The sequence below is a fragment of the Pipistrellus kuhlii genome, unplaced genomic scaffold, assembly GCF_014108245.1.
Source record: "Pipistrellus kuhlii isolate mPipKuh1 unplaced genomic scaffold, mPipKuh1.p scaffold_m20_p_34, whole genome shotgun sequence".
NCBI lineage: Eukaryota > Metazoa > Chordata > Mammalia > Chiroptera > Vespertilionidae > Pipistrellus > Pipistrellus kuhlii.
Window position 1 is genome coordinate 5,279,079 of NW_023425534.1, and position 65,949 is coordinate 5,345,027.

Here is a 65,949-nt window from a genome sequence, read left to right on the forward strand (position 1 = left end):
ACTCCTGCAATGCTCTCCGCCCAGTTCTCTGCAGGTTTCTCCTCACCATCCAAACGTCCCTTCCTCAGAGAGGCGCTCCCTGATCCCCTTGACCAAAGAGCACCCCCACCCTCACTCTCCACTTTGTCTCCTGTACTGTGGAGGCCAAGGGCCTACGTGGCTGAACAGAACTCCAGTTCCGCTTATTAGCTGTGTGCTTCCGTTTTCTCACCTGTCAAAACTGAAAGCAATAACAGCTCCCACTTCGTAAGGCTGTGGTGAATTAATGTGCGAAAAGCTCTCAGGACAGTGCCTGTCGTGGATAGTGAGTGCTATTCCAGGTTAGTAATTTTCTTTTCCACTCATTTAACGGCTTGTGTGGAGTGTCTCCATCCCGACTGTGTACTCCAGGAGGGCAGAGTCCTCGTCTGTTTTATCCCTGCCTGCCAGGTAGTGGGTGCTCAATACATATTGAATAATTAGGAAGGGGACATGCAGGCCTTTCTCTCCTGAGCCCGTGTCACGGGCCATTAAGCTATGCGGCTGGCTAACCTGTCTGCTAGCTCTGGCGTAAACACTCCAGTATCCAGCGGCCCCTGAGGCACCCCCTGCTGGACAGTGTGTAGTTTCCCTTGAAGGAAACTGATATGCTATGCACAATCCCATAACTGTGCCCTCTCGAGGCACCTGGCTTAGAACTTGTGCTTCTCCAATTACTCTGTGTGTCATCTGCCAGGAAAGTCTCTCTCCCTCAGGCTTGTCATGTGAAGAAGGGGGATAACAATGCCCTCGCCCTTTTCCCCACCCAGCTAGGGCACAGGCTGGTGTGACAGATGCCCCCTGGGCACAGTGAGCCTTGCAGACCCCACCCCCACCCCCCAAGAGCAGCTGTCTTGTCTTCCCAAGCTAAACACCACCAGTCTCCCAACGGGCCCTCCAGGGACAGACCCTCGGGGACAGCGGGTGTGGACCACCCCATTATCTGAGCCCCTCTGCTCTCCTCTGCAGGCTCTGGAGAAAGAATCCGGTCTCTGGGTTTCTGGATCTTTCCTCAGAGAGCAGGCAGTTGGCTGGAGGTGGCCTTGCTGGCCTTGCACCCTCTTACTCACTCCACCCCGCTCCCTGGCTGCTCTGTCTCCGCCATCAATGCCCAGAGACCAGGCTCCCTGGGCCCTCACTCACTTCACACAATTGTTTCCGGCCCTCGCCAGTGCCCTTGGCTTTGACTGCTGACCAAATACACTGCGACTCCCAGGGCCCCAGACACCTCCTGGGCCTCCTTCCTGAACCCCCATGAGGGGAGCTCCCCCACCTGCAGCACCTTCCACACCCCCCACACCCCTGCCCTGACATCCGGTCCTCCTCACAGGCGCCAGGATTCGGTCCCGGCCCCCCAGCCCCACTGATGGCTCAGACTCCACCCACAGCCCCAAGGAGCCCTCTCCCAGCTCATACCCACCTGGCTCCCCACTTGCCCATCCTGGTCCCTCACCCCAAAGCTTCCCAGGTTACCCCCTTAAACCCGGAGCTCACGGGCTGACCCTCTCTCTTCCTCCGTGAATCCTCATCAACCTGGGCCCCCAGCGCAAGGCACGGCCTCCCCTGCCGCCTGGCAACTCAGGTGGGTGTGGGTGGTGCCCGCCCCACCGGACTGCAAAATGTCCCAGAGAGGACTGGGAGCAGGGGCCAGGCCTCCGCCTCAGACTGAGCATGCCCAGAGCAGGGGCCAGGCCTCCGCCCTTAGACTGGAGACTCCCTTTCCCAGGTGCCCCTCCTCGGTGTTCCCGGGAGGATGCCTCTTCCTGGGACAAGGAGTGTCTTGTTCGCTCTTGTCACTACGGGGCTCAGCTTACACCCTGCAACCCCCCACCTGACCAGCAGGTGGCATCAGGGCTCAGAATCTAAGAAAAGCTGGAGGGCACAGGTTTTATTGGACCTCACATCGGAGAGGGCAGATGGTTCAGGACCCTCAGCGGCTGAGAGTCCTGGGGAGGGGCTGGCGTTAGAGCTGCTGGTGAGGCCGGAGCCCGGCCTCTGCCTGCACAGACCCGGCACCACACCCTGTCCCCCCCTTCCTCCCCTCGAACCAGTGCCAGCCCCCCAGCCAGGCTTAGAGCATGACCATGAGACCAGATGCTAACGACTCCGGTCCGATTCCATAGCTGGAAGTGGGCGTGAACTGGAGAGGGACGTCCCGCTGGCCCTTCCTGTGGTCCCAGCCCTCCCCTCCCAGCCCCTCAGTCCAGGCCAGGGGCATCCCTGTCTGAGGTGCTGCCATCACCCACCAACCTGCCCTCAGAAGGAAATGAGAATGGGGAACGAGAAAGGCCTGGAGGGTGGCCCCACCTCAGAGCCCCCCTCATTCCGGCCCCTGGGCAGCTTGGGTGTCAGTCAGGCGCCAGGCCCAGCTCCCCACTCCTTGGCCTCACAATCACAGCCTTTGTCCGCCGGCCCGGCCTGGCTGGCTCTGCCCGGCCCGATGGGCCCTGGAAACCAAAGCAGCTGGAGCCCCACCAAGTATTTTTCCAGGCTGCGCCAGGGGCCCTCGGGAGACGGGGAAGGGTGCAAAGGAATTACTCCATCTGCCCATTTCTCCCAAGAAGGAGTCACATTTATTGCAAGTCTGCTTTACAGCAGGCACTGAGCTAGAGGTGGGGGACTCAGCCGCGGGCCCGGCCCAGGCCCAAGCCTTCACCCATCTTATTTTCCAGGTGCAAATACGCGCCAGCAAAACCCTTCTCTACCTGCGTGGGGGCCGGGCTGGGAGCCAGGGGCGGGAGAGGGGTGTGTGGGGAGGGGCAGGGGAGGGTGCTACCGCTAAGGCCTGTCTGCCCCAGGCCTCTGCCCCTGCAGGGCAGCTGGAGGGAGCTGGGGGAAGGTCACTCAGGAGGCTCCACCCACACGCTGCTGTTGGTCACCCGGGCCCCGAACCAGCCCTTCCAGTAGACGGAGTCCTGTCCCGCGTGCTCGAACCGGACGAAGCGAACGCCGGGCCCGTAGTCGGTGAAAGTGTGGGAGACCTGGGGGGAAGGAACGGGGAGAGGAAGGGTCGGACATGACACCCTAACTCGCCTCCAGCCCCAATTCGGTGGCTCAGCCCCAGGCCCTCTCCCACCACGGGGGCGGGGCCTTCCGCATCCCCGCCCCTCGCCTCCCGGACGGCCTCCCCGTTCACCTCGGTCCAGCCCCCGTCCTCGCCGTCCTGCGGCACGGCCACCTGCCCGGTGCTGAACTCGGCCAGCACGTCCTCGTGCTCCGACAGCAGCTTCACCGTGAGCTCGTACAGGCAGCCGGCGTCGCTGCGCCCCGAGTACCTGCGGGGGGAGCCGGGGAGCCGAAGCCTCAGCCGGGGGGCGGGGCTTCTGCAGAAGGTAACCCCGCCCCCCGCTGCTGCCGAGCCTACTGAGCGTCCCCATTTCACAGATGAGGAAACTGAGGCCAGAGAGAGAAAGTCACTTCTCCAAGGTCCAAACCCAAGGACTCAAACCCAGGTGGGCCAGACTCAACCTTGGGCCCCAAGCCAGCCCGCCAAGACGTGTTTTGTTTGGACTGTAGACAGATTAAAAACAAAAAACAAAAACAAAAAAAATTTTTTTTGGACAACATTTAAGCTCCGGAGGAAAGGTGGATGTCACCCTCTCCTGGAGACCCGGCCCACGGGGCCACAGCCACTGGAGCTGGGAGGCAGCGGCCCTGAAGCAGGGAGTGACTTCAGTCCCCTCCTCTTTCCCCAGCCCCAGCCCCCCAAGGCCCCCAAGGCCCCCAGGGCGGCTCACCAGTCCTTGACCACAATGGCCGGCTGAGTGGTGTCCAGCAGCTCCTCCCAGTAGCCCTCAGCCTGCAGGTCAATGACCTGCGCTTTGCGACACCACCTGGGGAGAGTGAGTTAGGGGGAGCGGAGGCCCCTTCTCCCCCTCCCCGCCCTCCCCTCCCGGCCCCCCTCTCCCCCTCCCCGCGCCCCCTCTCCTTACTCGAAGGAGGAGGCGAAGAACTTCCTGACGCTCTCGTCGTGGGCGAATTCCGCGCCGCAGTCCCCGGGCAGCTCCTCCACCCTCCAGCCGTCCCCGCCGTGCTCCACGTCGCACCAGCCCTCCAGGTCCTCTGTGGGGAAGGGACCGCCCACCTCGTCACCCGTCCCCCTGAGGGTGCCCCTGGATCGGGTGCTGGGCCAGCTGGGCCAGGGGGTGAGAGGCAGGCACTTCCTGTTTGTCCCAGATCCTCTCTCCCCACTCCCATCCCCCGGGAGGCGCGGGAAGAACCTGGGAAAGAGAGGGGAGGGGGCTGGAGGAGGTGGGCGGGGAGGTGATCCTGCAGAGTTACCGGGCTCTCTGTGCCGGGCATTGTGCCCAGCGCTCTATCTCATCTCGCCCTCCGAGCCGGCTGGCACTGCATGTGGCCCATTGTCCGGAAGAGCAAACTGAGCCCCCGGCCCCAGGGCCGCGGGGCCGGCCCTCACCTTCCCCGCACGGGTTCCGCAGCAGGTTGCGCCGCCTCTTGCTCAGGAAGTAGAACTGCTGCCAGTGGTCGCGCTCGTCCTCCGAGCCGCCCTCCGGCACCAGCCCCTCCTGCTGGCACTTGAGCAGCCACAGGGGGGCGCCGTCCACCAGCTCCTTCCAGCGCAGGCACACCAGGCGGCAGGCCTGCACCAGCTCGGCGGCCGGCAGCTCGGCCAGCACGCGCAGCAGCAGCGGCTCCGGCAGCTCGTCCAGGTACGCCGCCGCCTCCTCCTCCTCCCCGCCGCTCGCCTCCGCCTCCGGGGCAACCACGCACCCCTCCTCCTGCGGCTCCTCCGAGCTCGCCTCCTCGGGCTGGCCCATGCTCTCTGCGGGGATGAAGGGGTGAGGAGGTGATGACTCCCCCCAGACTGTCCCCTGGCACACCCCAGAACCCACATGTGGCAGGTATCCACCCCCCACCCCATCCCCGCCCTAGGACAATCTGCAACTGGGGCCAGAGATCCTGAGACCAGAAACTGGTGCCCAGTGGAGGAGCCCCCAAGGGACCAGGCTCACAGGCCAGCATCAAGTGCAAAGAGCCGCCTCAGATGCCTCAGTTTCCCCTGCAGAGCCAGTACACCCCACACCTGAGCAGATAACAGCAATGGATATGATTGACAGGATTGCCCCACGTTTTACTTTCACCTATGAACTTCTTTAATCTTCCCAACCACCTTCTGAGACCCCTGCTCCTGCCACCTCCTCGTGGAAGCCCTCTTGGATTTACCCCCTGTTATATCCTCTCCCCCGGGAGTTCCAGCCCTTCCCAGGTTTTGTCCTAGTGTGTGATGGTTTATAAAACACCTTTCATGGGGCTAGACAGAGGACAGGAGGGCAGGAACAAGGTCTGGGGAACTCACTGCTTTATCCCCAGTGCCTGGCGCCTGGCATGCTGCCGGGAGCTAATGTTTACTGGGAACTTAACAAGGATAGGCCCTTTTTGAGCATTTTAAGTTCATTTACTCTTTTTAAGTATATTTTTTATTGATTGTAGGGAGGAAGGGAGAGGGAGAGAGAGATAGAAACATTAATGATGAGAGAGAATCCTTGATCGGCTGCCTCCTGCACACCCCCTACATGCATGTGCTCTTGGCCGGAATCGAACCTGGGACTCTAGTCTGCAGGCCAATGATCTGTCCACTGAGCCAAACCTGCCAGAGCCATTTACTCTTTGTAGCCCCAAGCACCTCTGAGGTTTCTTCCTATTGTTGTCCCTGTTTCTCTGATGAGGGGACTCAGGCACAGAGAGGCGGGACAGCTGGGGAGCACACTGTGGTTGGAGTCTGGATTTGAACCCAGCGCCTGCCCCCAGAGCCACCTTTAACCATCACACATCAAAGAGATAATGCATGGGTTAGGAAGCACTATGGTGATTTTGATTCTGTAGGGGAAATTGCTCAGGCTCAGAGATGTGAAGGAACTTGCTAGAGGTCACCCTGCTGGGACTGGAGAGGGGGCATTGGGATCTGAGGCCCCAGGGGAAGGGAACAGAAATCTTCGACTTGGGAATGGGGGCAGGGAGCTCGTTAAAGGAGATCACGTGAGTGTGAGCAAGTGTGTGTGTTTGTGTGTGTGTGTGTCAAACAGGGAGATGTAATAAGTGTTTGGGAGAGGAAGGCTTTTCTCACTCTGGCCCTCAGTTTTCCCATCTATAAAATGGGGATGCCAGGTCACTCAGACAGTGTTGATGTTCAAGCCCGCTGAGGAGGGGCAAGGGCATTCTAGGTGGACAGGTATCAGGAGCTGCGGGCTGGACTCTCTCCTGGATGCCAGGCGCCCCAGCGAGGCCATTGAAGCCTTGAGTAAGCAGATACCAAGTGCCCAGTGTCTCTGGAGGAGGGAGAGACAGCGGGGAGGAAATGGGGCCACGCTGGGTGATAGGGGGGTGGGGGTCACAGCTTTCCGACTTAGGATGGGGCTTCCTAAGGACAACGCTGGAAGGCCAAGGTGGTACTCACAATACGCCATGCACTGGGGGAGAGAGCAGGCAGGGCCTGGGCCCGAGACTGGGTGTTGCCCAGCCTGCCAGCCCTCTGCCTCCTCACAGGCAGAATTCTCCCCCGCCCCACAGTCAGACCCTGGATAACTGAATCAGGGTTTACCTCTGCAGAGCTCAGAGCGCGCAGTGAGTCCTCAGCAGATCTTATTTAGTGAATCTTATTATTCCCTTCATCATTAGCTTTTTTTAAATATATATTTTATTGATTTTTTTTTCTTTACAGAGAGGAAGGGAGAGGGATAGAGAGCTAAAACATCGAAGAGAGAGAACCCCCCACCAGGGATGTGCCCACAACCAAGGTACATGCCCTTGACCGCAATCGAACCCAGGACCTTTCAGTCTGCAGGCCGACGTTCTATCCACTGAACCAAACCGGTTTCGGCAGGTTTTTTGTTTTTTGGTGTGTTTTTTTTGTTTTGTTTTGTTTTGCCACATCTTTATGATATGGGGCTTTACCGCCTTCCTTTTGGCAAAGAGGAAAACTGAGGCCCAGAGACACCTCCTGGGTTTGCCCAAGTCACACTGCGGAGGAGAGGCAGTCAGAGGAAAATGCCAGGCCCTGAAGCCGTATCACCTGCCCATCCTGCTGCCCACCGCTCCCTGGGGAGCAGGGCCCAGTGTCCTCACCTCTCCACCCCTGCCCTGGCCTGGTGGACACCTGATGCTCCCCGGAAAGGTGCACCTCGCCCAGTCCCCTCTCCTGGCCCCAGGCCTGGCACTTGAGGCCCCAGATCTGATTACGGCCCCCCATCCCCCGCTCGGGCACACACAACTCCCCACATTGTTGCTGTCGGAAAGCTATCTGGCCCCTGGAAACGGCCTCCAGGGCTGATTCATGCACCTGGATCGGGCCCTGGAGTCCAGGGAATATCTGGGCCCCGAGAAAACGCAGAGGCCCAATGGGCCCATAAAGGGTGTGGCGGGGGGGTGGGGGGGCAGAGGAGTGTGGGAGCTGGAGGCACTGGGATTTTCAGGGCTGGGAGGTGGGGGCTGGGCTACCTGGGCACCCATCCGTCTATTTCCCATGGCCTCCCCCGTGCAGTGCCCACTCTCAGGTGGGCCTGCTGAGGAAGGGGTGGGGGAGTCTGCTCATGCCCACCCTGACTCAGTTGGCAACCCCTCCAGACCCAGCCAGCTCAAAGCATTGTGGGGCGGGGGGGTCTCTGGTGCCAGAGAAGATGACTGGGCAGTCTGAGGGCCCTGAGCATTGGCAAGAGCTGGTGCTCCAACCTCGCTCACTGCTGGCCTGGTCCCCACTGGGCATCTGGCCACCCAATGAAGGATGGCCCCTCCAGACAAGGGAACCCGGGAGGAAGGCTGGGATGGGGTGGGGAGAGGCCGGTAACCCCAAGAAGCAGGTGGGGATTGGAATTCAGCCAGCTCACCGGCCAGGGCTGGCACATGGAAGAAGCTGATGGAAGGAGAGGGCTTGCAGCCTCCTCCATCCCAGCGGCGTCCCGGGCCCCAGCCCTACAGACCCCGGAAAGCTGGAGGTGGGCTATCTCCTGGATAAATAGGGCCAGGAGTCCTCCCTCCCTGCCTGTCACCTCCTGAGGCCTCCGGACAAACCAAGGTACCAGACAGAGGACTGCACACCTGAGACCGTCTCAAGGACTTGGCTTCGGTAAAAGTTTGCGGCGCTGGGTCCTGGCTGACCACCTCCCCACCACTACCCCGCATCTCTCTGGCGCTCGCCAGCCTGCCCGGTCTCCCCTCCCGGACTGAGCGAGTGGCCCGGGCTACCTGGGTCCCCGTCTCCGTCCATCGCTGCGGAGGGCGATCCTGAGAGAAGCAGAAGCCGGAGCGCTGCGGGCGGCCCGAGTCCCGGTCCCGCGGCGGTGGCAATGCGAGGCGCTGCCCGGTCTGGGTCGGCCCGGCCCGCCGCGCCTCTTAAAGGCTCCCGCCCCGTCCCGCCCCGCCTTTGGCCCCGCGCCCGGGCGCCCCGCAATCCGGAGCGGTCGGCGGCGGCCTGAGGCTGCAGGCTCCTCCGCGGACCCAGGAGGCCGAGGAAGGTCAGGAGTCAGTTTTGTGGGAGTGTGTGTGTGTGTGTGATGGGGGAAAGGGGGTCCGATCTGAGGCTGCTCCCCGCTCCCCCGGGGTGGGGTGGGGAGGGGGACTGCTGCGGGAAGGAGGAGGCAGAGGGCAGGGAGTCTGGGTCATGCGGAGGGTGCGGGGCGGGCAGCCCAGGCACAGGGGGAGGGGGGCAGAGGCTCCTCCCAGCACCCCCAACCGGAGTAATTTTCCTATTTCCCGATGGGGGGCGCATCCCGGGCCACACACCACGGCGCACGACTCGGCTCAGCGTGGAGAGGGGGGCGGGCGGCGAAGGCCGGGCGGGGGCCAGCCGGGTGGGGGCGTGGCCAGCTGGCGGGGCGGGGCCAGGCGGGTGGGGGCGGGGCCTCATCCCCGGGAACGCCAGCAGCGGTCGCCTGACCTCCGAGCGGGACAGCGCGGCGTCGGCCGATGCAGGTGACCCGCGGGCGGGGGCGCGGGGGCGCAGGCGGCCGGGGCCTGGCGGGGGCTCGGCGGCTCCCGGCCCCGCAGCTGTGCGCCCAGGAGGCCGGCGCGGACGAGCCCCAGGCCGCCCGCGGGAACTGCGTGGCGCGGCCTCCTGCGGCGATGCCAGCGGAAACGGGAGCTGGGATCTCGCTCGAAGCGTAGGGGTCCGAGCCACGACTTTGGGGGGGAGGGGGGTGCGTTTTATAGTCACCACGAGGAATGGAAGGGTGAAGGCTCCTAGGGGGCCTGGAGCTGGAGCCCAGCCACGGGCGTGGGATGGGAGCGGGGGTGCAGGAGGGGCCTTCGCATTGCCCACCCTTCTCCAGGCCCAACTTGGGCAAGTCATTTCCTCTTCGGCCTTGAGAAAGTTGGACCTCGGTCGGGTTAGCCCCCCACATCGCCCTCTCCCTCCGAGGGCAGGAGAGGGGATGGAGAAGGCACCGCGCAGGTGGAGGGCTCTGCGGGGCTGCGCGCCGTTATCCCCGCTCCAAGAACTAGCCTATGGGAAAGGGGCGGCTGTAGAGTCAGAGGAGGCTCGCCCTCCTTCCCTCTGCTCTCATCTCCGGACAGATCCAGCCGCCTCTCCGCAGGCCTCCCTAGCCTAGAGGCTGTTGTGAGGTGCCAGTTAAAAGCAAAATAAATCAACTCACCTTGTACTGCTTTCTGCTGTGTCCCGGGCTTCTTGAACCTGCCAGGGGGTGGCAGTGCTGTTCCTGGCCCTTTGCTCCAGAGGAGGACACTGAGGCCCAGAGACTGTAGACCTGGGCTTGGGGGCCTCCACCGCCACGGGTGCTGCAAACACCAAGCCCAGGCCCAGGTGAAAAAGCCTGGCTTTTCAATAACCACAGGCGTGCCCGGGAGCCAGGAGCCATGGCAGTGGAGAACATCAACGAGCTGCCGGAAAGCATCCTGCTGGAGCTGTTCACACACGTGCCCGCCCGCCAGCTGCTGCTGCGCTGCCGCTTGGTCTGCAGCCTCTGGCGGGACCTCATCGACCTCGTGACCCTCTGGAAGCGCAAATGCCTGCGCGAGGGCTTCATCACCGAGGACTGGGACCAGCCTGTGGCCGACTGGAAGATCTTCTACTTCCTACGGAGCCTCCACAGGAACCTCCTGCACAACCCGTGTGCCGAAGGTGGGGTGCAGAGTGGGTCTGGCGTGCCCCCAACACACACACACACACACACACACACACACACACTGTCAGCTAACATTTACTAAACACTTATTGTAAGCTAGGTACTTTGAATGGCCTGCCAACTGTAACCCTCTCACAGTGATCCTAAAAGGTACTGGTAGTGTACCCATTTTTCAGTTGAGCAAACTGAAGCCAAGAGTGGCATTTCTTCCGTCCTTACGTTGATATCCCCAGTGACCTTTCCTAGGAGAAGGAATGTTGATTAGTTAGGGCTAAGTATGCTCCAGGCACATGACCAGGAAGTCAGCATGCTTTTGTTGGCCTAGTTCCCAGACTCCAGAGGTCAAAGGGGACTTTGCTTGTGGAAGAATGAGAAGTCCAGTCTTCTTTCCAGCACACTTCAGCCACTTCTGCAGTCATCCAGCGCTTCCTTGTCCCCTCGCTACGTTAACTCATCAGCTAGACACTGGGATAGGATCGGGTGGGAACCTCATTCTCCATCACGTGGCCAAATTCTTGGGCAAAATGATAAAACAGCTCCAGACTCCAGGACTTTCAGGTGCCTGTCTCACGTGACTCCCCTGCAGCTGTGTTCTTCACCAGCAGTTGACACACTGTGGCCCATGAGCCAAATCTGGCCCAGAAGCTAAGAATACCTTTTACCATTTTAAAGGTTACTTTAAAAAAGAAAAGAAAAAAAACATACTATGTGATAAGACAATATATAGCCCATAAAACCTAAAATATTTTGACCCTTTACAGAAAGTTTGCCAGTCCCATTCTTTGACCCCAGAGGACAAAACCAAGGCTCAGAGAGGGAAAGCAACTTGCCTAATGTCACACAGCCAGGATTGGTAGAGGCAGGGCTAGCCCCAGATCTGGCCAGCCGCAGAGCGTGCTGCATCACAGAAGGAGTCTGGTCCTTCACATCATCATGTGTCTCAGGATTCCCAGTGGAAGTCATTTAGCCTCACACACAGGACCGGAAGCACCCGATTCCAGGCAGACGCCATTGGTCTGCAGTTCCACAGCGCAGGCTGGAGGGCAACTGCTGAGGTGCAGGGAGAAAGAAGGGAGGGCCCCTGGGAGAAGGGGACCACGGGGGGCTTCTCTTTGAGGTGAACTTGCTTTCCTGCCAGAGGGGTTTGAGTTCTGGAGCCTGGATGTGAACGGAGGCGATGAGTGGAAGGTGGAAGCCCTCTCCAGAGACCAGAGGAAGGAATTCCCCAATGACCAGGTCAAGAAATACTTCGTGACTTCTTATTAGTAAGATCCAAGGTCAGGGGGTCTTGGGGTGAGGGGGAAGCCAAAGTCACTGCCCCCGGGGTCTTCTCTCTGGGAAAGCAGCCTCGCCTCCCAGTGCCCCAGTGCTGAGCCTCAGCCCAGCCCACCCTCCGCCTGCCCCCAGCACCTGCCTCAAGTCCCAGGTGGTGGACCTCAAGGCCGAAGGGTATTGGGAGGAGCTGATGGACACTACACGGCCGGACATCAAGGTCAAGGACTGGTGAGTGCCTGGGGGTGGGCCCTGCCACTCAGGTGCCCTACCCCCACCCTGCCCCCATCTCCAAGGCCCCCTGACGGGCCTTCCCTCTGCCTGCAGGTTCGCAGCTAGGCCAGACTGCGGGTCCAAGTACCAGCTGAGCGTTCAGCTCCTGTCATCAGCGCATGCGCCTCTGGGGACCTTCCAGCCAGACCCAGCAACCATCCAGCAGAAGAGTGATGCCAAGTGGAGAGAGGTGTGTGGGGCGGGAAGGGGGCAGTGGGCACGTCACCCAAGCCTGAGACTACATACAGCCAGACAGGCCTGGGTTCAAGTCCCAGCTCTGCTGCTTCTCACCTGGGCTTCGGCTGCTCTGACTTCAGCAAAGTGATGCTGATCAAGCCACACTCAAAATGGTTCACTGTTATTAATTTCTAATATTGGTTGTGACTATTATCTAGGCCAGCAGCCAGCAAACGTTTTCTTAAAAGGCTAGATAGAAACCTTTCAGGCTTTGCAAGCGGTGCTGTCTCTGTCACAACTACTAAGGTCTTCAACTCTGCCGCTGTGTTGTGAAAGCAGCTTAAGCAAGTGAACATGGGTGTGTCCCAATAAAACTTTATTTACAAAAACAGGCATGCGGCCCCCCAGGCTGTAGTTTGCCAAATCCTGACCTAGACCAGTGTTCTCCAATAGAACTCTCTGCAGTGGCAGAAATGGTTTGCCTGCACTGTCTGTATAGTAGCCAAAACCATGTGGGACTATTGAATACTTAATGAGAGCCAGTTCCTAGCGTGACCGAGGAACTGAATTTTTTATTTCATCTCGTTTTACTTAAATAGCTAAATGTGCCCAGTGATGACAGGTACTGGACATCCTTATGAAATTTCCTCCAGTCGCTCTGAGCCACACATAGATGATCCTGTGGGGTGGCCCCTCCAGGAGCCGACTCCATTTTACAGATGAGGAAACTGAGGCATGGAGGAGGGGAGGTGGTCTGCCCAGCATCACAGAATTGGAGCTGGAATTCAGCTGGAATCCTGGTCCAGCACTGAGAGAGCAGCCCCTTCCTTGGCCCCCTGCCCCTCAGGCGGCGCCACCCTCAGGGTCAGCTCCCCTGACCTCCCTCCCTCCCTCCGCCTGCCCCCTTCCCAGGTCTCACACACGTTCTCCAACTACCCACCTGGCGTCCGCTACATCTGGTTTCAGCACGGTGGCGTGGACACTCACTACTGGGCCGGCTGGTACGGCCCGAGGGTCACCAACAGCAGCATCACCATTGGGCCCCCCCGCTGCCCTGACGCCCCCGAGGCCCCGTCCGCAGAGCCCTGACCGGTAAACTGTTGTCAGAGAAAGGCTGGGCGTGGGAAGGGGCGGTGGGCCAGGCTTCCCCAGATCTCCTACTTCAGCCATGCCCCCTTGCCCCCTCTCTGTGGAGCCCCCCCTGCTGCAGACAGCCAGTGCTCTGCCTGGGGTGCAATCTGAATGACGATGAGGGCTGTGTATACCTTTAAGAGGCAGGGCCCTTCAGGGAGGTACAGGATCTTCCCCCAGGTTCCTCCCTAGACTCCTCTGAGGCTGGGTGTCCAAGCTCAGACGGCAACCTAGATCTGTGTTTCTACCTTCCCCTCCTGGGCCTGCCCCCCTATCTTGTTGGGGGGCCCTCGGAGGAGGGACAGTGGGGAGGACATCTGGCAAGCTTGGGGCTGCCCTGGATGGTCCAGATGCTGGGAGTCCACTGTGTAGCTCAGACAGATCTGGGAGAGGAGGGAGGGCTCTGCCGGCCTGTCCTCTGCCCCATTCTCTGCCGCTCCCACGCTCTCGCCAGGCCTGCCTGCTCAGAGGGGTGGCTATGGCCCAGAGGCGCAGGCCTGGTCCGAGATAGGCAGGCCCAGGGTGGGGTGAGGTGGAGTCAACGCCACATCTGGATTGTCCTCACAGTCAATGAAGCCCCAAAAGCCAGAATGGGCGGGGCTCTCCATGAGAACTCTGGAATCCGGTGTGGGGCAACCCAGGGCAGGTGGGTACAGGATTGGGCTCTGATTCTGAGAGCTAGGATGTGTGAGCATAGGATGAGTGTGGGGAAGGGGGTCTTCAAGGGCCGCCCGCCACCTCCATGCCTGCACCAGGCTCCCTGTGGCTTGGAGAGCAATCCAAGCCCCCACCCACCACTGGAACGGCCCTTCCCACCTGCCCTCTGCCTCTGCCTCTGCCTCCTCCAGCAATGCTCTTGATCCTACCCCTGCTGCACACAGCCAAATAAAAGGGTTTCCAGCCCAGCTTGTGCCCTGTGGTTTCTGGAGGGGGTGAAGGGCAAACTTCAGGGGAGGCCCAGACATGCAGAAGGTGCCACATGTGTGGCTTCTGCCCAAGATACAGAGGCGTTGGCATGTCAGGAGCCAGCCAATCGCAGAACCAGGGCCACAGGACAGAGCTCTTGGTGAGCTGCAGATGCCTGCCCCCAGCCGCCTTCAGCATCGCTAGCTTCCTCTGTGGCCTGGCCACAAGCCTGCGGGAGGGGCATGTGTGCACCTCCTGGTGGGTTCTGCATACACCTCCTGCTTTGTCAGCCTTGACATACCAGGCACTGCTGCTGGTTCTTCCTGTATCTAACAAGAGCTTTATTGACGTTAGATGAAGATAAGGCATTTAGAATAGTGCCTGGCACAGTAGGCGCTCAATAAATACTGTTCCACTTAAGGCTCTCCCTCATCAACAAGCTAGATTAGGGCCTCTGTCAGGGCAGGGACACCCCCCCTCGCTGGCTGTGCGGCAAGTTAGCGGAGAGGACGCTTCCTTGGAGAAGATGCAGGCCTGAGGGGTTCGCGTGATCTGGCCAGGCACCCCTTTGGTGGTTCCCTGCAGCGCCAGGTGCTCCATCATTCTCTACAACGCAGAAAGCATTAATGGATTTAATCCTGGCAAAAATGCGGAGAAATGTGTACCTTTGAGGACATTGAGGCCTGCCCTTGGTTAAGCCCTAGAGAAGGTAGGACTGACTTTGAGCGTGGCTGGTGCGGCTCAGTAGTTGAGCAGCAACCTATGAACCAAGTCACAGATCAATCCCCGGCAGGGCGCACCGGATCCCTGCAGGGGGCGTGCAGGAGGCAGCCCATTGGTGATTGTCTTTTATCGATATTCTCTCCCTCTCCCTTCTCTGAAATCACACATTAAAAAAAATTATTTAAAAATAATAAAAGACTGACTTTCACTTTCAGCGATCGCTTTCCAGGGGAGGGCCCACCGGGCCCACCTCCCTTCTGTGGCGAACGGGCTGAGCGGTCGGCGGGGCGGGGCGGGCTCCCGGAGGAAGCCAAGTCCGACATGGGTCCCGGCCGCTGACCGCACGCCGCCTGGAGGGAAAGGCTGCGGGTCGGGACACCAGGGCCCGGGTCCGAGGACTCTCGACTCCTTGGGCTAAAGCGGGCGGCGTGAGGTGGGCGCCGCCAGGCCCAGGGCAGCGCCGCCAGTCCCCGGGGGCGGGGCGGCCTCGTGACGTCATCGCGGGGCGGGGCGAGAGGACGGAACCCGGAGGCTCGGGCTCGGGTCCTGCGCAGCTCGGTCCGCCGGCCGTGCCCGGCGCCAGGCAGGACAGGCCGGGGGCGACGGGCGCGAGAGGGTGAGTGTCCACGCCGGGAGGGAGGGAGGGAGGGAGGGAGGGAGGGCGGCCCCGGGGCGCTTCCCGCGGGTGGTCTCGGGCGGGGCGGACCCGGACTCCGGAGGCCGCGGGGTGGGGTTCGGCGGGGCGTGGGTCCTGCGGGGACCCGCCCTCACACTCCGGCCCGGGCCCCCTCGCGGGCGGCACCCGGCTGCGGCGGGGCTGGGACTGCCGGCGCCCCACGCTCGCGGCCGTGGGAGCGGCGCTGGGGGAGTCGTTGGAGGGTCCACGGAGCGAAGGCAGCGCGTGACCGGGGGCCAGGCACGTGGGCCGCCCCTGAGGGCGCGGTGGCTGCTTGGGGTCTGGAGGTTCCACCGGACCCGCTTCACTTCCGCTCCCCACCGCGCAGCCAGGCCCACGAAGGACAGAAACGGAGGGTGGGGCGAGTGGCAACAGGGGCAGAGCCAGAGACCAGGCTTCGGATGTCGGTACCTAACTCAGAGCCAGCGGCCTTTGCCTGGACAGTGCTTTTAGAAGCCGCCAACCTTTAAAAACTCACAAGTTTCATATTTTAAAAAAAAAATGTTTACAAGTTCCTCCTGAAAAATCAGATCAGGCCACATCAGAGTTTTTATCCATCAATATTTTGCACACCGTACAAGTGCCTTATACATATATTGTTTGTTCTCTGCCATGCTAAAATGCTCCTCTCTGCGCCCCTCATTTTGGGGGGAACAGGAGCCTAAAGAAGAATCTAAACTGCTTCTTTGTCCCAGTCTATGGAAAAGGATGTCTTCCCAGCGCCTCTAGGTGTGGGTGAAGGGGGGGGGGGGGGGGATAAGATTAGCAGATCTGTTATCAGAACCCCCCAGGCAAGTGACTTTGTAAATTGTGCGCTTTGGCTGGGGGATGGGGAATGTGCCTTCGGTTTTGGTTTCGGTTTCGTTTTGTTTTGCTCTAATAGTAGAAGTGTTAGTAACGGTATCCGTACTCTTTACTGGGCCATCTGAAGTTGGAGAGTTATCACATTTACACAACTTCTGGGTGAGTCACTGCAGGCAAGGGTTCAAGCGCGCAAACTGCTTTTTTGTTTCTGGGCATTTTGGTCTGGGCTCTCCCTCGGCTAGGTAGCTCAGATGGTTAGAGCATCATCCAATAATCAACCAATGAATGCATATAACTGGAATAACAATCCAATGTTTCTCTCCACCACCCTCCCCCCCCCCTCCTCTCCCTCTAAAATCAATCATTAAAAAAAAAATGTGATCGGGCTGGTGTGACTCAGTGGTTGGGCTTTGAACCAGGTGGTCACCACAGTATTTCGCTAGGGTACAGCCTCTGTGTGGGGTGTGCAGGAGGCAGTTGGTCATTGATTCTCCCTCATCGTTGATCTCTCCCTTCCTCTCTGAAATCAATTTTTAAAAAAATATATTTTATTGATTTTTATACAGAGAGGAAGGGAGAGAGATAGTTAGAAACATCGATGAGAGACAGTCATTGATCAGCTGCCTCTTGCACACCCCCTACTGGGGATATGCCCACAACCAAGGTCCATGCCCTTGACTGGAATCGAACCCGGGACCCTTCAGTCCTCAAGCCAACACTCTATCCATTGAGCCAAACCGGTCCTGGCTGAAATTTTTAAAAATGTATTTTTAAGAAGTGGGCTCTGGCTGGACACCTCCCCTCAGGACTGGGAGGGGAGGGCAGCTCCTCAGCTGGGGGTTCTGTCACATCGGGCTTCTGGCCACGAGGAGCAGCGTGGAGAGAAGGTGACTCCTCGGGACGAGCCCCACCACTTACTGCAGCTGCGGCAGTCTGGGATGTAATAGATTTTATAACAGTGAACTCATACACTAGAATATCTCCACCAACCCTTGCAGAGCTCACCCACAACAGGTGGCCTTGGCAGAATCCTACTGGTCACCAGGACTGCCAACTTAAAACGAAGCGATTATTATTTTTTTAAAAATATATATTTTATTGATTTTTCTTACAGAGAGGAAGAGAGAGGGATAGAGAGCTAGAAACATCAACCAGCTGCCTCCTGCACACCCCCTATTGGGGATGTGCCCGCAACTGATGTACATGCCTTTAACCGGAATCGAACCTTGGAACCCCCAGTCCGCAGACCGACGCTCTACCGGTTTCGGCACGAAGTGATTATTTTAATGGGGGGACAGGCCCCCTAAAAAATTAGTCCATGTTCTAGAGCCTGCTGTGTCCAGGAAGGATGCTCACATGCTTCTTGTCTTCACCTCTCTTGTTTTACAACAGAAGCAGGAGTAGGAAGCCCAGGCCCAGCATCTGAAGATCTGAGGAATCCACCTCCTTGGTCAGGGCTCATAACCCCCATTGTTGCCCCCCAGCGCACACACACACACACAGACAAAAACACACGCACAGTGTGTGTGCACCCCAGCCCAGCTATGACCCTGGTCAGCATCAATGAACTGCCTGAGAACATCCTGCTGGAGATATTCACAAACGTGCCTGCCCGTCAGCTGGTGTTGGACTGCCGCCTTGTCTGCAGCCTCTGGCGCGACCTCATCGACCTCATGACCCTCTGGAAACGCAAGAGCCTGCGGGAGGGCTTCACCACCGAGGACTGCGACGAGCCCGTGTCAGACTGGAAGGTTTTTTACTTTTTGTGCAGCCTCCGCAGGAACCTCCTACGCAACCCCTGCGGTGAAGGTGGGCCGCTTCCTTTCCTCCCTTTCTGGAGCCTCAGGGCCTTTGCACTTGCTGGGCCTGTACCACCTGGAATGATCTCTCAAAACTGAGCAGCCAGCATGCTCCCTTGGCTGCTCATTCTTGGGGCCTCAGTCCAGAGACCTGCCTGACCCATCCAGAAACAGTGCTCCCTACCTCAGTCCTATCACCCCCGTTTCATTCCTTCGTAGCACTTTTCATACCTTAGAATTACCTTTTTTTAAAAAAATATATTTTATTGATTTTTTACAGAGAGGAAGGGAGAGAGAGAGAGCCAGAAACGTCGATGAGAGAGAAACATCGACCAGCCGCCTCCTGGACACCCCCCACCGGGGATATGCCCGCAACCAACGTACATGCCCCTGACCGGAATCGAACCCGGGACCCTTCAGTCCACAGACCGACGCTCTACCACTGAGCCAAACCGGTTTCGGCAGAATTACCTTTTTATCTCTTTATTTTCCTTCCAGTGCCAGGGGCTTAGTGCAGTGGTCGGCAAACTGAGGATCGTGAGCCACATGTGGCTCCCTGGCCCCTTGAGTTTTTAGCAAAGGCCAGCTTAGGAGTACCCTAATTAAGTTAATGACAATGTACCTGCCTATATATGATAGTTTAAGTTTTAAAAAATTTGGCTCTCAAAAGAAATTTCAATCATTGCACTGTTGATACTTGGCTCTGTTGACTAACGAGTTTGCCGACCCCTGGCCTAGTGGATCTTGCTTGCCACAGTACACCGTGTCCACAATTACACCTTCACAAGCAGGTGCTCAGGAAAACGTCTGTTGAAGACCCAACCAACTGCAGGTCCGTCCACCTTTCCCCCTTTAGCTCAGTCCAAGCTAGCCTGAGCGCTTCACAGATGTAAACCCCTCCCATCACCCTAACTGGACCGATGAAAGGGTTCTGAGAGGTGACTGCAATCACATCACTTCAGTTCCCTGTTAAGCTCGCCTTCTCTTGTATTTTCCCGTGTTTTTTTCTTCCTTTGTTCACTACCTACTACGTACCAGGCACCTTGCTCCTTATTGGGGCCACGGCAGCAAGTGAGGAAGAGGCATTGTTTGTAGACTTCGAATCCCTCTCCTGTGTTTTCTCTATCCTCACGGGAGTTCCATTTTATAGATGAGAATGTTAGGCCCCACGCAAGATGCGTGTCTTGCCCAAGATCCAGAAATGCTCAGCTGCTGGAGGCCCTCAGGCCCCTCTCAGAAGCTACCCACCAGCTCAGCTCACAACCCTGCAGAGCCAGCCTGCGGCCTTGCCTGCACTGGGCCCTGTATTACCCGTCTGGGTCTCTACTGGGGGCGCCTGGGCACACAGGGAATAGATGTGGGTTCCTTATAGAGGGAGCAGGGGAGTCATTTGGAAAAGCTCTCCTGGTGATTGTTCTGGAAAACCTTGGTGAGCAACATGCCAATTTCCTCAGTTCCTCTCAGTTTTCTCTGAAGAGGGAGACCAGGGCATGTTGAGCCAACCTGGTGGGGATGCTTCCATGAATATGAGGTTACTACATGCCACCAACTCAGAGGGCGTCCATTCTCCCAATTATCCCTCCCACCCAACGCAGAGGTTCCTATGACCCAGCAACAACCCGCACACGGCCCTCACACCCCTTCAGATCTCAGGTACATAGTGAGGATGTCGGGGGGAATGTCAGTTGTCAACTGAGCGGTCCCCATTGGGACAAATGCACATTAGCCATTAAAACCGGAAGTACCATCACAGGCCCTTCATAAAGTGCTGAGAACTGAAACTTGGGTATTTCCCAGAGGGTGTCACGACTTGGAAGTGAGAAAAGGTAGTTTTTCCCCAGCTTCATGTAGGAGTAAAGCTGGTCAGGGACAAAGGGGGGGAGGGGTGGGAACGGGTTGGAGTTTTAACTTCGTAAGGGTGTTCCAGGGCACAATTGGGTACACACCTGGAGATGAGCATGAGCAAGCCCTGCATTTCGCCCTCATACCAAATGGGGAGGACCAGGCTACACATTTACTAGGCTTCTGTTTTTCCTAGAGGGTATGAGTTCCTGGCAAATCGACCATAATGGGGGGGATCAATGGACCGTGGAAAACTTACCTGGAGGCCATGGGGAAGATTTTCCTGACTCCAATGTCAAGAAGTTCTTCGTCACATCCTATCAGTAAGAAAGACTGAACTGGGCAGGCTGAGTTGGAGGAAGAGGGTCGGGACACCCTTCGCCAAACCCAGGCCTACCTACGCCAGGGCCTCTGAGAAGCTCAGGGAGGTGTTGACAAAAGCAGCTCAGAGTCTACTGCTCCTGGGGCAGAAGTACTCAGTGGGGGTGGGGGTCGGTTTAGGGGCGGTGCGCCCCTGGGGACGTGGGCTGCCAGGAGTGTCCACAGGCTGTCCATAGCCTAGGGACGTGAGTGCCTGGGGCCCCAGGCGGATGGACTGGGATCAGGTGCTGCCCAGGCCCCAGGGAGTCAAACTCCCTGCGCCTCTCTCATGGGCCCACACCGAGGTGGAGTCAGAGTCAGCACCAGCCAGTAGCTGGTGACACTGCCATGCAGAGCACACCTAGGAATGCAAGCTTTTCCTCTGCTCCCTAGATTATGCATCAAGTCCCAGATGGTGGACCTCAAAGCTGAGGGCTACTGGGAGGAACTAATGGACAGAGTCCGGCCTGACATCGTGGTGAAGGACTGGTGAGTGAGGCCCTGAGGACACCTGGAGGGAGTGCCCACTCTGTGCCCAGCAGTGTCCTAAGGCAAGGGTAGTCCCTGAAGCAGGCCAACCCGGCTGGCTCGTCTCATGTAGACAGACCAGTACTTGCTCATCCAGCAGCGCCTCCTGGCCTCCCCACCATCGCATCAGCAGGGGACAAACCTTAACCCCGTGTACAGGTGGGGAGACTGAGGCCTGCAGGTGTTGTCTCAGACATGCCCTAAGCATGACACCCAAGACCCAGCCTTCTCATCTGCCTCCCCTGCCTCTCCCGCCATTTATCCCACAGCTCTTTCTCAAGCTCCTCTGTGCACAGGGCTGTGCCAGCGCTCTGCCTTGGGCACGGCAGAAGCAGGGCCCCAGGGCCACCACTCTGAGAAGGGAGGGGTGGGATTTGAGGGGTGTGCAGAACTGCGGGGGGTGGGGGAGACAGCAGGACTGAGCTCTGTGCCAGCCCAGACCACACGAGCCACCCCTTGAATCTCCCATTGAACCCACAGCCTCGCCTTTATCTCTGTAGAGCTTTTTGCCTGTTAAGATGTAATCTCTGAAATACCCAAAAGGGTGGCCCTTTACTCCGATGGAGTAATGGAGGCACAGATAGAGACTGCTCAATGTGGGGGTACAGGGCGCACTGAAGGTGGACCTCATGGGCCTCAAAGGGAAATGAAACTAATTTGTAGGCCTGTTGCCTGCCCACCGCCAGGGCCACCCTTTCTTGGGGTGCTGTCCTGAACCCCAGCCTCCCTTAGGTTCGCTGCCAGACGAGACTGTGGCTGCACCTACAACATCCAAGTGCAGCTGCTCTCGGCCAATCACGTCGTCTTGGCCTCCTTCCAGCCCCCACGTGTGACCATCCCACAGTGGAGCGATGCCCAGTGGACAGAGGTGAGGTCTCAGCTGCTGGCCTGCCATCCACTTCCCCCAGGGCCTGGAATGCCCCAGCTCTCCCACCTGGGTCTCCCCCTTCTCCTCTCCCCCAGTTGAGTGGTCACCACATCTCATCTCCTACCCAGTCCTGGTGGTCACTCCCTCTCCCTTCCTTCCAGGTCTCTCACACCTTCTCAGATTACCCTCCAGGCGTCCGCTACATCTTCTTCCAGCATGGGGGCCAAGACACCCAGTTCTGGGCAGGCTGGTATGGGTCCCGTGTCACCAACAGCAGCATCATCATCAGCCCTCAGATGACCAGGAACCCAGCGGCCTCCACAACTCGGCCCAACACCACACAGGAGCCAGGACGGAAATGGAGACGGGAATGGGGATGGGGATGGGGATGGGAAGATGAAAGGGATGACGAAAGGGATGAGGAAGACTCTGATCAATTGCCCTCCCCACCTCATTTCTATAGACCCTTCTGACAGTCTGGATCTGCTGGCCTTTCATCTGCCCTCTGTCCCCGCCAGCCAAGTGCCAAAGGTCTCCTCAGGCAAGAAGAGCCTGTGGTGGGCAGGGAGGCCCTTGCGCCGGGACCTCCTGCCACAGCTGTAACCTTGGGCAAACCCACTGTTGTGTAGCTATCACTTACAATAATAAACTTTCACAGCAAAACCAACCTGGGGTTGGGTCTGGGGGTGGGGGTAGGAGTGTCGGGGGGAATTGGGGTCCGGGCACTTTGTTAGAGAAGCAGCCCTTCCCCGGGGTTAACTTGGCTGCACGCCCCCTCCTCCTACAATCAGTGAGAGCCCAGGCCAGCCCTTGGGGCCCTTTATTGAAACAACTCACAGCACAGCATTTGAGACAGACAGTGTTGACCGGCTGAACCCCGGGAGGCTGAGAAACAGAGCCCAGCACCCCTCCTGCCTCCTGGGGGGCCATTCCTCCACGAAGGCAATCAGACCTGAGCAGCTCCGGCTGGAGGGTGGGCAGTCCGCACAGAGGCAATAAGAGCACTTGGAAGCGGGGCGGCCTGCAGCGCTGCGCGAGGCTGGGGGCCCCCCAAGTCCGATAGCTGTGGCATTCATGGGGGCAGACAGCCCCTCAGCTGTTTTTATGAGCTCGTTCTTCCACATAGAGCTGCATCTAACGGGCAGGAACACAGCGTGTCAGGTGGCAGTCAGGGCGTCTATGTGCAAGCCCCTGGCAGGCAGATCTCTCTCTCAGTGTCAGGCCGTATGGCCACAGTGGGATGGGAGGAGCCTCATGGCAGATATGTCCACAAGGCCTCAAACACATCCTAAGTAAGACAAACCTGGCCCCCATGCAGCTCACCTTTAAAATGTCTGATGTCATGGTTTTGAGAGGAATCAGCCGGGGGTCATGCATGTGGACATCCTGCTCGTCCGCCAGGATCCAGGGGAAGTCCTAGGGAAGAATCCAGGTGACGGGGTGGAAGGGGCTGGGCCCTGCCTGCCCCCGCTTTGCCTCCCTCTACTTCCAGGGCTGGGGTCCTCAGACTTGGGGGAGCATCGAATCACTAGGGAAGTGCAGAATCCCGGCTCCTCCACTAGACAGGCCCAGGCTGGGTCAGCTGGGCTGGGAACCTAAGTGATTTCCTAAGCCCCCAGCACCATCTGACACTGGTCGGAAAGGAGAGCTGCACTGAGTTGGGGCCCCAGCACACAGCCCCTCCTCCCAGTGCTGCGTGCCCAGGTGTAGCAATGGCAGGTATGTGGCCGCACCGTTAGCACGCAACAAGAACCTCCTGGGTGCCAGGCACTGTCATAAGCAATGGCATGGGTGCAGTGCCCACGGGCAGCACCCCTGCCCACTCAGCACTGTGGCATCTGCTTACCAGAGCCTCCCGCTATCTCACAGCCCCACCCCCGCCTTGACCAGTCTCATCTCACCTTGATGACCTGGATCTTCTCCATGTTGCGAGTGGCAGCTTCCCTTGTGTGCACCAAAACGGTGAAGGTACAGCCTGCGGAGGCAAGCGTGTGATCAAGGCTGGGCCACCCCGTGCCTGCCACGGCGCAGTCTTTCCCTCCTCCCCAGTTGGCTCAGCAGCCCGAGATCAAAGTGTAAATAGCCCAAGTGTTAAGACACAAGGAAACAGAGACTGAAGACAGAGTGGAGTTAACCAGGGAAGTTCCTGGAGGATGCAGACTTAAAGGAGTTCTAAAAAGCAAAAGAGACAAGGCTCAGAGGAACGTGAGAACACTAGGGACCAGCCCAAGGTAGCCATGGAGACGCCCAGGGAAGAGGCAGCAGGAGGTGAGCTCACCTGGGGGGTTGTGGTCCAGGACAGCATCACACACGCTGATCTTCAGGATGAAAGCTCGGAGCAGCTGCTCCACATGAGACAGCAGGGAGTCTGAGCTGGGAAGGAGGGAAGAGGCAGGTCTTCTCTCACCCTGGTGCCCCCCTCCACAGCAGATGAGGGGTCCCAAGCCCCTCTAGTCCTGAGGGCTGGCTTCTAAGGGCGGGCATACCTGTCACCAGGTGAGTATACAACCAGTGCAGAGCCCCATCCCAGACTGACTAAGCCAGGATGGGGGAGAAGGGTAGAGGGAGCCCCTGTAGGTGGTTCTAATATGCTAATGTCCCCTTTCCCATCTGAGGACCAGGACCCCGGCGGTGAGGGGAGAGGGCTTGCCCAAGGCCATTCGGGGACAGATTCTATTGTCCTGACCTCACCACAGGAAGCCGGCAGCTGACCAGCCGACATTCCTGCCCAAGGCCAACTTCTAACGGACTATGGATTACCCGGACTATGGATTACATGGCTTGCCTGGGAAGGTAGGACCCCGGATTGTGTCCTGGCTCTGCCACCATTTGGGTAGTTCATATCACATCTCTGGACCTGAGTTTCTGCATCTATAAAAGAGGAGGTTGGGCCTAGCCATTCCCCAGGGTCGTGGTTTTCCACGTGTGACACGGGAGGATCTCCATGTAACCTGTGTGGTGTCCAGAGAGACCACGGGGTGGCCTGCCTGTTAGGTTGGCATGCCTTGCGTTTCCCCAAGGTATACTGGGAGCTGCTCAAAGGCGTGAAGGGGGGATATTCCTAAGGACCTCACACCATCTAGCAGGTGGAAGGCGTACAGGCAGCTCACCTGATGGACAGCAGTGGAGGCTGGGTAATTTCAAAGACGAATTTCTCCACTGGGCGATGCTCTTTGTCCAAAATTACCACCACCACTTTCTCCACATCATTCTGCAAGGACAGAAATCTCTAGAACTGGGTCTCCCCCCCTCCAACTCCCTGCCCAAGGAAGGGTGGGAAAGGGCTCACTCACAGCCCTGCTCAGCCTCTAGGCCCAGGGTCCCCAAGACACTGGAGAGAGGTCCTGACGTGAGTGGTACAGGCCGAGGCCCCATAGGGGTCGCCAATGGAGGTCACAGAAGACACAATAGGAGGAGGAAGCCCAGATAGAACTTGGGGGTAGGGAGAGAGAAACACATGTGAGAACCCAGAACCCTCCAGGCAGGCCCACTCAGGACCATCTGGGGCCCAGCACACCTTTCACGTGGCTCATGGGTCCTGGGGCCTGTCCTTGGGCTCAGGGGGTCACCAGGGTGCAGGAAACAGGCCTCTGGGTGTGACAGTCCTGGGTCCCCTACAAGGTCCAGCATCCCCCCAGGCCGTATCGGGTGTGAGGTAGGCTGGTGCCCTCACCTTCTCCAGGAGCGGTTTGACACAGTGCAGCGTGTCCTGGATATACTGGTTCAACTCCGGGTGGCAGGACATCTGCACACAATGCCATGTGGCTGGTGAGGCCCCAGCACCACTGGGGAACCTCCCACACCCCCTCCAGGAGCCGAAGCCTGTCTGCCTGCGGCCAGAGGCCCAGCACTGCCCTAGGGTTCCCACCGGAGAGGCCAACTTCCCATCCTGGGGCTCAGGACTCTGAAGCATCCACAGCAGGGAGAAGCCGGGAGATAAGAATTCAGGCTCACCATTAGCACTTACAGCATCAGGGTTTCCTAATGCAGGGTCCTTCAGCTCCCCCAGAGTCGGAGAAACCCCTAAATTGTGTTTGAGTATAGGGGCATTTTTTAAGAGGGGATCCAGCAATCTGATCAGTTTTCAAAAGTTAGGAATCTGTGAAGATCTGAACGGGAGGGTGAGGCTTCGGTGAGCTAGATACCTAAGGGTCAGGTACAGCTCAGGCAATGCTGTTTCTCTTTCCTTTTCTCAGTACAAACCCTGAGCTTCTACCACCTCCCAGTCAGTATTCAGTCGTTTCTTCTAATGTTTACCGAGTGAGTGTCTTTAAGGGGCAGACACTTCTAGAACTTGGGAATGGAGTATTTTGTGGCTTTGCTTCCCTTTTAACCTACAATCAGGGAAAGCGAGGGCAGAGAGGTGCCTGAGGTTTATAGAAAAACTCTCCCCAAGCCAACCTCAGGGCAACTTCCAGGCCAGCTTTAAGAACTCTTTAGAATACAACCGTAGCCCAGGGCAACGCCACAGCGAAGACCTGGTCTCCAACGCCTGGGGGCGCTCCCAGGTCAGAGGGGACGGAAGGAGCCGCTGCAGCAGGGTTGGGAGGCTGTCAGGCTGCCAGCAGCTGCCAGGGCCTGGAGGCAAGGTCCCCCCGCTGGAGAATGAAGGTGGGACAGAGGTTTAAAACCCACTCCCTGCCCACCCTGTGACTAGGGGGTGGCCCGGGGGCGCCAGCCCGGCTGGGGGGCCCACCTGGACAGGCACGTTGTACTTCTTACGCTTCTGGAAGATGCCCACCGGGTAGACCTCGCGCACGTAGAGGATCAGGTGCACGGCCACCTCCAGGAACTCGCACAGCACGTCGGCCACCACTGCAAGGGGCACACGCCGGCGCTCAGCAAAGTCCGCCCGCACAGACCCTCCCTCCCCCGCCCCCGGTGGCAGGGAGGTCCGGCCTCTCTACCTTGGCCAAAGTTGAGGTCCTGTCGCGTGAGCGTAGTCATCCTTCCCGCCACCTGGTGGGGGGGAGGGACAGGAATGAGGGGCCAGTTCCAGAGGCCCAGGCAGTCTGGGGCCCGCCCGCCCCCGCCTGGGGGGGACCCCTGAACCCAGCATCAGGGCAGCTGGGAACGGGCCCCCACGCCGGCGTCGTACCTCTGGGGCATCAGCTGCGCCGCGAAGAGCCTCCGTTCCCCGGCCACCCACCCGCGGTCTCCGGGGCAGGAAAGGCCAGAGGGGCCGCAGGAGCCGGAGGCGCAGGGCCCGGGGCGGAAAGCGGCACGCGCGGGAGGAGACACCGGGCTGGAAGAAGGCTCCACCCCCGCCCGGGTGGTCCCTCCCCGGAGCGAGTCCCGCCCTTTCCCCTCCCGCGGTACCGGCTCCGGCCTCGGGTCGCCGGTCGCGGCTCGGGCCCCGCGCGGGGAACCCTGGCCCCGACCACTGGCGCCTCCCGCTCAGCCCGCGCGGCGGGGCGCCGCTTCGTGACGTGCGCGGCGCGGCGGCGGCCGGTCCCGGAGGCCGCGCTGGGCCACGCCCACTCCCCCCGGCGGCCGGAGCGGGGGCGGAAGCAGCAGTGCGGGGGGCGGGGCCTCCGGTAGGCGGGACCTTAGAGGGGGCGGGGACACGCCACTCCTCCAGCGGTCGGGGCGGAGCCTCCGAGGGGCGGGGCTTTGTAATGGACGGGGCCACGCCTCCGCGCTGGAGAACTCGGGGAGCCACGCCGCCTCCTTTCACTTTCGGGTGGAAAAAGGCAGTTTTGGGCTCCCGGTCGGATCGCTACGAGCCTTCCTCCCCAGGGCATTTCTCTCGCTTCAGGTGGCGCGGTAAGGGGGTGGGTACGCGAGGCCGGTGCGGAGCAGGTGGAGGTCACGGCTGGGAACTGTGGACAGCGACCTCTGCCGCCGGCTCCGGCCTCTGCCTCGGTTCCCGGAATCGGCGGCCCAACCGAAAGCGAATCCGCCGGCTCCGGGGCGGGGACAGGGGAGGACCCGGCGGCACCTGCGACGCCCCCGCCCCCGACCTACCAGCCCGGCTAGGCCTCCCAGGCCCAGGCATCCTAACAACAGCTGGCCTTGCTATACCAGCCGCTGGGTTGTGTGTGTCCACGGATTATCTCACTAAAGTCTCTCAACAACTCTACGCGACACTTACTGTTAATTGTCTATTTCACAAAGAGCCAACGAGGTTCAGAGGAGCGAAGTATTATAAAATGTCACACAACCATAGAGGGAGGGGCGGGCGAAGGTGTCTTCTGCCACCAGCTCTGGAGTCATCCCCTCCCGCTCCTCCTCCCCCTGGACTCTGAAAGGGCTGTGAGGCCTCTGGGAGATCATGATTAATATTAAAATGATTACTAACATGGATTGAGTACTTATGTTCAAGCATTGATTTCCTTCATTCCCTCGTTAACCTTAGGAGCTAAGCAGCCATGACACAGCCCCACTTACTAGACGGTACATCAGGCACAGAGTTCTCTAATCTGCCAAAATCACACAGTGGGAGGACAAGCCCAGTTCTCAATTCTAGTCTGACTCCAGGAATCACACTTATTTTCGGCCCCTAAGGTCAGAGAAGTGGCTGTGGGCTTCCGGGAAACAATAAGTCAGGACCAGAAGTCCTAAACCTTGTCACTGACCTCCAAGAGCTTGTCAGTAATTCCGCTCCTCTGTGGGTACACAGATCCAGCCTGGGCTGTTGGGGACCTGTACCCCCGCTTTACTCCCAGAAGCCTTCAGATCTTCATTTACACACGTCCCCCGAGATGGGGGCAGAGGAGAAAATGCCTAACCTGGCCCATTAAGCCAGGAGTGCTGGCACAGCAGGTCTCGAAAGGAGTCTTTGGAAATCTACATCTTCATCCCTGGGGAGCCCATTATAACACGGAACTGTGGCCTCGCTCACCTACCAGATCCTTCTGTCCGTGTGCACAGCACAGCACCGGCCCTTTAACAAGCTCCCCAGGGGCCCTGATGTCCAAATAAGTATGGGCATCACCACAACGGGTTTGAGCTGTTTCCCAGGAGAGTCTGCATTTCATCAAACGGCAATGCTTAATCCAAACGGACAGATGCACCTGGCGGCACAGTTGGGCCACAGCGACTCTTCCCCAGACGTGGGGACCCTGCTCACACCCCGCCTTGCCTGGGAGAACCATTTTCACACAGAGCCAGCCAAGCAGCTCACTGGTTTGTAGAGGCATCCCTGACTCCTTGAGGTTTAATTATTGTGATGCTTTGGGCACGGGGGAAAGTGGACATCCTTAGAGGACATCCCTCTCTACCTCTCTCTGGAGCAAGCATGTCAAACTCATCCTGGGGGCCAGCAGGCCGCAAGTCTGACATGCTTGCTCTGGTGGCTACCCAAGTAGCTTTTCCATGGGGACAGGAAGTGGCAGTTCCTTGTAAAGGGCCCCCTAGAAGCTCAGAGCCCAGCCACAGTTGAGGGATGGCCTCCAGGGCATGTGTGCAAGCAGCCAGGCCCTGGGCCCTCCTGAGAAGACACAGTGCAAGCCACTCACAAAGGTCTCCTGACACGCAGCTAAAGAACTCCAAAGAACCCTGGCCGGTTTGGCTCAGTGGATAGAGCGGACTGAATGGTCACAGGTTCGATTCTGGTCAAGGGCATGTACCTTGGTTGCGGGCACATCCCCAGTAGGGGGTGTGCAGGAGGCAGCTGATCAATGTTTCTCCCTCATCGATGTTTCTAACTCTCTATCCCTCTCCATTCCTCTCTGTAAAAAATCAATAATATATATATATATATATATATATATATATATATATATATATATATTTTATTTTTTTTTTTTTTTAAAGGAACTCCAGAGAAATCTTAGAGGACGGACAGCCCACCACTTACATTTTTCCAACTGGGAAACTGAGGTCCCAACGACCTTGGATTAACCCTGGGGTACCCACTTTGTCAAAGCCCATAGATAAAAAAAAAAAAACCTAGGCTCAGGGCTTGGGTTCAGAGTCAGCCACACACAGAGGAAAGCAGGTGGGAGACAGATGAGGATTGGAACCGACCTGACCCCTAATTCTAATAAGGCTTCTTCTCCTCATCTGTGACATGAACCCGCTGGACAGATATTCCTAAGCCTCTAATGGCCTTGAGTTCCATGGGGGCCAAAAGGCTGGGGCGGGGCAGGGACCAGGGGCTGGAGGGGAGCTCTATGCAAACTCATCTGTCATTTCCATCCTCAGGGCTCCGCGGCATCTGGTTTCTCATATCTTAATCTCATCAGCATGATGGATGGCCGAGGGACCCAGATTACATTATGGGGTTAATTTATTACATTTATGAATACCCAGTTGCTGGGAGATTGTTTTTCAGAGTCATTTGCATATTTTTCTCCCTAAGGACAATATGCAGGAGGGTGTCTGGGAGGGAAGGGTGGACGTTTAGGAGGAGGGAGAGCTTATTTGCCAACTGGAGCAGGTCCCTGAGGGTGTGCAATGGGGACAGAGAGAAAAATCACTCCCAGGGGACATTTAAATGGAAACTAAGAGAAGGCAGGATGCCACAAAGCCTTGCAAAGAAAAGCCTTGCAAAGACCAAGGCCTGCACCAGCCAAAGAGGGTTCCTGAGCAAGCACACAATGAGTGAACTGGGAAAAGCAACAGGCAACAGTGTCCAGACCGCCAAGAGGCTTTCCAAGTCCCTCCCATACGCACCAGGCTGGTCACAGGCGAAATCATGGGCCCAAGCCCTGCCTAAGGTTCCCAGGACACCAAACACAGGCAGGTGGGGGAGTCACAGAGTCAGCCACATCCAGCCTGGTGACAGTCCCGCCCCAGTGCTCAGGGACCAGCCAGTTGGGACAAGCCTTAAGCAGAGACCTAACCTCATTCTTAAAAAAATAATAATAATTGATTTTTTTACAGAGAGAAAGGGAGAGGGATAGAGAGTTAGAAACATCGATGAGAGAGAAACATCGATCAGCTGCCTCTTGCACACCCCCTACCAGGGACGTGCCCGTAACCAAGGTACATGCCCTTGACCAAAATCGAATCCGGGACCTTTCAGTCCGCAGGCTTACACTCTATCCACTGAGCCAAACCGGTTTCAAGACAACCTCATTCTTTTGGTTCAGTACCTCACCCAGTGCCTGGCCAAACCCAGGTTCTCAATGGATGAGTGTTCAGCGAGTGGATGAAAGAATGGAGGGATGAAACCATGGCAGACAGTGGCTCATTGCCACTTACCGGACTCCTAGCCTAACAGTCCAGACGGGGAGCAAAGACCTTTGATTTCAGCGCTTTGGCGCGGTGTGCAGAGAAGAGCTGCTTTCGAAAGGAAGCCACAGATGTGGGATGCTCGCCGCAGTGCCCTCATATCCCCCCGCTGCTCGTGTATCCAACCTGCTGTTTCTCTGCCACCACAGCTCTTGGGCCCTTCTCTCTCTCAGCCTCAGTTTTCTCACTTGTAAACTGGAATAGTAGTAATAACAATTCCATAGAGCTGGATGGGCGTACATAAAATACCGTTTGGGAAAATATAAAGTGCACAATGCCTGGCACATCAATGCTCAACTAATGGCAGTAATGACAATGACATTGAAATGGACACACAGTGACAGACCCCCCCCCCCCAACTGATGGACGGCGTATGATGTAACCTGTATCTGCAGCACAAACATTCCTGAGCACCTAACCAGGCACCTTATATGGACTGTACATTGAACCACTCATCAGCACCTGCCAAATACCCTAAGCCCCGGATTCCTAAGTCTCTAGGTCCCTAATCATGTGCCTTACATGAAACCACCAATCAGCGCGTGCCGAGTACCCTAAGCCCCACCCCTTCCCTTTCCTCCCCTCAAAAGGCGTGTTCACCCTGCACATGTGCTCTCTTCCATTGGGAGGCAGCCCGGCAGGGTTCCTTCTCCTCCAATAAAGCCTGTGTCCTGGTCTCTGGCCTCCTGTCTCATCTTTCACACAGTATCTAAGCCCCTAGACCCGACACTCAGGTCCAGTCATCATGCTTTTCAAAACCCCACCCAAAGCACCCTTAGTGGTGTCGCTCCTGCCTCGTTTTCATGTCCCAGAGCACCAGGCAGGCTTCAAGGTGCCCGAAGGAAGGACATGCACCCTCCTGGCCCCAGATGCCTGTACAAGGGCCTAAGGCAGACAGACAGCTCCTCTCCCCTCTCATCTGGGCTTCTGGTGTGAGGCCTGGCCTGCACAGCTGCCCAGACCCTGGCATCCACTCCCCTCTTCAGACTCAAAGCCCTGATGTAGGCCAGTAACCCTGGGCCCTTCCAACCCTCCAGCCAGGCAGAGTCCAGTTTGCCATCCCTCCCCAGACCTGGGTCAGCTGACTCCCCATGTCCTTGACCCCTTGTTGGTCAGGAAGACCTTAAAGGTCATCTCTTCTTGAAATCTGAACCTCTATCCAAATGCTCAGAGACACTAAATGTCTTCCACAATTTTAGGGGTGCCTGGGCCCTCTGAGGTCATCCTGGACCACAGGGTTGTAAACCCTTGATCCAGCTCAACTGCCACTTTTAAAAAATAACTTCTCTATTAAGATACAACTCACAAACCACAAGGTTCACCCCCCCCCTTTTTGTTTTGTTAATTCTCACCCGAGGATATGTTTTTCATTGCTTTTCAGAGAGAGTGAAAGAAGGGAGGGAGGGAAAGAGAGAGAGAGTGGGAGAGAAACATCAATGTGAAAGACACATCGATTAGTTGCCTCCTGCTCATGCTCCTACAGGGGTTAGAATGAATCTGCAACCCAGGGACATGCCCATGGCCAGAATCGAACCCAAGGCTCTTTGGTGCACAGGCCAACGCTCTGTCACTTAGCCATACCACGGGGCGAGTTCACCCTGTCAAGGTGTGTAATCCCGTGATTTTTAGTAGAGTCACAAAGTTGAGCATCAGTCACCACTGTCTAATTCCAGAACACTTTCATCACCCCCAAAAAAAAATGCCACACACATTAGCAGTCACTCCCCAATCTCCCCCTGCCCCCAAGCCCTGGCAACCACTATGTCTACTTTCTATCTCTATGGACTTGCCTCTTCTGGACATTTCGTATCAACTCGGTCATGCAATCTCTGGCCTCTTATGCCTGACTTTTATGCCTTAGCAAGATTCATCTGGATTGCTAAAACTGGTTTGGCTCTGTGGATAGAGCGTCAGCCTGCAGACTGAAAGGTCCCAGGTTCAATTCCGGTCAAGGGCATGTACCTTGGTTGCAGGCACATCCCCAGTAGGGGATGTGCAGGAGGCATCTGATTGATGTTTCTCTCTCATCGTTGCTTCTAACTGTCTATCCCTCTCCCTTCCTCTCTGTAAGAAATCAATAAAATGTATTTAAAAAAAACAAAAAAAAACCAAGTCAGATCATATCACTGCTTTGCTCATAACCCTCCAACGACTGCCATCGCACTCAGACTAAAAGTCAAGGTTCTTACTGTGGCCTTTGCATGCTCCCATGATCCTCTCCATCTCTGACATCATCTCTCTGCGCTCCAGCCCTGCTTTCCTTTCCCAAACACCAAGCGCTCTCCGGTCACAGGACCTTTGCACTGCTTCTTCCTTCTGCCTGCACCGCTCTCCTCCCCGCGGCTCATTACCTGATTTTCTTTGTGAGAAAACGGCCTTCCCAAAGAGGCCTTTCCTCAAAAACTTATGTAAAACAGCTCTTCCCTTTCATGTTTTCTCTCCCGATGCTGCTTGCTTTTTTTTTTTTTTTTTATAGCACGAATCACCATCTGACATGTGATACAGATATATGTTCACTTGCCTCTCACCTGTCTCCTTCCCTAGAATGTCAGCTCCGTGAGGGCAGGGAGTCTGGTTCATGGTGCTCATTCCTGTAGCCCCAGTGCCCAGAACGGAGCTGGCACACAGTAGGTGTTCAACAGGCATTCAGGGCTAAGGGACCGTGAATAAGCAGTCTAGCCCTTTCACCAACCGCCATCCGGTTGAGACTATGACAACCACGATAGCAGCTGATTGTGAATCTAGAGCATTTCCTCCGAAGCCAGGGCCTTGCACTTAATCCTTGAACCCTGAGAGTTGGAGATGAGGATGAGCTCAGAGAGGTTAAGCGATTTGCCCCAAAGAGACGGGAATGGCATCATCAGAAGAGGAGCCCAGGCATCCAACCTGACCGAGCAGAGCTCTTAAGCCGCTGAGCCATGATGTGCCACACGCTCAGGTAAGAAAACAAAAACAAAACCAAACAAATAAAAAGAAAAACAGTGGACATGGAAGCCGCGGCTGAGCTCCAGGCGCCAGGCTCTGAGACTGCGGCTCTTTGATCTCTGCAGCGCCCGTGGCCCCTGACCCCGCCGTGAGTTATGGGGGCCGCGGGAGCCATCGCACAGCATTCCCGGACTCCCGGGGTCGGCGGGCCGTGGCGCCCCGAGCGGTGATGGATGAGCCAGTCTCTGGCGCTGGCTTTGTCCGGGCGGAGCCGGGCTGGGGAGCTTCAGGCAGACTTTGGACAAGGCGTGGCGAGAGGCGGTCCGTGTGCGTGCGTGTGTGCGTGCGTGTGTGTGTGTGAATGTATGTGTGTGTGTAGTGTGTGTGTGTGTGTGAGTGTGTGTGTGAATGTATGTGTGTGTGCGTAGTGTGTGTGAGTGTGAGTGTGTGTGTGAATGTATGTGTGTGTGTATGCGTGCGTGTGTGCGTGTAGTGTGTGTGAGTGTGTGTGTGAATGTATGTGTGTGTAGTGTGTGTGTGTGTGTAGTGTGTGTGAGTGTGAGTGTGTGTGTGAATGTATGTGTGTGCGCGTAGTGTGTGTGAGTGTGAGTGTGTGTGTGAATGTATGTGTGTGTGTGTAGTGTGTGTGCGTGTGTGTGTGTGTAGTGTGTGAGTGAGTGTGTGTGTGAATGTATGTGTGTGTGTAGTGGGTGTGAGTGTGGGTGTGAGTGTGTGTGTGTGTGTGTGTGAGTGTGTGTGTGATGCTTGGGTAGAGGGATTGCCTGGCTTCCTTTCCCGGAGCGCGGAGGGGGGGAGGGTAAGCACTGGTGCAGTCACCAGCGCCCGGGAATCTCACCAGGCAGAGCTGTGAAGACTCCAAACCCTCACATCCCAGAGCGAGCTCCCCCAGAACCCCGCCCCCCACTTGGCGTACTTTCGGGGGCTACACAGGCCCCGCCGCGCCGGGTCCGCCTCCCTCGCCACCGGCGTTTCTCCGGTCCCATTGACAGACCGGGCGGAATAATCCTTTTGGGGACCCGCCGGCCCCCACCCGGCCAGCCGCGGCAGCAGCTGAGCGCTCCGCTCCGATCCATTGTTGGGGTCCACCAGGGACCCCCCGCCGTGGCCCTTTGTCGCTCGCTCCCCGCGGGGCCGCTCCAGAGGCGCCGCCGCTGCCCGCGCCCCGCCCGCCCCCCCGCGCCCCCCGCGCCCCGGGCCGCGCGGCGAAGGCTCTTACGCACCCGGAGGAGCGGGCCCGCCTCGCCCGGGGCCCGCGGCGCCGCCCGGCTGCGCCCGCCTTTGTCTGTTCCTTTGTCCGCCCCGCGCCCTCGCGGCGGCGGCGGCTGGGCCTCCGGGGAGCGGCCCGGCACGCCGAGCGCAGCTGGCGAGGGCGCGCCCGGGGAGCGCGCGGTCCGGCCCGGCCCGGGGCTGCCCCTTCGCGGGGGGCCTCGGAGCCCGCTCCCCCGCCCTTTCCCCGCCCCCCCCCCCCCCCTCCCGCCCGCCCGCGCCCCCCGCCCCTTCCTCCAGCCCCCGCGCAGCCCGGGCGCATCCTCCGCCGCCCGCGCACCTCTCCGCGCCGGCCCCGCTCCGCGGCTCGGCCCTCGGCTGCGTTCGGCTCCCGCAGGCTCTCGGCCCGACGTCCCTCGGTCCCCGCCTCGCCGTCCGTCCGTCCAGGTAAGGCCCGGCCCGGCCCGCCCCGCCCCCCGCCGCACCTGCGCGCGGTGACAAAGGTGGTCCGCCCGGCGCTCTGGGACCCGTGCGCCTGGGCTTAGGCTGCGGGCGAGGATGCTGCGCTCCTCCCCGCCTTCCTGGCCCTGCGACCCGTCGGTCCGTCCGCCCGTTACTCACCCGCCTTCCGCCGGACACTCACTTTCCCACGATCGGATGTTCGGCCCCGCGCGCGCCCTCGCCGCCCGCTCCTGGCCGCGGCTCTAGCTCCCTCTCCTCCCCGGCTCCAGCCTTCTTTTTCCCGGACGCGGTCTCTCTTTGTCTCTATGTCTCTGAGTCTCGGGGGGCGGGGGGGTATCTCTCAGTCCGGAGGACCCAGCTCACCACAGTTCCAAGAAGCTTCGGAGGCTCCCTGAGCTCTGGAGAGAGCTGCCAGGCGTGCCCTCCTGCCCCTCTCGGGGCTGCCCGGAGCGCTGCGAGGTGCTGCAGGGAGATGGGGAGTCAGGGTGCGCCCCGTGTTTTCCCTTTGGGCACGAACCAGTACTGCGCTCCGATGGCGCACCCCCTCTGGCTCCCCACTGCGGGCTGCTGTCCTGCGCGCTGGGGTCTCGGCCTCCTGCGGACGCCACGGGCTGCGGGGAGAGGGCTCTTGGCTTGGGTTTCCCGCCAAGTCTTGCTTCCTCCACTGGATGCCCCTCAGCTTCGCCTCTGTGTCTGGTCTCTGCGGCCCAGCGCCCTCCTCCACGCTGCTCACCTCCCAGTCCGTCTGGGGGCACGCAAGACAGTGCCCAGGTGGGTGCTGGTGTAGTGCCACCCCTCTGGGGTCCAGCAGGCATGTTCTGGGAGCGACTTGGACAAAGGAGCGCACTTCTCTGAGCCTCAGGGTCCCTTTCATAAAAGGAGAATAATTGTAGCACTTACTATAAAGACGTGTGTGGAGTCCGTGGGAAAAAGCATGCTGGATTGGACCAGCGCAGGGCACACTCGGAGGCCCTGAGGGAGTTTCCAGTCCCTGGGTGGGGTCCGGGCGAGGCAGAGGGGTGTGTCCTCCAGAGAAAGGGGGAAATGGATCAAAAATTGAAGGTTAGAGACACAGCAGAGAAAGCCGACTAAGCCCCCTTGCCATCACTCTCACACCACCCACCGCCCACCCCTGCAGGCATTTGCCTCCTCACAGACGCTGTTCTCTTTCTGTCTCTGCCTCTGATTGTCCTCAAATCAGAGTTAAAAAATCAGGGTGAAAAGGGGTTCTGCCTTCAGAATGAGCTCAGCGTGGCTGTCGATGATGCCAGCAGCTGGCCATTTATCATGCGGTGTCCGGGTGACTCATCCCCAGTCCCCGAGCTCTGTTCTGCACCGATTGCTTTTTCCCTGGCGATAGCTCACAAGCCATTTTCTGTCCCCCGGGGGGAGCGTCAGGCGGGACCCTGGACCTGCTGTGTGGTCGCCCAGGCCCTCTGGCCATCATCTGTGCCCTCACCACGGGGGACCCCCACCCCAGGTGTCCACTAGTATGTGGGCCCAGGGGCTGAGTGAGGAAACTTCAGGAGAGGGAAGCCTTCTCCCAGCAGGCACTTTCTGGGCTCTCCTGGCAGAGGTTTTGTTTTCAGCCACAGCCAGGCTCCACCCAGAGCCTTTCCCTTCAGAGGCACGAGTGGGACTGGGGACACACTCGCACCCCATTCAGCCTCCGCTCTTGATCCTGCCTGGCAGACGGGCCCAACTCTGGCACCCAGAGCCTTTCTCCATCTCTGGCCCCCGCCTTCTTCTTTTTCTTGCTTTTAAAAAAAAATGTAAATATATTTTATTGATTTTTTTTTTACAGGGAGGAAGGGAGAGGGATAGAGTTAGAAACATCGATGGGAGAGAAACATCGATCAGCTGCCTCCTGCACACTTCCCACTGGGATGTGCCCTTAACCGGAATTGAACCTGGGACCCTTGAGTCCGCAGGCCGACGTGCTGTCCACTGAGCCAAACCGGTGAGGGCTGTCCCCCACCTTCTTGGGCCACAAGAGCCCCTGTGACTTCTAGGAACCTTGCTCACAGCCTCCTTGCCCCTCGCCCACGTGAAAATGACAGCACCTTCTCTGCCTTCCTCTCCATTCAACCCACCCCTCTCCCCAGCCCTAAACTCCTCCATGGCTCCCTGGTGACGCTAAGCTAACTGCCTGCCTCCCACCGCATCCTCCCGCTCCTGGGGGCTCAGCCATGATGGAAAGCTAATCCTCTCCATGCCCTGACTTCCCTGAGCCCTTGCCTCCATCTGAAATGTCTCCCCTGCCCTGTGCTCAGCTGGTGGTTACCCCTCCTGCTCCCCTTTGCCTCCCTGTCTCTGTGGTCCCCGTTTCCCTGGGTGGGGCGGGGTCTCACTCCACCTGTAGTCCCAAAGCCTGACCCTCAGTGGGTGCTCTGCACACACGTGTTCTATGGAATGGAATCCTGGGTCAATGAGACAGGAATGAACTGGAAATCGTGGGCCACAGGTTATTCCTAGGTGTGACTGGTCCTGCTGGCCAGGCCAGGGGCAGCGTTGGCTCTGGCACAAAGGGCCATGGCTGGGGAGGTTAGGGGGGAGCAAACTCTCTGACATTCCTGTGGTTCGGGGAGGGCCTGCATCCCTCTGGAAGGGGAGGGTGGTCTGTGCCTGATGAGAGCAGAGGAAGCGGACCGGACAGGGAAGTGACTGCCCAGGTCCGGCGGAGTTGGTTTTCCCAGCGGGACTGCTTAGCACTGTGTCACCCACAGGCGTCCCCTCACTTGTCTCCGCCAGAACCGGGGCAGAGCTGGGGTCTGCGTCCCGGCCTCCACGACTGCACAGCCCGGGAACAGCAGCAGCGGAGAGGGGTCCTGGGCGTATTCCCAGGTGGGGTGTCAGACAAGCCGCCCTGTCCTGAGCCTCACAGCTGAGACCTGCCTCCCTTGCTGCTCCAGGCCCTCTGCTCGTCCCACCCAGCCCTTCCTCTCGAGTGGGCCTCTGTGGCCAACAGAGCATGGGCCTGCCCAGGAAGGACGCGAGAGGGTGGGAGGACTGGCCAGGAGAGGCCCTGTCCCCCCTCTCCCTTCCCCACTGCAACACCCAGGCCTGGCATTGATCCCCGGGACACCTCCCTGGATGGATGTGGCATCATGAGGGATGAGGCCCCTGCCTGACCCAGAGTAGCTGGGAGGAACAAACTGTAGAACCCACGCTTTTTAAGGGGTTCTCTCTGTGCTAGGCTCTGGGTTAAGGTCCCCAGAACAGCAACTGCATCGGCATTGGTCACTGAATGTAGCAAGACCCTGCCTCTGGAGTCAGATGGGTTCAAACCCCAGGCCCACCACTTCCTCTACTGTAACTGCGGGCAGATCCCCCAGCTCTCTGTCCCGATGTTGAGCCATTGTTGCTCTTATTGCCTGAACAGTAGTGTCCGCTTCGGAGGACAACACTGGATTGTGCATGTACAGCTCTAGGCCTAGCTTAGTACCTGCCCAACACCTGATCCCCAAACACACACTCACCTGTCCGATGTGGCACTGAAGCCCAGAGAGGTTCATTGATTTGCCCAGGGTCACACAGCCGTTCAGTGCTGGAGCCAGGATTCATAGCCAGGCTGTCTCTCCACTCCACACTGGCTCCTCCAGAGCCTAGAGCGGGCATTTGTGTCGCTTGATGATTAAGGGATGAGTCTGACCAAACGGCAAGGGACGTTCCATTGTCTGGGCACTGAGGGGATGAAGTTTGGGGGGTCAGGGGTGGGAGGGTCGTCTAGGAGAAGAAAAGGGAGAGGAGCACCTGTAACCAGGGGCAGACCCTGTCTCTGAGCATCCCCCCTCAAAAAAGACAGTCTCCCTGCACACGTTTGGAGGCTGTTTGGGGGGCAGGAATTCCTGAGGCTGCCGTGGGAAACAATACCAGCAGATGGGACTGCCCCTGCGGGGAAGCCTCGCCTCATTTGCCAGACAATGGTCCCTTCCAGGCCGGCCAGGGCCTGTGTCGCAGAAGCCATCCATCACCTACCAAGGACTGAGGAGGGGCACACGCTGGCACAGATGCACAAGTGCAACCCCCCTCCCCCCCAGGATGACCAGCTACCGCCTATCGCGCCCTCACTGGGTAACACTGACTTCATGTACCTTTACTTCCTCTCATCCTCACATCCGTGGGACGTGAGGCTCAGAGAGGTTAGGTGACTTGCCCAAGGTCACACAGCTCTTTGTGCTCTGCTGGGCGGGGCTCTCCCAGGACTCCGCTTAACGGGTTTGGGCTGACACCTGTGTGTTCAGATCAGTAACGGTTATGCCTGTGCCTCAGCCCTTCCCTGGACCTGTGGCCGCACTGCCAGGTCAGAGGGGACACCTGAGGGCAGCCACTGCGTCTCTGCCCAAAGATTAGATGCTCCGTCCAGCAGCGAGTGTTTTCCCCAGGTCCTGGCCGGAACGGTGCCGCTCCTCGCAGACTGGGAGGTCCCTGCGGGCAGCGGATGGCACTCAGCCTCTGGCACGGGGCGTGGGCTGCCTTTCCTGCTTGAACAGAGTGCCCTGCAGGCCCGATCGGTGCCTCCGGTCAGAGAGTGCTCCAGGACGAGAGCCGGATGGCCCCTGTCACACTGGACCTCCCATAACTCTGGCCCGTCTCCCCCTTCGGACTGGAGCCCGTTCCCATGCACGGCACCCAGAGAGGCTCGGCAAGGGGTGCCCACCTGGCCCCGCCTCCCCAGAGGCGGAGTCTTTTGCGTGAGGCCAGGTTGGCACAATGGCCTCTGGCTGTCCTGAGGCCTAGAGGGAGGCCCCTTCCTGTGGTCAGGTGGCACTTTGGGGGTGCAGAGCTGCAGGGAGGCAGGAGATGGGTAGGGACTAGCTCAGGGCGGTCAAGAACCCCCTCTCTCCTCCCCTCCTCCCCCCCACAGCCAAGGAGCACCCCCGGGGGCGCCTGATTAGAGTCCCACCCACCCCACCAGCGAGCTGTCTTCTCTGCCTTCCAGCTCCCTTCCCCTTGCTGGGCCCATGCTTACCCAGAACCACACACCCGCCAGGACTGGCTTCCCACATGGCCAGATCTCAGACAGGCTAACTCCTTCCACAGACAGGAAATGGACTCTCAGAGAAGGGGTGGTGGGAGAAAGCATGGGAGACGTTATAGGGACAGTCTTATCCCAAATCGCTAACCTTGGTAGGAGCCCAGTCCCTGAATTTAGGACCCACCCACCCATCCCCCACTCGTGCGACTATAACTACTTCCCTTGAACAAGCAGAAGTGCCCATTTTCCAGCTAGAGAAGAGCCGGCTCCCCCGAAAGAAGACAGGAATCTGCTCCCCGGGGGGCAGAAACTCTGAGATCCTCACCTGGCGATCCTGCGCTGGTCACCGGAGGGAGCACATCGCAGCAGCTCGGCGTTTAGGGTCAGGCACAGGGAGAGAGGTGGACAGAGCAAGGCAGGGCACCTCCAAGAGTGAGTGTGGCTCTGGCATGGTGGTTATCATGTAGCGCACATGTGTCAAACACAAGGCCCGCGGGCCAAATCCGTCCCGCCAGGCCTTGCAATGTGGCCCGCACCGCGCTGTCATCACTGCACTCCGCTGCGTTTCCATCACAATGACAGTTTATGACTGTTCAGTAAACCATTCGGCCCGCGATTTAGGCTGGATTTTAGATTTTGGCCCCTTCTCTGATTGAGTTCGACACCCCTAATGTAGCGGGACCCCCTGGGCCAGCCCTGTCCCCACCCCCCAACTACCACCTGATTCTCCCCCAACCCACCAGGCAGCTGGTGAGCTGATCAGCAAGGCAAGAAGGTGGGGCCCTGATCCAACCCATAGCTCAGTGGTTAGAGTAGGGGTGTCGAACTCAATCAGAGAAGGGGCCAAAATCTAAAATCCAGCCTAAATCGCGGGCCGAATGGTTTACTGAACAGTCATAAACTGTCATTGTGATGGAAACGCAGCGGAGTGCAGTGATGACAGCGCGGTGCGGGCCACATTGCAAGGCCTGGCGGGATGGATTTGGCCCGCGGGCCTTGTGTTTGACACATGTGGAGAGCATGGCCCCGAGGACTGAAGGGTTCTGGGTTCATCTCCAGTCAAGGGCACATACCTCAGTTGCAGGCTCAATCCCCAGTGGGAGGCAACCAATTAGTCTGTCTCTCTCACATAGGTGTTTCTCTCTCTGTCTCTCCCCCTCCCTTCCGCTCTTTCTGAAACTTAATGGAAAAATATCCTTGGGTGAGGATTAACCAAAAAAACAAAAGGAGAAGGCAGGGCCTTCAGCTGTCCTGGACTGCTGGTGGCAGCCCAGCTCCACAGTTGTCAGCCGGGCTGCTGGAGCCCCCCTGCCTCCTGGCCCCCAAATGCAAGCTGTTGGGGGGAGGGGCTCAGGACTCAAAGCCCACTCCAGGCTGGATTAACTGCCTTCATTTGCATGTGATGCTGCCTCCTGGCAGCCTTCTGCATGGAAACAGCTTTGCACACAGATAAGCCCCTCTCCCCTCCGCGGTCAGTTTCCCCTTCCCAGCTGCCGGAGCCTGCTGGGTCCTGACTGCTCTCACGGAGATGACAGATGTGGGGGAGAGGGGGGCAGGTGACCCCCAATGCTGAGCAGGGAGCAGGGGCGGATGATGGAGGGCAGGGCTGCCCCCGTGCAGAGAACCCAGGCCTTGAGTGGCTTGCCATTCACCCGTCCTGTCATCTTGGATTTGTGGCTTCCCTTCCCAGAGCCTCGGCTTCCTCACTTCGTTTCATTTTCAAATACATTTTTATTGATTTCAGAGAGAAAGGGAGAGGGAGAGAAACATCAATGATGAGAGAGAATCATTGATGGGCTGCCTCCTGCACACACACCCCGCCCCCCCCCCACACACACACAATGGGGATCGAGCCCACAACTCGGCACATGCCCTGACCAGGAATCAAACCGTGACCTCCTGGTTCAGAGGCCAACACTCAACCACTGAGCCACACCGGCCGGGCTTGGGTTCCTCATTTTAAAAATGCGAGTGGGATGCGATAAGAAATGGACGGAGTACGCCCGTAGCCCCCTGGGCCTCGCAGCTGCTCTGGAGCGAAGGCTGCTGTGCCCGCGATCGCTTTTGTTTTCTTCGCGTGTAATGAGCCGCTATGGGGTCTCAGCTGTGAGCGCGCCACCCCCATGTTCCTGGACAGCTCTGGTCAGGGCGACTCCTGAAGAGCTGGCTTTGTGAGCAACCGCAGCAGCAGATCCTCGGCTGGCGGAGGCGGGGGGCGGGGGAGCAGAGGGGGGATGCCTGCTGCCCCTTTTTGCCTGAATGCCTGGCACTTTGTATGCAGCCTCCCACTGGCTTCCAGGGCAACAGAAATGGCTCGGAGCCCTTCCCCGCTGTGGATCCTTGGCACGGCATCGGGAGCAGCCCACGCTTCCCGGGTGGCTCGCCGCCAGGCTGGCATCGTGGCTGCCGGGCTGTGCCAAGATCTGCGTGCAAGCCCCGTGGGCTGGGGAGAGAGTTCCAAGCGGTTGTCAGGACAAAGTGGTGCTAGGTCCCCCAGCCGTCACAGCAACCCCCCGCCGCTCCTCTCCCCCCCACACACACACACACCCTGGAATATATTTATGATTCTGTGCTCAGGTTCGATTGTGCTCAACCCTCTTTCATTTCTGCCCGTAGTTATCAATGCCTGTTATTTGCAGCGTCCATAGGAACAGTGGGACAGATCCCCCTGGGATAAGGTGACCAGGCATCCCACATTGTGCTGCTGTGAACATAGGGGTGCATTCTTTCTGAATGGTGTTTTGGGATAACACTGCCCAGTTTTGCCCACCCCAAATGTCTGCAGACATTGCCAAATACCCCCTGGGGGCAAAGGCCCCTCTGTTCCTGTGGAGAAGTCCGGAGCTGCAGGGAGGTAAGGGAGGGGAGTGGGGAGTGGAGGAGGAGGGCTGCCCAGCTGCCCCCTCAAATGCTGCTTCTCTTGCAGGAGGAGCCATGGCCGGGCCCACTGCCCACGTGGCCCCCATGCTGTTCCTTGCCCTCCTGGCGCTTCTGGAGCTGAGCCTGGTGGGCTCCCTAGGCCCCGGAAGCCCCGCTCGAAGCCTCCCTGAGAATCACATCAGCCTCCCGGGCCCGGCCCTGCGGACGCCTCCGGCCAGCCACCACCCCCGGCGGGGCCTGGGCAAGAAGGAGCGGGGGCCGGGCATGCCTGGCCGGGCCCAGGATGGCGCTGCCGTCACCTCCACCAGGCAGGCCTCCAGGCTGCCCGGGGCAGGGGGCCCGCTGCAGGACAAGAGTCTGCTCCTGGGGCTGGCCCTGCCCCACCCTGAGCAGGAGAGCCGGTCTCCGGGGAAGAGACGCAGCAGGGAGCACAGGAGACGCAGGGAGAGGTTGAAGCTGCACAGAGGTAGCTGGACATCTGGGACGGGGTGGGGTCTGGAGATGGGAGTGGAGGGCGGAGCGGGGGGCGGAGATGGCTTTAGGAGCCAGCCCGGAGGGAGGGTCAGTGGGGTAAGGTCACTGGGGGGACATCCAGAGGCCCCAGAGGAGGCGGGCAATGGGCGCCCAGCGGCGTGAGGGGGTCTCACTAAAGTCAGAGGGACCTGGCAAGGGGGGGACCTGGGAGAGGCAGGGAGGGACGTGGGGCCACAGACGCTCCGTCTTATCTGTGGATAATCCTCCCACTTCAGAGTTTGACTTTGTGTCGGACCTGAATGTACTGATGAGCCAGGGACCAGTGCAGTGTCCTCTGAGGTCACCACCATCACCTCCGAGGCACAGAGCAGGGCTGAGAGCATAGATTCTGAAGCCAGAGCCTGCCCAGGTTACTAGCTGGCTGAGTCACTGTGCCTCAGTTTCTCCCTCTGCAAAATGGGGAGAAGGGCCCCATCGAGCCTCGGCGGAGGCCCAGAGACCGCAGATGGGCGGAGTGCTTGCAGTGGTGGCTGGCGAGCGGCAGGGACGGGGAGCAGGTGTTGCCGGTTGATGCTCAGTGTTTTCTTGATGCTGATCCAGTGTCCTCCAACCTGGACGTGGAGGTCCCAGGGAGGCGTGGCACCCCTATCCCTCCCGCCTCTGCCCTGCCTGTTCCTGCGGTGCTCCTCTCCCCTCAGCCCTCCGCACCTCCCTTCACAGCCCCGAGTCCCTGTGGACATCCAGCTGCCGCTGTTCCCGCGCCCCCTCCTGTGGCCCATTCTGTCTCCCAATAAGCATTTCCCAGCAGCTGCACTCAGCTGGCTCCTCCCCTGGTCCACCTGCCTCCAGCTTCCAGCCTCTTCCTGTGACAAGACCGCCTCTAGGGGCAGGGCTCCCCCTGCAGACAGGGAGGGGGAGGGATTCAGCCTCAGCCCCGCCTCCCCCTGCAAACAGCTGGGGCTTGCTTTCCTGCCCAGCCTACTGGGACCCCCCCCCCCCCCCCACACACACACACACACGGACAGAACACAGTCGGCAGGTGCATGTGTGGCAGTGTCGGGGGTGGAGGGGGGCACCTTAGATTCTCAGCCCCCTACTCCCGGATGCTGGCATGCTTGAGGGACAAGCCAGAGAGCACACATGGGATGTGGATCCATTCAGCTCAGCTCCAGCCCCCAGCTCCAGGGGACCGGTGGAACCCTCCTAAGAGAGCGAGTGACATGGCTCAGTGGTTGAGCATCAACCTGTGAACCAGGAGGTCACGGTTCGACTCCCTGTCAGAGCACACGCCCGGGGTTGCAGGCTTGATCCCCAGTGTGGGGGGCGTGCAGGAGGCAGCCGATCAATGGTTCTCTCTCATCATTGATGTTTCTCTCTCCTTCTCCTTTCCTCTCTGAAATCAATAAAAATATTTTTAAAAATATATTTTATTGATTTTGTACAGAGAGGAAGGGAGAGAGATAGAGAGTTAGAAACATCGATGAGAGAGAGTCATCGATCAGCTGCCTCTTGCACACCCCCTACTGGGGATATGCCCACAACCAAGGTACATGCCCTTGACCGGAATCGAACCCAGGACCCTTCAGTCCCCAAGCCGACGCTCTATCCATTGAGCCAAACCGGTCTCGGCAATAAAAATATTTTTATAAAGAGAGAGAGAAAGAGGAGGAGAGGGCATGGGAGCTGTGAAGTCTGGGAAACGAAAGAACAGATTCGATGGCCCCTCAGTGGCCTTTCCACTCTCCGGGGTTCATTTCTGGAGAGCGGGGTGATCCCCCCAACCCAGCCAGCCTTAAAGCCAGCTCTTCCCTGAGACTAAGAGGCAGGGACGAGCCCGGGCCTCCAGCTTCTCTCAAAGCCCATGTTCCTGACCACCCCGACCCTGCCTGGTCCCACCCATCCTGCCTCAGGCCCATGTGTCTTGGAAGGCGGCGTTGGTGGTTAAAAGTAATGATTTTATACTCAGGTGGAGCTGGGTTCGAATTCAAACTTCAGCATTTACCAGCTGTGTGCCCACGGGGAAGTCTCTGAACCTCTCTGTGCTTCCGTTTCCTCTCTCGTGGATGAGTGACCGAGTACCTACCTCCCAGAGCTCCTGCAGAGCTCACGAAATAGCGCTAGTCCCGCAGGGCGGGGCGGGCACACACCAGGGTCCTCACACACAGCAGGCACCCGGCAGACAGCGCTGGTCATCACCGCATAGCTGGCATTCCCACGTGTGTGATGGGCCTCCGCTCTCACCGTCCAGACTTCTCAGAGGCCCCCACCTGCAACGCCTCTCAGCCTTCGCTCGCTGCTCCTCTACTTAAGCTTGACCTCCTCCAGGGAGACTTCCGTGTGAATTTTTTTATTTTTATGTTTTATTGATTTTTTACAGAGAGGAAGAGAGAGGGATAGAGAGAGTTAGAAACATCGATGAGAGAGAATCATCGATCGGCTGCCTCTTGCACACCTCCTACTGGGGATGTGCCCGCAACCAAGGTACATGCCCTTGACCGGAATCGAATCTGGGACCCTTGAGTCCACAGGCTGACGCTCTGTCCGCTGAGCCAAACAGGTTAGGGCCATGTGAATCTTCTTAGTTCCCATTTGTTGTACTTTCACCCTGGGCTGCACCCGCCATTCCAGGCGTGGGCTTATTATAATGTGGCTTTAGATTGAGAATCCTTGTGCTGTCTCCCCAGCAACACTGCGCGTTCACCCCAGACATTCCCCCCTCCCCAGGCCCCGGTTTCCACCGTCCCGGGAGAGTGGGCAGCAGGGATGTTGGGGAGCCAGGCTGTCAGACGTGTCACGTGATGCCTCCACCCCCTTGTGTGCGGAAGGAAATGTGGGTTCTGCTTCGGGCCGGTGAGGGGTGGCGAGCAGACAGAGGCCCCGTGTTTCCTATTCTGTCCCTCAGGCCGAGCCGTGGTCCGAGGCCCCAGCTCCCTGATGAAGAAGGCGGAGCTCCCCGAAGACCAGGCGCTGGACGCTGCCATGGAGGAGTCGTCCACTAGCCTGGCCCCTACCCTACTCTACCTCAGCACCTCGGAGGCAGCGCCTGCCACGGAGGAGCCCCTGATCCTGCCCGTCCCATCCCTGTGGCCCCAGGTGAGGCCTCGGATCCTGGGCGTCCTGGAGAACCACGTCGTGCAGATCCCTCTTAGTCACTTAGGCAGACTGAGGCACGGGGGTGGGAGGGAGAACTTTGGTGGAGGCCCCTGGGGTGAGCTGGAAACCAGGTCTCCTGGTGGCCCGTCCAGTAAGGTGACCAGACGTCCCGCTTTTGGCGAGACAGTCCCAATTTTCAACAATTTGTCCCACGTACTGCGGCGTTTTAAAAATGTCCCGATTGCCGAAACTGGTTTGGCTCAATGGATAGAGCATCGGCTTGGGGACTGAAGGGTCCCGGGTTCGATTCCGGTCAAGGGCATGTACCTTGGTTGCGGGCACATCCCCAGTAGGGGGTGTGCAAGAGGCAGCTGATCCATGACTCTCTCTCATCGATGTTTCTAACTCTCTATCTCTCTCCCTTCCTCTCTGTACAAAATCAATAAAATATATTTAAAAATAAATATACAATAAATAAAATAAAAATATCCCGATTTTTGGAAAGAATCTTTCAAAAAATTGGGACTTTTTAAAAACGCCGCAGTACGTGGGACAAATTGTTAAAAATCGGGACTGTCCCGCCAAAAGCGGGACGTCTGGTCACTTTACTGTCCAGCCCAGTGGGCACTCTGTCCTGGAGAAAGGGGTCCTGGGGGCTCACGCTGGGGACAGCCAAGGAGGCCAGCGCCTGCTCAGCACCCTGGTCTGTGCGTGGAGAAGAGCGAGGCCTGTGGCAAAGCGTTTCATGCATAAAGGAAAGTACAGAGAAGAACGACACAGCACAAAGCCCCGCCCCCACAGCCCGGAGCTGACAAGCGTTAGTTAGCACACCTGCTTCAGACCTTCAGGAAGATGTGTGGAGGGAGCAGGCAGCACCTCGGCCTGTGTGCTTCCGCTGGCAAACACGCCGGGAACCCGCGAGTTCATGGCGTCAGCCCTGCAATTAACACAACGCGCCTCATTGCACCTCTTGTGTCGCTTTGCAGTGTTTTTCAAAATAGTATCACCTAGCCCTCGCCCGTTTGGCTCTGCGGACTGAAGGGTCCTGGGTTTGATTCCGGTCAGGGGCACATGTCTCGGTTGCAGGCTCGATCCCCAGTAGGGGATGTGCAGAAGACAGCTGATCAGAGATTCTCTCTCATCATTGATATTTTTATATATTATATATTTTATATATTCTCTCCCTCTCCCTTCCTCTCTGAAATCAATAAAAATATATCTAAAACGATCAATAACATCAATAAGTAGAAGGAGAAAAAACTTTACTTTTTAGCAGATCTTTCTTATCCTCTTTTGGGGTCTTGCACCCCCTGAGATTCTGAAAAAAGCTATTTTTAAAAAATATGTATTTTATTGACTTTGTACAGAGAGGAAGGGAGATAGAGAGTTAGAAACATCGATGAGAGAGAGTCATGGATCAGCTGCCTCTTGCACACCCCCTACTGGGGATGTGCCCACAACCAAGGTACATGCCCTTGACCGGAATTGAACCCGGGACCCTTCAGTCCCCAAGCCGACGCTCTATCCATTGAGCCAAACCGGTTTCGGCTGAGAAAAGCTATTTTTTAAAATATGTCCCCAGGCTGGGCTTCTGGCAGAGGGTGAGCTGCCTCTGAGGAGCCCTCCCTTGCCCTCTGGCCCTGGGGCCCCACATTTCCGCTGCCTCCTCTGCACCCGCCTTCCGCAGGCCCAGCCCCGGCCTGAGGGGGAGGTGATGCCCACGCTGGACATGGCCTTGTTCGACTGGACCGATTACGAGGACTTAAAGCCCGAGGCCTGGCCCTCCGCCAGAAAGAAAGGTACGTCCAACCCCCAACCGGCGGGGCTCAGTGGCCGAGCATCGACCTGTGACCTAGGAGATCAGGGTTCGATTCCCAGTCAGGGCACATGCCCAGTAGGGGATGTGCAGGAGGCAGCTGATCAATGATGCTCTCTCATCATTGATGTTTCTTTCTCTCTCTCCCTCTCCCTTTTTCTCTGAAATGAATAAAAATGTAAAAAAGTGAAACAATTTAAAAAATCTTAAATAAAAAACAAAAACGTCCACCTGCCCACCACCCTGTGCCTGGGTTCCCTTCCCTCCCCCAGCCTGACCTCAGATGTCCGAAGTGGGGGGTGGGCGGGGCACGGAGTCCACACTGCGATGCACACCCCACATGGAAATACCACTATGGAGACCTTACCACGTGCCAGCTCATTCCACGTATCAACTCATTTCACCCTAAAACACACACACACACACACACACACACACACACACACACACACAAAAACAAATGTGAGGTCTGTCCTATCCATGAGCCCGTTTTGGAAAAGAGATGGCGGAGGGGCGTCCCGCCACTCTGACACCAGCATCCGTGTGCCTGCTCTCTGCCCCGCTGGGCAGCTTGTGACCATGATCTTCCTGTCCCCAGAGAAGGCCCAGGGTAAACTCTCTGGTGATGGCAACGAGACGTCCCCAGCCGAAGGGGAGCCGTGCGACCATCACCACGACTGCCTGCCAGGTACCGAACCGGCGTCACATTCAAGGCACCGGGCTGGGCGCTGGGTGCTGGGCACTGGGTGCTAGGTGCTGGGCACTGGGTGCTGGGTGCTGGGGCCTGAGGTGGGTGAGGTGGGCCTTCTCAGGCACAGGTGGGGGCCTGTGGGTTCAGGACCCTCTCGGGGTCATAAGTAGCAACAACTCCAGCTACCCTCCACGGAGAGTTGCTGGGACCCTTGACTTCATCCTCAGAACAACCCGGGGAGAGAGACCCTGTCACCCCCAATTTTCAGGCAAAGAAAATGGGCCTCAGAGGGTGAGTCTCAGCCAAGGTCACACAGCTAGGAGGGAGCTCAACTCTGAGTCCGCCGGAGGAACCACTGCTCTTCTCCACTTCCTCCCGAAGGCGGGTCAGCCTTATGCTGCCCTCGGCCCCTCACGACGCTGCCCGGCTTTTTGTGGCTGTTCCCATGGCATCCTCGCCCCGTCCGGCAGCTCTGCCCATCACGACGGAAAGCGAGGGGCTGGTGTTCTGACTGGCACCCTCACCTCCAGGGGCATCTCCTGAGGTGGAGTGAGATATGTAGTGGGTTGGGGGGTAAGGTCTCGGGGAGAAGAGGGGGAGGAGCAGGAATGGCAGGGAAACCTAGGATGCAGTCTTGGCCCGGCCCTGTTACATCCCCCGCCGGCCCTCCCACCCCTCCACCCCTCCGCCATTGCTGGGACTGCTCAGGAGATAGCGTGACATGGGCCCAGGGTGACATCCTGAAGACTAAGGTGACCAGACGTCCCGCTTTGGGCGGGATAGTCCCGATATTTTATTTTTTACATTTTTTTATTAAATTATTATCTGAGTACATATTTTAACATTCCCCCCCCCTCCCATACATACCCTCCCTCCCCAGAGTTTTGTGTCCATTGGTTGTACTTATATGCATGTATACAAGTCCTTCGGTTAATCTATTATCTCCCCCAGATCTCCCTACCCTCCCCGCTGTAATTTGACAGTCTGCTTGTTGCTTTTCTGTCTTTATATCTATCTTTTGGTTCATCAGTGACAGTCCCGATTTCTAACAATTTGTCCGGCGTCCCGCGGCGTTTTTAAAAAGTCCCTGAAGACGCTGACAGCTAACTTCCCTCCTCACTGCTGGCAGCACATGCCCCCTGGATCTTGGAGGGAGATCCCAGCAATACACCCCCAGGGGGACACATTGCTCGGTCAGCGGCTGGAAGAGTCTGCAAAAAGAGTCAGCATGTGGCGTTATGTGGGCCCGACCCCCAGCTCCCGGACAGGCAGTGTGCTTCCCAAACCACTGTTTTCACCGCGGGAAGAAAAGGCTGGGGTTTGGGCCAACAACGGGGCAGCCCTCGGAGAGGGGGCCCCAGGGAGGGCGGGGCCGGCCCTGGGCCTGCCTTGGGGGATCTCGCTGCTCCCCGGGGGGCTTCCGTGTCTCCATCTGTCCAAAGAGGACGTTGGTGTCCATGACCCTAGAGGCTCCCCCAGCTCCACGCCACCGACCCCACACCTGGCCGGCCCCAGCTGTCCTGCCCGCCCCCAGCTGTCCTGCCCGCTGTCCCCGGGAGGTGATCCCCGATGCTCTGCTCCCCCCGAGATCCATCCATTGTCCGTCCAGGGCAGCCGGGTCACTGCCATCCGCCCACAGGGCCCTCGGCCGTGACAGCCATCAGCGGTTCCGGCTGGGAGCCTTGCAGGCCAGATGGCCCCACCCTGCCAGGGCATGGCTCTGCGGCAGTGACGATGGACCTCCTGTCTGGGGGACCGTGTGCCGGGCGTGGGGGTGGGGGGGTGAGGGTCCACTTGGCCTGGCTGACCACGTGTGCTTGCTGTTGGCAGGGACCTGCTGTGACCTGCGGGGGCACCTCTGCACGCCCCACAACCGGGGCCTCAACAACAAGTGCTTCGACGACTGCATGTGTGCGGAAGGTGAGCCTGGACCGCCCCTCCCAGGAGGCGGGGGGAGAGGGGGGGGCTTCCCTCTTGCTCCGAAGCTGGTTCTGCTGGGATCCGGGACAGGATTTCCTGGCAGAGGTGGCCCGAGGGGCTGCAGTGGGAGAATCCCCAGGGAGCCGCCGCCGTGAGCAGGGAAAGCGTTGCTGGGTGCCTTCCCAATCTGAGAACTCATTTAGTCTCCATGCCTGGTGTCGTTTCTCCGACTTGCTTTTCTCCCCTCTCAAAATACAAGCTGGCTGCTCCCGTGATGGGGAGGTGAGAGGAGAGAGGAGACCAGCTCTTTAAAGAAGATCAAATGCGAGAAGGCTGGCGCTTTCAGGCTGGAACTCTACCCCAGGGGAGGCGTTCCAAGTGTGATAGCAGGCGGGGGGGGGGGGGGGGGGGGGGGGGGAGGGGTTCCCATGCACTGGGCCGGCGGCTACAGCTTTAACCTCAGAGCGCCCGCCTGGAGCGGCAGGTGCCCTCCTGCCAGGGCGGCCTGGGCTCTGCGCTTAGCACTTGGCTCACATTATCCTCCTTACCCTCCTTCATCCTGGATCCTCCCTCTTCTTCTTCTTCTTCTTTTTTTTTTAAATATATTTTATTGATTTTTCACAGAGAGGAAGAGAGAGGGATAGAGAGTTAGAAACATCGATGAGAGAGAATCATCGATCAGCTGCCTCTTGCACACCCCCTACTGGGGATGCACCCGCAACCAAGGTACACGCCCTTGACCGGAATCGAACCCGGGACCTTTCAGTTCCCAGGCCGACACTCTATCCACTGAGCCAAACCAGTCCCGGCGGATCCTCCCTCTTCTTAACCCTCACAGCCATCCAGGGAGGGAGCGGTTACAACCTCCATTTTACACATCAGCACACGGAGGCACAGAGAGGTTCAGGGACTTGCCCAAACTCACACAGCTAGGACAGGAGGAGAATGTTTTTAATTTTGTATTCTGACATTTTTCAAACATGTGCAGTCACCAGAACAGTAGTCACTATAACAATGAACCCCAGTTTCCCATCCCCCAGCTTCATAATTGCCAATTTGCCCTGGCTGATTTGGCTCAGTGGATATAGCATCAGCCTGAAGGGTCCTGGGTTTGATTCCGGTCAAGGGCATGTGCCTTGGTTGCGGGCACGTCCCCAGTAGGGGGTATACAGGAGGCAGCTGATCGATTTTTCTCTCATCTAGCTCTCTATCCCTCTCCCTTCCTCTCTGTAAAAAAAAAAAATCAATAAGATATATTTTTTAAGAAAAAAAAATCACTTTTTTTTTTTTTTAGTCTCCTCTCTCCTCCCTTCTCCCGCCTCCCTATCACTGCCAATCTGTGTTGTCTCTCCCCCCGCCCCCCAATTCCAATATAATTTTGATGCAACTCCTGGGAGTTGAGAGAGATTTTATCTGTGAATATTTCAGTGTATATCTCTGCAAGATAAGCACTCTCATAGGAACAAAATACCGAAAATGAACGATAATTACTCAGTATCATTCAGCATCCAATTGGTGTCCGTATCTCCTGGGTGGGAGAGTTTGGTCTCAGTGCCTCTGTTGACCGTCCTCCGATACATGCCCCATTTCTGCTCACATCAGGCTAACCGTTATCTGCTGTGAAAGCAGTAACACGATGTGCGTCCCGTTATCCGTGCAGCCACACATTCGGGAGGTAGTTACTGAGCACCTGCCGTGCGTCTGGTGCTGCTCTGGACGCTGGACTCAGCAGCTCAGAGGGGGGCAAGTCCTGCAGCCACAGAGCCCATCCCAGGGAGAAAGCACCTTCTCTCCCCGCCCAGGGAGACGGGCGCCTTTGGAAGCAGTAAAGGCTGTGAGGAAAATAGTCCGGGGGTCCGCTGAAAAGGAGGACATTGGGTTGTTACAGAAACGAGGGAGCAGGAGTGGACAGTGGGCCCAGCCACCTGAAGAGGGCGGCTGTCGGGGAGAATGTCCAGGCGAGAGGCAGGGGGCCGGACCGGCCGGGGCCTCGGAGAGGAGCTGGGCGGGTGTGCTGACTGGGCCCCCGGTGGCCACGAGGAAGGTGGCACGTGGGAGGTGGGGGAGGCTTGTGGGAGGACCGAGCAGGACCTTGTTGGCCTTGTTTGATTTCTGATGGGAAGTTGCAGGCAGATTGTCACTGGGGGAGGGACATGGTCTGGCTATGGGCTTAACAGTTTACTATGGCTGTAGGGGGCAGGAATGGAGACAGGAAGGCCCAGCTGGGAGGGGGGAGGGGGAGGAGGCAGCAGGAGTGGAAGATGGGGGATGCTGGGAAGCTGCCTTTGGTTCTTGTGTGCAGGGCGAAGGCCCCATGTCACAGAGGAGCAGACTGAGGTGCCGAGTGGGCAGGAGGCACTCCGGTCCAGGGAGCCAGAGCAGCGTTGGGGTCAAACCGCAGTCCTTGGCCTCCAGGTCCAGCCCCCCTAGGTGAGGGGGATGGCCCTGCTGAGCTGCACATGTCCAGTTGGTGCCTGGCTGGATGCTCAATGGTGGCCCCTCTGCCCAGGAATCAATCCTCCCTCCCTCCCTCTCTTCCTTCCCTCCTTCCTTCCTTATTTCCCTGTTCCCTCCTTCCCTCCTCTCTCTCCCTCCCTCCTTCCATTCCTTCCTTCCTTCCATCCCTCCCTTCCTTATTTTCCCCTTCCTCTCTCCCTCCCTCCTGGGCCTCAGGTGGGAGGGAACAGCGTCCAAAGGCTGTGTCTGCAAACAAAGCCCCATCTGCTCCTTCCGCTGGTCCCTCACACTGGTCGGCTCCCTCAAAAGTCTTGCTTCCTCCCTGGAGACTGAGGCTCAGAAAAATGAGGCGTGGAAGTGACAGTTCAGGCAGCTCATTCACGATGGTCCAGGAAGAGGCTGTCACCAGGATGCCACACCAGAGAGATCTAGAAGGGGCCAGGCACCTCATGGGGACCATATCCCAAAACGGCAGACACAGTGTACCCTGACCAGGACCAAACCTGAGACCGTTCGGTGTGCAGGACGATGCTCTAACTAACCGAGCCACCCGGCCAGGGCTTAATCGACTTTTTTAGAGCATTTTTGGGTTTACAGAAAAATTGTGCAGGAAATACAGAGTTCTCCTCCTACAGTTCCCTCTATTATTATCTCCCGTTAGCGCGGCACTCTTTCCACAAGTGAATAGCTCATCTTGATACGTTGTTATTATTATTTTCAAGAAGAGCAGTTTGTTTTATATCTGTTGCTTCTAAAAAGGGAGAGAGAAGCATTGATTTGTTCATTATTTATGCATTCATTGTTTGATTCTTGCATGTGCCCTGGCCAAGGATTGAAACCAAAACCTTGGTGCTCTAACCCAGTGGTCGGCAAACTCATTAGTCAGCAGAGCCAAATATCAACAGAACAATGATTGAAATTTCTTTTGAGAGCCGAATTTCTTAAACTTAAACTATATAGGGAGGTACATTGCTATTAACATCATTAGGCTACTCCTAAGCTGGCCTTTGCTAAAAACTCGAGGGGCCAAAGAGCCGCATGTGGCTCGCGAGCCGCAGTTTGCCGACCACTGCTCTAACCAACTGAGCTACCAGTCAGGGTGATGCATTATTATTGTTAACTGAGGTCCACTGTATACATTAGGCTCTGCTCTTCGTGCTGTACCTCCTGTGGTTTGTGATGAATGCATGCTGACAGGCACCCACCATTACCGCGTCACACAGAACAGTTCCTGGACCTCCATGAACTGTGCTCCATCTGTTCACCCCTCCCTGCCTCCGCATGCAGGCTGTGTGGCTGGGTGGGTTGGTTGTAGGGCAGAATGAAGAAGGGGCTGGTGATGAGAGGGCGCAGGGTCCCAGAGGGTGTGCAGGGGAGAGCATGGGGAGAGGACTGGCCCCGTGCACCCCTGACCCCCTTGCCTCTCTGCTCAGGGCTGCGCTGCTACGCCAAGTTCCACCGGAACCGCAGGGTCACCCGGAGGAAGGGGCGCTGTGTGGAGCCCGAGAGGGCCAACGGCGACCAGGGCTCCTTCATCAACGTCTAGTGGCCCCGGCGGAGGCGCCTCCCGCAGGCCTGGGGACACCCAGCGCTGGAGGTTTGGAGGAGCGACAGTTTGTTTGTAACTGGCAGCGGGAGAGCACACGGAGACCAGATGTCTGAGGCTGCAGGCTCGGACCCAGGACCCCATCCAGGAGCTGCAGCCCCAGGAGGGAGCGCTGGGGATCTGCCTCTGCCCTGGAGCCAGCAGCCCGTCTGCACCCACAGCCCTGGGGGACCCGCAGGGCTGAGCAACCGCCATGGCAATGTCGATAGTGCCCTCTACCGTCCGCCCGCAGCACTGCAGCAGCCTCACGTTGTAAAAGTGAAGAGGTTTTAGCCATGGAAACTCCCTGAGACAGGGCGCTCAGGGGCAGGAGATGTACCTCTTATGCGCTAAATGCGCAACATTCGTGCTAAATGCGAGACATACGTCATCCCATGATCTTTTCACCGTTTACAGATGAGGAAACAGAGCCACCGCTGAGCCGTCTGGCCTGCCCAAGGTCCCGGATCAGTGCTCCTCCAACCTTTTAACCTGTGCACCAGTCCTCTGGGGTCTGGTGCAAGTTCAGATTCCTGTTCAGTTGAATCTGCCTTTCCTACAAGCCCAGGGCCTGCCCACGCTGCTGCTCCCGCCCCCCGGCCCCCGGGCCCCAACCACGTCTTGGGGAGCAGATGTGGAGTTGTGATCAGAACGTGGCCCAACGCCGTGGGGCTCCCTAGCCCATATTCTTGCTCCTTCACGACTGAGAACTCACTGTGGGCTCTCCAGGGCTCTCAGCCAGAGGCGTGTTCCTGCTAGTCCCCTCTCTGGGCGAAGCTGCGGTGGCTGACTGCTCCCCTCCCTCCCTGGACAAACGGGCACCATCTTGGAAACAGAACCAAATCCACACTTGGCACCTGCTTGTCTGTACGGCGTGATTGGGGCTGATGGGCCCCTGTCCCCCGGGAGCTGGGACAGGCTCCTGCTTACCCAGTCCTGGGACACGTGCCTCGGAGTTGCCCGGCACCTTCCACTCCTGGGGTTCTTTAGCTTTTCTTTTTTGCTTTTTTTTTTTTAATAATATATTTTTACTGATTCCAGAGGGGCAGGGAGAGGGAGAGAGAGAAATATCAGTGATGAGAGAGACTCATGGCTGGGCTGCCTCCTGTACACTCCCTTTTGGGGATGAGCCCACAAGCCGGGTATGAGTCGGACCAGGAATCAAACCGTGACCTCCTGGTTCATAGGCTGATGCTCAGTCACTGAGCCACACCAGCCAGGGAGTTCTTCAGCTTTTGTAGTTCATGCCTTGGAGAATGTAATGCAAGCAGGGACACACCACACACACACACACACACACACACACACACACATCACACCCGACACCTTGGTTCCCGGGCCTCCCAGAGACCATGACACAAAGACCCCCACCCACCCTTCTGCCACAAAGCCCCCTGAGGAGCTGGGGCATCTCGGAGGTTGAGGTGCTTGAAGCTAACTGCCCCCCCCCCCAGGCCAGAGCCCGGATGCCCACCCAGAACATCTCTCCCGGGATCACCTGAGTGCCCCAGCTGGCACCTCCTTCCTGGCCAGCCCTCTGGTCCAGGGCAAACCAGGTCACAACTGGCAAAAGCCCGACCCATGCGGATTCCTTGCACCTGCTGGGGGGGGGGGGGCAGAGGGGGCCACGCCCACAGGATGCCAGGGTCTCCACTCCCCTGGGAAAACCAGGCGGGTCAGGGCTCTGGCACCAGGAGCGCAGACTCATCTAGCAGAAACCAGATACGCTTGCTCTCTTCTCCTATTCAGGTTCGATGGGCATGGGCCTCTGGGGGGGGGGGGCGGGGGGGAGACACTGAAAGAGATCAAAGGCAGCTCTTTGGAAATGGAATCCTGAGTCCGCCCCTTGCAGATCTGTCTGTTGGGGAGCAGACAGCGCCTCTGCTGTGGGTGCCTACAGGGCTGGCCGGTGGGAGCCGCGATGGAGCCCTGGGGGTGTGTGGCTGCAGGCAGGCCGGCCATCCGGCGTGAAGTCTGGGGCAGCTGTCCGGTGGCCCTGGACATCAGCACTGGGAAACGGGAGGTCAGGACAAAGCTGAGAGCCCCACGGAGCTGTCCCTGCCCCCCGGGGGAGTGCCATGGCTAAGGATTGGCGCCTCGACATCTCTGCCCTGGCTGTCTGCATTAGGCATTTGCAAAGTGGGGTGGGGGCCGGGGTGGAATCCTCTATCTCCAGGAGGGGTGAGGGGGTCCCAAAGCCCCTTCAGTGTTTAACAAACTTCTCTGACAAGAAGTACTTTTTCTTTGTATAAACATGTTTTTATTGATGTTACAGAGAGAAAGGGAGAGGGAGAGAGGGATAGACACTTCAATGAGAGAGAAACATGGATTGGCTGCCTCCTGCACACCCCCAACAGGGGATCAAGCCCACAACCTGGCCACGTGCCCTGATCAGGAATCAAACCGGTGACCTCTTGGTTCATAGGTGGACACGCAACCGCTGAGCCACCCTGGCCGGGCAGCCAGGAAGTGCTTTCTTGTTTTCTTTGGGGAGGGGGGAGAGGGGGGAGTTCTTTCTTAGGTCTACCTTACGTTTCTTCTGCTGGCACAGAAGCCAGTTTTCTCTGGTCCAGGGGTCAGCAACCTTTAGCAGGAAGGGCCAGCGTGTCCCCATAAAACCATTTATGGACACGGAGATGTGGATCTCATATAGTTCTCACAACAAGCGACTGTTCTCTTGACTTTCCTAAAGCACATTTAAAAATGTAGAAACCTCGCTTCTGGTGGGCGGCGCACACGTCGGCCGTGGGCTGGATGGGCCCACAGGCCGCGGTTTGCAGATGCCGCTCTCGTCCCCTCGCCTCGGCCCGAGCTGCGCGTTAGAACCGTCTGGGCAGCCTCCACAGGCACGGGCGTCCAGGGCCCGTCTGCAGAGAGCCCGCTTTCGCTGGTCAGGGTTGTGTCTGGGCTCCCAAGCTCTGCAGGTGACTAGCGTGGAGCCGGGCCCGAGAGCTGCCCCAGGCCTGCTCCCGGTCTCACCACCCTCCTGGCCTTAGGGAAGCTCCTTACGGTCTCTGTGCCTTGACTTCTTCATCTGTATAATGGGGACAATGGCTCTTCCTTCATAGGGGCATTGTGGGAAGTAACTGCATATCCTTAGAACATGCTTCTTTTTTTTTCCCCCAAATATATTTTATTGATTTTCACAGAGAGGAAGGGAAAGGGATAGAGAGTTAGAAACATCGATGAGAGAGAAACATCGACCAGCTGCCTCCTGCACACTCCCTGTTGCAGGGAAGGTGCCTGCAACCAAGGTACATGCCCTTGACCGGCATCAAACCTGGGACTCTTCAGCACACAGGCCAGCGCTCTATCCACTGAGCCAAACCAGCCGGGGCCTTATAACGTGCTTCTGACAGTGCCGGGCACATACTAAGGCCCCAGTGCCAGTTGGTTTATTTTCTAAGGTACGTTCAGTAGGTGCTTCATTCTTTGCTAACGATCCATCGCATCCTCCGAGGTCATTTCTAAGTCACCATCCCGGCTCCTTCCCCAAAGCGTGTCCCCAGGAACACTGGGGCCCCGAGAAGCTGCACCAGAAAAGAGGACGTGGGTTCCAGGTCAGAGGTTTGGCGCACTGTGTGCACAGACTCCGGGCAGATAACGGGTTCATGAGATTTTAAAAATGCACCCCCTCCTGGGGGCAGAGCGGAGCTGGGGGCCAAGTGGAAAGCGATAGCTGATGGGACAGCCACCGGGCCTCCTGCATTCCTCCCGTGGCGTCGTACCGCCGTTCCCCGGAGACTCTCCGCTCCCACGGGCTGCCTTCCCGGGATCTGTCTGTGACTCTGAGCGGCTCCCAGGCGGCTGGGAATGGCCTGAGGTCGGAGGCTGCGAGGGCCCAGCCTTGTGGGAACGGGGCAGCTTCGCTTTGGGATGTAACTGAGACCCCCTCCAGCTCAGAGATGCTTCGGGGGGACCTCCCTTCCAGCTTGTTCAGCACCCCCATGCCTCAATGTTGCATGGCGGCTGCACAGCCCCCGGAATGGGGTTCCCTCTGCAGCCGGAGCCGGACAGAGGGTGGAGATACACGCAGAACAGCAAGGGAAGGTGGGCGCCGGGGTGGGTGGTGAGAGGGGCCAAAAGGCAGAGCGTTTCCCAGGCTGGACGGGGCACGTCCCCTCCGTGGTGACCTTGGCTCTCGTGGGCGATGGCGAGGAGGGTGTCTGAGTGAGTGTGTGCGGGGAGGGGGCGGCAGGAAGAAGCAGTGTACAGAACCGGGTGCTTCCGTTGGGTATTTTCTGCTTTCTGTCAGCATGGGTGCTCTGGTTTAGGATCCGTGGCCTCTTCTGGGAGGCTTCCTAGTCCCTCCTCATGCCCAGTGCTCCAGAACCCACCTGAGTGGCGTGGCCTAGGGGACAGGGGGGGAATGCAGGCCCCGGGGCCCACCTGCTGAATCAGAATCTTGGGGGTGAGTTTGTAACATTTCTCTGGGCCATTCTCACACACTGTACCTGAGAGGCAGGTCTGGGTAGGGTAAGGTGACCAGACATCCCACTTATGGCGGGACAGTCCTGATTTTTAACAATTTCAGGCATTTTAAAAAAGTCTTGCGGGTTGCGGGACAAATTGTTAAAAATTGGGACCTGTGGTCACCTTAGGTAGGGAGCTGTTGGGCCGGGGACAGGGGGACGATTCAGGGACATTTACCGTCAGGGGTGAGTCAGCGGTCCGGTAGGCCCAGTTCACTGGCCATGACGAACTCGGAGGCCCTGCCTCGGGGATGGAACTGGTCTTTATTTTGGAGGAAACCAAGTGGGGCGCCTGGGCCTGGGCCCTCGGTTGGGTGTTCTGGCTCTGAGGCACTTCCCAGGGGGTCTGTGGTCCCTCTTTAAAACGGTGCTAAGCCTTGTAGTTCTGTGTTGCATGTGATCTCGCGCTGTAAATAAAGAGCTGATGGTTAATAAGCCGCCTTCTGTCTCTTTGCCCCTCCGGGAGGCGGTCTGTCTGCAGCCGGTGAGTGCGGTCAGGCATCGGAGTGGACCGGATGCTTCCTGTTTCCCCACCACGTCTCAAGCATTTCCTCACTCTCCCCTTTCACTGAGCCTTTGCTCTGAGCTAAGCAGGAACCCAGGCAGACGGAGTCTCTGCCCTCACTGAGCCTCATCCTGGTCCTTCGACCAGATCTCGTGGTGGAAGTTTCATATTTTCTTTTTTAAATATATTTTATTGATTTTTTTACTGAGAGGAAGGGAGAAGGATAGAGAGTTAGAAACATCGATGAGAGAGAAACATCCATCAGCTGCCTCCTGCACACTCCCTACTGGGGATGTGCCCGCAACCAAAGTACATGCCCTTGATCAGAATCAAACCTGGGACCTTTCAGTCCGCAGGCCGACGCTCTATCTACTGAGCCACACCGGTCAGGGTGGGAGTTTCATACTTTCATCTCCTTCCCTGTTTTAGGGCTGGGGCAGCTCAGGCCCCACAGAGATGACAGGTGGTCACCGCAGGCCGGCCTCTGGCAGCCACCTTCCAGGCCTGGGTGGCCGGGTGCCGAGGAACACAGATGCCAACTTTGGCAGGACGGGGAAGGACTCAGTAATGCCACCGAGGCCGGGCCAGGCAGGCCCCGATGCATCTTGGGAGAGCACGAACGGGTGAGGGGGTGGCCTGGCTTGGCACCGGGAAGGGTGTCTCTTGTCTCCGTGGCAGCCGCAGCTCAGCCCTGCTCACCTCCACAGCCCCCTTCTCCATGCTTTCTCTTTCCGTGGCCTCAGTTCCCTGAGGTCAGCCCCGGTCTGAAGTGACTAAACGGAAACCTGCATAAACAAACAGCTCACACATGTGAAATCAGTACCACGGTGGCATGATGAACTCTCAAGCCAGCCCGCTCTGTCCGCCCCAGACATACACCATTCTGTTTTTCAAAGAAAAAACTTCAGAGATGAAGTGACTACCCAAGGTCACATAGGTGCAAAGTGGCCGTGCTGGGCGGCCAGGGTTGGGGAGGCCACACACACAAACGCTGAGGCCCAGCTCTCAGGCTTTGCTCCTAGGAACAAGGCATGAGGGGGGGGAGGGTCCTCTCTCCATCAAAGCGGCCTTTCTCTGCTGCCTGGATCATGGCCTTCATCCTGGGCCGGGAGATGCTGAGAGATGCTATGTTTTCCTCATAGCGGCAGGGGAGCTATCTGCTTCCTGAGCATTTCCAACGTGTCAGGAAAGCTGTGTAAATGATCTCACACGATCCCCACAGTCACTCTGAGGCTAAAGAACCTTCCCAGGACCACTCTGCCAGGAGGGGACAAGGCAAGGGCCCCCCCAAAAATACTGTTACCTAAAGGACACAAGCCAACCATAGGAAGGATATGGCTGTGGTTGGTTCAGCAGCCATTTCCATAACCAGTGGCATCCACCAAGTGGCTTCCCGCACAGAGCCTGGACTTCCGGTGGCACCCTGAGGACCAGCAGGGCGCTGGGCGGCAGGTCTTCCGGGTGCCTGTGACAGGAGGAAGCGGAGCACACCAATGTGTTCAGTTGGTGTAGGTTCGTTCCCTGAACATCTACTATGTGCAGGCAAGTGTTGAGGTTGATAAGTGCTATGAAGAAAATGAAACAGGATGGTACAGCCAACGTGGAAAACAGTTTGGCAGTTTCTTAAAAAGCTACATTTACACCCACACTATGATCCAGCCACTCCTGTCCTAGATATTTACCTGAGTACGGCAGGTGTTCAATAACTGTTCTCTGAATTGATGGGTGGCTGGCTGGCTAGATGAATCTATTCTGCATGTCAGGTTCTTTGTTGAAGGTACGAAGATAAAACATGGCTGAGACAGAAGGGACTGATGAGGGACATGAACAACTTAAACTTCACTTCCAAAAGTATACTCAGAAAGGATGACCTCCCCACCCCAAAGCCTTGTGAAATGTGCTTTGTGGGGGGCCCATCAGTTCTCCCAGAGTCATGACTGGGTCTTCGCAGGAACTTGGCTCCTTCGAGAATGGTTCCACTTTCCTTTGTTCCTCTGGGCTCCTTTCCCACCCGGGCCAGCTGGATACACCCACACCACTGCCCCCACCCCCACCCCACGCCTCTGGCCCCAGCTGGTGTGGATGAAGGCGGTGTCACTGGGTGAGCTACTGGGACATTCCACAGACCCAGCCTTGTGTTTCATCTGGCTCCAATCTGTCTCCCCCTGCTGCTCGCCTCCATCCCTGCATCTCAGCCCGGGCAGAATTTCCCTTAGATGTGGGCAGCAGAGCCGAGTGGTTGAATGTCAAGGTCTGAGAGCCAGACCTCCTTGGGTCCCAACTCAGTTTCATACAACTAGTGATGTGGCTTTGGTCAAGCCTCTCAGCTTCTCTTCGCCTCGGTCACCTCACAGAAGATCTGGATAAGAACAGTACCTGCAGCATCGGGTTGCTGTGAGCGTTTACTCTGAGCGCTTTTCATACTGTCTGACACAAAATAGGTACTTAATAAATGTCAGCTCTGATCCTAGAACTTGTTTTGCATTTTCTGTTGACAGGGTGATCACAGTCTTGTTACGGACCTACAGGCTTGGATGCAACACCACTAGGATCTGGGGTGCATGGAGAATATTTCTCTTTTTTAAAATATATTTTATTGATTTTTTTACAGAGAGAAAGGGAGAGGGATAGAGAGTTAGAAACATCGATGAGAAAGAATCATCGATCAGCTGCCTCCTGCACACCTCCTACCAGGAGTGTGCCCGCAACCAAGGTACATGCCGTTGACCAGAATCTGGGACCTTTCAGTTCACAGATCGATGCTCTATCCAATGAGCCAAATCGGTTTCGGCTGGAGAATATTTATTGACTCTGCTGCTTGGCTATAAAACCCCATTTGTCCTTGCTGTCTTTTTAAAAATATATATATATATATTTTTTATTGATTTCAGATTGGAAGGGAGAGGAAGGGAGAGCTAGAAACAGCAATGATGAGCGTGAATCATTGATTGGTTGCCTCCTGCACATTCCCTACTGGAGATCAAGCCCCCAACCCCGATATGTGCCCTTGACCGGAACCGAACCTGGGACCCTTCATTCTGCAGGCCGTCGCTCTATCCAGTGAGCCAAACCGGCTAGAGCTGTCCTTGCTGTCTTCATAATTAAGCTTGATTTCTCTCTTCTCTTGCAATATTCCTATGGCAAAAGTCTTGAATAAAGTCTTCCTCACCATTTTAACAAGTGTCAAAATAATGTTTCTTTGACAGCATGAATTCGTTCATTTAGATCCTAGGAGGTAGGTGCTGTGAACATCTCCACTTTAGCGTCGGGAAGCAGGAAGGAAAGAGGATGCCCTAAGAAATGAGACACCAGCTACGGCACATCTGCAGTTTGCACCTGGACATCCCCCCAAGCTCTCCCGGCTGCAGGGGGTCCCGTACGTCCACCTCCTGGGATGTTAACCAGGCAAGACAGGGCGCCCTTTGGGACAAATCCTGGGGTTCTCCAGTCGACAGGGGAGCAGCCTGAGCAGTGAGTGGCGGGAGCCCCGGGCTGGAGGACGCGCTGGCAGCCAGACGCCATCTCCTAGCAACCGGACGTCGGTCACGTGACCCTCCTCACGTGGCCGGGAGTTGAGCGGGGGTTGGAGCCCGGGCAGCGGGCTGGGCGGGACCGGCAAGTTTCCCTCCGGAGTTTGCAGGTCCGGACCCTCCGCGGATCGCGGCTGGTGCCTTCACCCGGGTCGGGATGGAGCAGCCGAACTTGAACCTGAAGGTGGCGCCGGGCGGGCGAAGCGGGCGGGGCGGCCACGGCCGGGCACGCGGGCGCGGGGCGCGTCTCCCGGGGTTGGGGGGCGCTTGCTTTTTAGTTTATGGGAGGACACCCCAACCTGCTGAGCCCGCCAGCCAGGGACCCCGTTTGCTTTTTAAAAGTCGGATTTTAGGGGTGAGAGGGCCAAGGGCTGGAGAAGGAGGTGGGGTGGGGAGAAGGGGAAGGCACAGGCGCCAGGTGAGCAGGGTCGGGCAGACAGACCTCGGCTGGGATTGGGGTTCAGAAAAGGCCCAGCCCCAGAGGACCGCTCCGGCCGCCCCCCTGAATCCCCTGGAGCAGGAGGAGAGCTCACCGAGCCCTGGGGGTGGGCGGGGGGCTCAAGAGGGACACCCCCTACCCCCTGCACGGGAGAGCCTCCGGGTACCGCCTGATCGCCCCATCTGTTTGCTAAGTCAGGTTAAGAAAATTAGATTTCCCGAACGAGTCGTTTTTCCAAACTATCTAAACCCTGCGATTTTGTTTTCTAAGAAACACGGTCTCCAGTCGAAGTTGCTTAAAAGCAGAAAAACCCCAACTGGGTACACTTAGAGAAACACTGCCGGGCTTCCTGGGTGTCCTCACTTCCTGAGCCGCCGCCTCAGCTCCCCGGGCGCCCTAGGCTGTTCTTCTTTCTCTCCCCGCCCTCTCCTGCTTCTTGTATTTGTGACAAAGGCCCCCAAAGTTGCCATTTTGCATCTCGATGCTGCCTCCTTTGAGACTTTGTTCAGGACTCTTCACACATGACAAGGCATTGGCAGCCAGTGGTGTCTGGTACTCAGGGAACCGAAATGACTACAAAATAACAGACGCATCGTCCATATTTGGGTTCTGAGACCCGGCTGAGCTATGACTTGGAACAGGCAGATTTCGCCATCACATTGGCTGGGGCAAACCTCCCCAAGCTTCCCTGGAGAGAGGGCTGGAGCGAGGGGAGTGGGCTTGGAGTCACGTGTTCGCTGGGAAGAAATCTGCTTAAGGGCAACAGCTTTGTTGGCATCCATACTCGTGCTGTCTCAGGCAGTGCAGGGTTAATGCCCATCGCCTTTCCCCTGATCAGAGCTTTGCCTAAAATACTGCAGAGGGAAAACGAGGTGACGGAGGGAAAACGAGGTGACGGAGGGAAAACGAGGTGACGGAGGGAAAACGAGGTGACCGAGGGAAAACGAGGTGACAGAGGGAAAACGAGGTGGCGGGCAGAAGGGCAGAAGGTGCAGGAGTCGAAAGGGGCGCCTGTGGAATGCCAGGTTATTTATTCAATCACAGCCGCCTCCCGAGAAAGCCGATACGGTCATCTTTTTGCGGACGGAGAAACTTCGGCTCAGATCAGGCCAATATCTTGCCGAGGTCCCACAGGGATTGGGTGGCAGAGTCAGACTTCAAAGCTGCCCTTTCCTGGCTCTCGGTCAGTATGTTGGGGTGGACTTCTGCCTTGACAGTTTAGGTACATTAGGGGATGTTTGATTTTTTGTTTTCGTTGTGTGTGTTTTTTTAAAATATATTTTATTGATTTTTTTACAGAGAAGAAGGGAGAGAAATAGAGAGCCAGAAACGTCGATGAGAGAGAAACATCGACCAGCCGCCTCCTACCGGGGATGTGCCCGCAACCAACGTACATGCCCTTGACCGGAATCGAACCTGGGACCTTTCAGTCCGCAGACCAATGCTCTACCACTGAGCCAAACCGGTTTCGGCATCGTTGTGTGTTTTTTTTAATATTTTTTTTTTTTTGATTTTTTTTTTTACAGAGAGGAAGGGAGAGGGATAGAGAGTTAGAAACATCAGTGGGAGAGAAACATCGATCAGCTGCCTCCTGCACACCCCCAACAGGGGATGTGCCCACAACCAAGGTACATGCCCTGACCGGAATCGAACCTGGGACCCTTCAGTCTAAAGGCCGACGCTCCAGCCACTGAGCCACACCGGTTTCGGCAGGGGCTGTTTTTTGAGCAACTTCGTGGGCCTGGCAGCCAAGCACCGCCACAGGTGTGAGCTTCCGGTGCCCAGAACGAGACAGCTGGTCCTGCCTTGACGTGGGGAATAAGACCCTCTGTCTCCAAGGGTCT

The 65,949-nt window shown here is 57.8% G+C and overlaps 6 protein-coding genes and 1 long non-coding RNA gene across 16 annotated transcripts in view; 4 read left to right on the forward strand and 3 right to left on the reverse strand.

Annotated features, from left to right (window-relative positions):
• Nucleotides 1-2,566: 2,566 nt before the first annotated feature.
• FBXO2 (F-box protein 2) lies at nt 2,567-8,365 on the reverse strand. 2 transcript variants are annotated; one of them, XM_036461084.2, is made up of 6 exons: nt 8,218-8,362; nt 4,436-4,801; nt 3,951-4,080; nt 3,756-3,851; nt 3,155-3,293; nt 2,567-2,999 (listed from the first exon to the last, which is right to left on the reverse strand). In XM_036461084.2, the coding sequence occupies exons 1-6, from the start codon at nt 8,237-8,239 to the stop codon at nt 2,859-2,861; spliced, it is 894 nt and encodes a 297-aa protein (XP_036316977.1). In that variant the 5' UTR covers nt 8,240-8,362; the 3' UTR covers nt 2,567-2,858. The 2 variants fall into 2 exon arrangements, with proteins under 2 accessions (XP_036316977.1, XP_045426573.1); XM_045570617.1 differs by lacking the exon at nt 3,155-3,293 and having other exon boundaries at nt 8,218-8,365.
• A 22-nt stretch (nt 8,366-8,387) lies between these two features.
• On the forward strand, nt 8,388-13,872 carry FBXO44 (F-box protein 44). 3 transcript variants are annotated; one of them, XM_036461088.2, is made up of 6 exons: nt 8,388-8,486; nt 9,822-10,108; nt 11,251-11,377; nt 11,520-11,615; nt 11,712-11,847; nt 12,747-13,872. In XM_036461088.2, exons 2-6 carry the CDS (start codon nt 9,844-9,846, stop codon nt 12,921-12,923), a joined length of 801 nt encoding a protein of 266 aa, XP_036316981.1. In that variant the 5' UTR covers nt 8,388-8,486; nt 9,822-9,843; the 3' UTR covers nt 12,924-13,872. The 3 variants fall into 3 exon arrangements, with proteins under 3 accessions (XP_036316981.1, XP_036316982.1, XP_036316979.1); XM_036461089.2 differs by lacking the exon at nt 8,388-8,486 and adding an exon at nt 8,847-8,943; XM_036461086.1 differs by lacking the exon at nt 8,388-8,486 and adding an exon at nt 9,179-9,200.
• A 1,211-nt stretch (nt 13,873-15,083) lies between these two features.
• On the forward strand, nt 15,084-22,157 carry LOC118731950 (F-box only protein 6). Of its 3 annotated transcripts, XM_045570615.1 has the most exons (7): nt 15,182-15,210; nt 15,314-15,316; nt 17,596-17,883; nt 19,912-20,038; nt 20,469-20,564; nt 21,336-21,471; nt 21,633-22,157. In XM_045570615.1, exons 3-7 carry the CDS (start codon nt 17,619-17,621, stop codon nt 21,942-21,944), a joined length of 936 nt encoding a protein of 311 aa, XP_045426571.1. In that variant the 5' UTR covers nt 15,182-15,210; nt 15,314-15,316; nt 17,596-17,618; the 3' UTR covers nt 21,945-22,157. The 3 variants fall into 3 exon arrangements, with proteins under 3 accessions (XP_036316731.1, XP_045426572.1, XP_045426571.1); XM_036460838.2 differs by lacking the exon at nt 15,314-15,316 and having other exon boundaries at nt 15,084-15,210; nt 17,467-17,883; XM_045570616.1 differs by lacking the exon at nt 15,314-15,316 and having other exon boundaries at nt 15,173-15,210; nt 17,464-17,883.
• LOC123651085 lies at nt 17,602-18,399 on the reverse strand. Its single transcript, XR_006739565.1, has 2 exons — nt 18,345-18,399; nt 17,602-18,115 (listed from the first exon to the last, which is right to left on the reverse strand). It is a non-coding gene; the product is annotated as an uncharacterized LOC123651085 (long non-coding RNA).
• A 118-nt stretch (nt 22,158-22,275) lies between the features above and the next one.
• On the reverse strand, nt 22,276-35,208 carry MAD2L2 (mitotic arrest deficient 2 like 2). 5 transcript variants are annotated; one of them, XM_036461099.2, is made up of 9 exons: nt 35,144-35,208; nt 26,379-26,430; nt 26,168-26,286; nt 25,145-25,216; nt 24,582-24,682; nt 23,750-23,844; nt 23,373-23,446; nt 22,795-22,887; nt 22,276-22,605 (listed from the first exon to the last, which is right to left on the reverse strand). In XM_036461099.2, exons 2-9 carry the CDS (start codon nt 26,416-26,418, stop codon nt 22,564-22,566), a joined length of 636 nt encoding a protein of 211 aa, XP_036316992.1. In that variant the 5' UTR covers nt 26,419-26,430; nt 35,144-35,208; the 3' UTR covers nt 22,276-22,563. The 5 variants fall into 5 exon arrangements, with proteins under 5 accessions (XP_036316992.1, XP_036316991.1, XP_036316988.1 ...); XM_036461098.2 differs by lacking the exon at nt 35,144-35,208 and adding an exon at nt 34,818-34,963; XM_036461095.2 differs by lacking the exon at nt 35,144-35,208 and adding an exon at nt 26,791-26,900.
• Nucleotides 35,123-56,126, forward strand: DRAXIN (dorsal inhibitory axon guidance protein). Its single transcript, XM_036461081.2, has 7 exons — nt 35,123-35,250; nt 43,170-43,589; nt 46,500-46,690; nt 48,378-48,489; nt 49,105-49,194; nt 51,028-51,117; nt 55,008-56,126. The coding sequence occupies exons 2-7, from the start codon at nt 43,178-43,180 to the stop codon at nt 55,118-55,120; spliced, it is 1,008 nt and encodes a 335-aa protein (XP_036316974.1). The 5' UTR covers nt 35,123-35,250; nt 43,170-43,177; the 3' UTR covers nt 55,121-56,126.
• Nucleotides 56,127-63,710: 7,584 nt separating this feature from the next.
• Nucleotides 63,711-65,949, forward strand: part of LOC118732070 (angiotensin II receptor associated protein) — a 12,224-nt gene continuing 9,985 nt past the window's right edge. The window contains exon 1 of the mRNA XM_045570620.1: nt 63,711-63,850. Within this exon, the coding sequence (XP_045426576.1) occupies nt 63,824-63,850 (27 nt within the window). The 5' untranslated portion in view covers nt 63,711-63,823. The remainder of the gene's footprint in view (nt 63,851-65,949) is intronic.

Excerpts from the sequence above, each read along its gene's own strand:
- DRAXIN (XM_036461081.2), top strand. The coding sequence starts at position 43,178 with ATGGCCGGGCCCACTGCCCACGTGGCCCCCATGCTGTTCCTTGCCCTC. Across the intron at positions 49,195-51,027 it reads TCACCACGACTGCCTGCCAG|GGACCTGCTGTGACCTGCGG; the intron begins GTACCGAACCGG and ends TGCTGTTGGCAG. Across the intron at positions 51,118-55,007 it reads CGACTGCATGTGTGCGGAAG|GGCTGCGCTGCTACGCCAAG; the intron begins GTGAGCCTGGAC and ends CTCTCTGCTCAG.
- FBXO44 (XM_036461086.1), top strand. Across the intron at positions 11,378-11,519 it reads TACTTCGTGACTTCTTATTA|CACCTGCCTCAAGTCCCAGG; the intron begins GTAAGATCCAAG and ends GCCTGCCCCCAG. Across the intron at positions 11,848-12,746 it reads GTGATGCCAAGTGGAGAGAG|GTCTCACACACGTTCTCCAA; the intron begins GTGTGTGGGGCG and ends CCCCCTTCCCAG.
- LOC118731950 (XM_036460838.2), top strand. The coding sequence starts at position 17,619 with ATGACCCTGGTCAGCATCAATGAACTGCCTGAGAACATCCTGCTGGAG. Across the intron at positions 20,039-20,468 it reads TTCTTCGTCACATCCTATCA|ATTATGCATCAAGTCCCAGA; the intron begins GTAAGAAAGACT and ends TCTGCTCCCTAG. Across the intron at positions 21,472-21,632 it reads GCGATGCCCAGTGGACAGAG|GTCTCTCACACCTTCTCAGA; the intron begins GTGAGGTCTCAG and ends CCTTCCTTCCAG.
- FBXO2 (XM_036461084.2), bottom strand. The coding sequence starts at position 8,239 with ATGGACGGAGACGGGGACCCAG. Across the intron at positions 4,802-8,217 it reads GGACGGAGACGGGGACCCAG|AGAGCATGGGCCAGCCCGAG; the intron begins GTAGCCCGGGCC and ends TCATCCCCGCAG. Across the intron at positions 3,294-3,755 it reads GCCATTGTGGTCAAGGACTG|GTACTCGGGGCGCAGCGACG; the intron begins GTGAGCCGCCCT and ends CTCCCCCCGCAG.
- MAD2L2 (XM_036461099.2), bottom strand. The coding sequence starts at position 26,418 with ATGACTACGCTCACGCGACAGGACCTCAACTTTGGCCAAG. Across the intron at positions 23,447-23,749 it reads CCTGGACCACAACCCCCCAG|GCTGTACCTTCACCGTTTTG; the intron begins GTGAGCTCACCT and ends TTGCCTCCGCAG. Across the intron at positions 22,888-23,372 it reads AGAAGATCCAGGTCATCAAG|GACTTCCCCTGGATCCTGGC; the intron begins GTGAGATGAGAC and ends ATTCTTCCCTAG.